Consider the following 72,089-nt stretch of genomic DNA (forward strand, 5'->3'; position numbering starts at 1 on the left):
TATTTATGTTTTTCACTAGTCTGCTGACTGCTTTCACGCGGCATGTTATCAGTTTAATGCCTCCATCTCTGAGTAGCACCCACACCCAAAGTGTTCTACTGTTTGTTAGGTATATGCCATTCTCTATCTTCCTGTGCAGTATAAATCTCCCTCTAGTGCTGTGGTAGTTATATGTGACGGCATATCAAAGAAACCAAATGGCAGTTATAAGAGTCGAGGGACATGAAAGGGAAGCAATGGTTGGGAAGGGAGTGAGACAGGGTTGTAGCCTCTCTCCGATGTTATTCAATCTGTATATTGAGCAAGCAGTGAAGGAAAAGTTCGGAGTAGGTATTAAAATCCATGGAGAAGAAATGAAAACTTTGAGGTTCGCCGATGACTTTGTAATTCTGTCAGAGACAGCAAAGGACTTGGAAGAGCAGTTGAATGGAATGGATAGCGTCTTGAAACGAGGATATAAGATGAACATCAACAAAATCAAAACGAGGATAATGGAATGTACTCGAATTGAGTGATGCTGAGGGAATTAGATTAGCAAATGAGACACTTAAAGTAGTAAAGGAGTTTTGCTATTTGGGGAGCAAAATAACTAGTGATCGTCGAAGTAGAGAGGATATAAAATGTAGACTGGCAATGGCAAGGAAAGCGTTTCTGAAGAAGAGAAATTTGTTAACATCGAGTATAGATTTAAGTGTCAGATAGTCTTTTCTGAAAGTATTTGTATGGAGTGTTGCCATGTATGAAGTTAAACGTGGACGATAAATAGTTTAGACAAAAAGAGAATAGAAGCTTCCGAAATGTGGTGCTACAGAAGGATGATGAAGATTAGATGGGTAGATCACATAACTGATGAGGAGGTACAATAGAGTTGGGGAGAAGAGAAATTTGTGGCACAACTTGACTAGAAGAAGGAATCGATTGGTAGGACATATTCTGAGGCATCAAGGGATCACCAATTTAGAACTGGAGGGCAGCGCGGAGGGTAAAATTCGTAGAGGGAGAACAAGAGATGAATATACTAAACAGATTCAGAAGGATGTAGGTTGCAGTAGGTACTTGGAGATGAAGAAGCTTGCACAGGATAGAATAGCATGGAGAGCTGCATCAAACGAGTCTCAGGGCTGAATAGCCCAACAATAACAACATCACCGTGTACCTTCTTATGATCTGCTGTTTTCACACATTCTTTCCTTGCCTTCCTGCGCAGTATCTCTTCGTTTCTTAGCTTACCAGTCCAATTAATTTTCAGTATCCGTCTCTAACAACAGAACTGTTAAGACCAAACGAAACTATAATCGTCTGGCCGCAACTATGGGTTCTTAGCTACAACATATAAAATTTAGCTCACTTTAAGACATAATGATCAATATATTTACTTACATTACATAATCCTTTGACATAGGAGTGCTTGCTAATTTACAGCTGCCATTGACTATTTAGCAAACACTTCTCTCAGAGTACAGTATTCACAAAAGTACGTTTCCACCTGACACTTGAATAACACGTTATCCTACTCAAGGATGATAAATGCTCGCTGAAGTGTTACACTGGGGTAGAGCGGTTATATGCTCATCATTATATTGACCTCTATGTAAGTGTAGTCCTGTGCTGAGGGAGGGGGCATGTGTTCTTCAGCCTCTCACATTGGTTACTGTATACTGCTGTGAGACATCACTAATGCCTGTGATGTTGATGTGTATTTCTTTGTTGTGGTGCCACAACCTTTGGACGGTACTATAACAACTCAGTTATCTCAAATCCGGTTTTTCGGCAGTTCACGACTCACTTACACACAATGCTATGCTCCAGAAATCAGTAACCGTCTTTCTCCTTGATTGCTATAGCAGACATGGGGCTGCAGAGATGGATACAATGTCAGGACAGTAGGTAGCAGAGGGTTGAGGTGAGGTAGCATGTCAGTGAAGGCGCTCAGAGTGAAGTGGCTTCAAAATTAATGTTTTAGTTTGCACTGAAAATGAAATGATCGTATGGCATTGTTGGCCGGGAGGCCCCTTGCGGGGAAGTTCGGCCGCCGTATCGCAAGTCCTTCTTAGTTGACGCCACTTCGGCGACTTGCACGTCAATGATGATGAAATGATGATGATGAACACACAACACCCAGTCATCACGAGGTAGAGAAAATCTCTGACCCCGCCGAGAATCGAACCCGGGACCCCGTGCGCAGGAAGCGAGAACGCTACCGCAAGACCACGAGCTGCGGACTTAGTTTGCACTGTTACATTGGAACTGCATCGATGCAGGAGGCGACTATGCCCATACTCCACAGGAAGAGCTCAGGATTGTCACTACCTACCAGCCAGCTGGCTCCAATATGTGCACTCCGAGCTTTCCTGGCACTTATTCTTGGTGCCTTGTACGCGAGCCAGCTACACGCGGTGTCAGCAGTGCATTAGCACGAACAGGCGGTGGAAGCTAATTCTTCAACGAGTGGCTATGCTCAGTGCACATTATGGAAGAATGCTTCTGTGCTCTGGTTGGGGTCCTTTGCACCAGGGCATCAGTCCGCTGCTGCTGTAGTGAGCCAGAAAGGTTCTCTGCAATGAGACAGTAAGTCTGGAGGATGGACATAGTGCATAAAGCTGTGATTGCTGCTGCCAGCTACACGTGGTCTTCTCATCCTGTGTATTTTCCATGTCCTAGTGGAACTGCTGTCCTCGAATGAAACTGCAACAAAATTTGTAGCTATTTACATAAGGTGGCAGCACATCTATTATGCCAATGCAGTCACATATTCGGCAACACCACTAAAACCCGCTGATGGACCAATATGGATAGCCAAAACGCAAAAATCGTGCATTACTACCTTGCTGGCAGGTTTCACGGAATAGGCCTGGCCAGTATCCCAATAATGCAAAAATTGGAAGCTATAAACTAAATGACAACACACGGCGCTCGCCAGCTATCAATGTCTGCTGCAGTACTCCACCACACTTTCTCACAGATTTAGCTTTAAAATGGTAGTCGCACTACACCACCCCCATCCATGGGAAAGACTGGCCACTCATGTGCCACTTAAGACTAATCTGCCACGGCAGATCACATGTATAGCACAAGCTTCTACTATAAGAATGTCCAGTGGCTTAATCCACAAAGCCCAGAGATCACATACAACTTACAAATCTTAAACGCTATATTTATTCTTACGCTATAAAAAATTTGCTTTAACTAACTTGATAGTCCATAAGTTCCTCTGGAGCACACATCACATGCCGTTACACTTCTCAAGCCTTGTTAGTCATGCGCCCTTGGTAAATCTCTTTGCCAAAGATAACGACTCGTTCCGTAGCTTCATAAGCTCTGAAACGCCGGAAAATTCATTTCTCTTCACACCCACACTATCTCAATATTCCACACATACACACTTCAGCTATCGTGACCTTGGTATCTGTACTTATGTTGCTTATTCTCCTAAAATTTCCCAAGCCCCAGAAGCTGCTCATTACCTTAAGTACTAAGAAACATATTTCACTACTGGGCGCCTTGGCATGTTTATGGACATACAACTTCTAACTCCCCAAATCACTCCTAAAAACTGAAAGTGACACTGGAGAACTCTTTATCTCTTAATAATTTACAATTTAATAATACATGGCCTGGTTCCATTAATCTCTTAGACCCAGCATTTCATTTTCTGTCCAGTGGCTATTTACCCATTGTTTGGGAACTTCTTTCGGAACATGTCCCTTCGACAAGAGTTGCTCTTATCCTTTCCTAGAAAACATATTCTCAAACGTATCCTCACACATGAACCACATACAGTAGTATATTCAAAATACTTTGACAATACTTCGACAGTTAGTCCCAGTTACTGTAGTAAGTGTAGCGCTCAACACAGAGTGAACTTCTCCCGAAATGCGTAGCTTTTTGGTTCTCGGAGCAAGTTCTGGTCCATTGTGCCATTATATCAAGTGAATTACGCCTTAGCGTATTTGTACACAATTTAACTAGTTTCTCCAATAGGACAAACGCGCGTCGTGGCAGCTCTATACTGCCAACAGTTTCCCGTCGCCAGAGATTAAATTTGGTACGATGTTTAGTCAGAATGTTTACTTCAACGTTTCCTTCGAGCTTTGCCTCGTACGCTTCACCTACATCACACGCTCGCGCACACCCGACTGCTTCTGTACTGTAAACAGGTCGTACCTCAAGTCAGAAAATTGCCCTGCAATGCTGTAACCCAGTGCTCGTGTAACCGTTACATTCTGAACCTCTGGCATTCATAGCTCAACAGATTCAGCTCTGATGGTTAGTTTACTACCTTTACTAACACGTCTCCTTCTGGCATTCCCATTACCATTCCCATTCCCATTCCCAGGTAAACATATCCCAATATGGTTTTCTCTGCAAAGAGAAATAGGGCTGTAGCCCCAAATCCTAATGATGTGGTGATGTACATATCCATAAATGTGGAACATTGCTCTGTCTGGGAGTAGAAAATTTTTGGGTAGTCATGGTAACCAACACTTTCCTTATCGCATCTGAACACCAAATTTCTCCTTCCTAAAACATTGTTCATCGAAAGAAAGAAGCACCTGTCCCATCTCAATATATCAAAACTGAAACACTAGAAAGACTCCATTATCACGACGTTCCTTGATGCTGATTTCCATTCCTATCTTATACACAGATTTCCTGCCATAACTTATGGCCATGAAGCCTCCCCCCCCCAGGGTCCACCACATCATTGGTAACTCTTACGTTCAAGCGACCCATCGACTCTGACCGCTATATTAAGGGGCTGGCCCTAAGATTACAGTACAGGTGGACTATTGTGAGCTAAATTACCCGAATCATCAATCACTCTGGTCCCACATTCATCTGTATCTTCTCCAAAGAGACACCGACCGTAGATCTCGTTGCTCTTAATGAAAAATCATTATGATACCAAGCCCAAGCCCAGTTTTTCCAAAAATGCCTAATCTAAAAACACCATTTAACATCTGATTCCAATAACCATCGCACACGTCCCGACTGCAAAGCTGACTTCCTGTACCAAAATATTTACTCAACATTCAATCTGAAATAATTGTAAGCAGTCCTGTCCCAACTACACTTATGGATGGATAACTAAACCCCCTCTAAATAAACCTGAATTGATCATCCCACTCTACTAATTGACTCACCGCCTCACCAAAAGAGTTCCCCCACTGTGCACCCACCACTGAATACGTCACTTACTTCAGTACCAGTGTTCTTTAAAATATCCACCCTTTTGAGATCTCACTAAGCTGCATCGACTTACTATGATTGTTCATCTCCTGCTCCATGTAAACACCACTACATCATATACCAAAATCACTAGCCCTTGTTATTTTTTCGACTAGACATCCTCGTCTAATATGTTTCCATTCAATCTTGTGCAGAACACCTAACTCCAAACTCCACGACATTCACCACCTTCCCTCAGCATACCTATACCCACCACTGCAGCCCTCAAAAACCACATCTATAACTGCCAATATCAGCTCCCTCCATGTACACCATCTGTCTATTATCTGAAGCTAGTCGTCAAGTAAGAACTGTCGCCAATATCTTCCTCAATAGCTCATCACCGCCAAGCTGCTCACTATACCAAGTCCAGTGAATCAGCCTCACCCTGCGTTTAATATCATCATGTTTATCACCTTTCAACGTTTTCATTACAAATTTTATGTTTAAATTCTGTTGGCCGAAGAGCAGATAGACCGCTGCAGCCTGGCCAACCCCTTGCATACAATTAAAATTACAGAATCAGTAATCTTTAGAGCTTAGTACACAATATTATGGTAAATAATGTTACAGTGTTTTACTGAAACGATCGCTGTCATTCATTTCCGTGCTCCATTCGTCAAAGCATGAAGGCCCTTAACTAATTCACTCATTGTGATTTTAGGTTTTCCTTCCGTAGGTATGTTTTGATAGTTCTCAAATATTTAGCCTGGTGGCACAGTCCTGAAGGCACGATATTTCAGCTGCTCGGCTTCGTGCCATCTTCATTCTGAATACCACAGAAATATTCAAAAGTCACGCATCATTCACCGACCACGAGGCCGTCAACAATCTCTCACTATGTCAGCTAAAGGATGCCGGCGGGCCGGTGCTGACTCACGGTTTGTCGTAAGACCCACGCTAGAGACAACAGGGAGCACTGACATATGTCACTACTTAGCGTGATTTGCACGTAAGAAGGCATGTTATGGGTCGATGTTCATGGGACAGCAAATAACGTCACAATATCACATCCCATTGACTTTCATGTTGCTTAGGTAGGATGAAAGTAACCATCGTAGATTTTCTTGTGGGTGCCGTTAAGCAACAAATAGTATTGAATTAGGAAGTAGTTGCGATAGTTGTCCGAGAATACGCTGAGTCTGAAGCAGAAACAGTGGCCCAGCGTTGCGCTCACCCCAACGCTCCCATTCACCAAGAGAGAAGACGGCAACAAAGTGACTATTCACGCTGTTGTGTAGAATCTATGAGTCTGGCCATATACTATCTGACTTCCAGAAAAATATCATCCACCCAATTCTGAAGATTGAAAGAGCTGACAAGTGTATTACTCAATCAGTTTAAGATCTCAGGCATCCAAGCTGCTGACAAGAATAGTATACAGAAGAATGGAAAACAAAATTCAGAATGTGTCAGATGACGATCAGATCGGCACCAGAGAGGCAGTTCTGACGTTTCAGTTGATAATGAAAGCAAGACTAAAGGAAAATCAAGCCACATTCATAAGATTTGTCGACCTGGAAAAAGCGTTCGCCAATGTCAGATGGTGGAAGATATTCGAAATTCTCAGAAAAATAGAGATAACTTACAGCGGGAGACGGGCAATATACAATGTGTACAAGAGTCAAGAGGGAACAATAAAAGTGGAAGACCAGGAAGGAAGTGCTCAGATTTAAAACGGTGTAAGACGGGGATGTGACCCCGGCGCTGCCGCAGTGTAGTAACACCGGTTCCCGTCAGATCATCGAAGTTAGGGGCTGTCGGGCTGGGCTAGCAGTTGGGTAACCATCCGGTCTGCTGAGAGCTGTTGGCAAGCGGGGTGCACTAAGCCCTTGTGAGGCAAACTGAGGAGCTACTTGATTGAGATGTAGCGACTCCGGTCTCGTAAACTGACATACGGCCGGACGAGCGGTGTGCTGACCACATGCTCCTCCATATCCGCATCAAGTGACGCCTGTGGACTGAGGATGACGCTCCTACTGTTCAACCTATACATCGAAGACTCAGTGACGGAATTAGAAGAAAGGTTCAAGGGTAGGAATAAAATTCAAGGTAGAAGGCTCTCAATTCGCTAAAAACATTACCTCAGTGAAAGCGAAGAAGAATTGCAGCATGTCATGAATGGGATGAACAGTCTAATGAATACAGAATATGGACTGAGAATAAACTGAAATTTAAGACGTTGCAGATGAAAATTTAAGACGTAGCAGAAATGAGAATACCGAGAGGCTTCATACGTAAATTGGAGATTACAAGGTAGGTCAAGTTAAATTCTGCCGGCCGAAGTGGCCGTGCGGTTCTGGCGCTGCAGTCTGGAACCGCGAGACCGCTACGGCCGCAGGTTCGAATCCTGCCTCGGGCATGGATGTGTGTGATGTCCTTAGGTTAGTTAGGTTTAAGTAGTTCTAAGTTCTAGGGGACTAATGACCTCAGAAGTTGAGTCCCATAGTGCTCAGAGCCATTTGAACCATTTGAAGTTAAATTCTGCTACCCGGGAAGCTAAATAACCCATACCGGATGTAGCAAGGAGGACATAAAATGCAGACTAGCAATCGCAGAAACGGAATTACTGGTCAATAGAATTCTACTAGTACCAAACAATGGCCTTAATAGGAGGGAATAGTTTCTGAGAATGTACGTTTGGGGCATGGAGGTGTGCGGTAGTGAGGCATGGGCCGTGGTAGAACCGCAAAATATGAGAATCAAAGCATTTGCAATACGGTGGTACGAAAGAATGTTGAAAGTTAGGTCGATAGATAAGATAAGGAATGAGAAGGTTCTCCCGGAAATCGGCGAGGAAAGAAATATAAGGAATGAGCTGTGCGCGGCTCGTGTTCGTGCGGTTATTGCTTGACAGTCTTGGCGGTACTCCGGTCTCGTTTCTTATACGATTTACTGGCGCCACTAAGTTGCTGGCTTGCCTGCGCGTGAGTGGCAGCAGCAGCGCTTATCGACAACAGCACTGTCGTACTATCTTTGGAGCGACCGCTAGTATTTCTCGTTCGTCGTGTGTCAGGAGTTCAGTGGGGACGGAGCACCAGTGAGGTCCGGACAGTCATGACTCGCCCGACCGTTGCTGGCACACATGACTTCAGTGGGGACGACCATGGTTGGTCAATAGCTCGGTCATCTCATCAATTAAAAAAAAATTAGTTTTGAAGAAATAAATTTTCAAAATGTTAGTTTAAGACAGCTGAAGGCATTATCTTAAAAATATTTCACGTGAAAGCTCATCTGAAGGCCACACACTGGACATTGAGCAACTCAGGGCCTGGATAATAAGAATTTCAGGTAGAACAAACTTTCAAAAATTTTATTTATTCAACAAATCAATCTTCAACTTTCGACTAAAGGCCTTACTTTAAAACTAAGGAAACTAAATTAATAGACGGCTGAAGGCCTCGCACAGTGTATTTGGTCGCCGATCATTCGGGGTTCTCTGTGTGTGTCGACTTGTGTGCGACTCCTCTTAGTTTTTCCACAGTGACTGTTTTTAGTATTGATCGAGTTGTTTGTGGAAGTATTTCGCAGAACTGTGTGTAGCTTGTGGTTTTGACTGAGCACATTTTTAATGCTGTCTACATGATGGATGGAGTCGGTCGGTTGGGACAGAGCAGCGAGGAAGTCTCCGTGGCACGTGGTCAGGCCAGGACCGCTGGCGGCATGCACGCACGGTCAGATTGTTCGTTTCCCATCGTACCTGGACACTGAAGTTGAGTGATCAGTTAACCTGTTATGAAACCTCAAGTGCTGTGACATCTCTTTGTTCATTGCCGGTTTTTGCTTCCTGGGCCATTCTGTCTAGCAGCAATGTACGGTGTGTGGGAGTTGGCGAAATTTTGCAGCCGTCTTCCTGTACGGTCGTTAACTATTAAAATGGTTGTTACTTATCAAATGAAGTGCACCAGCAGTATTTTCTGCCTTACGGCCGTTAACGCCCCAGTTACGTGCCCCGATCGTGAGCATAGTTTTCCGGCAGCGTGTTTTGCTCGCCGTGTTGATGCTGTCTCGCATGGCATGTAGTTCGACAGTGTTTTAGTTGTTTGTTCATATTTTCTTCTTAAGAGTGGTTATTGTGCCTTGGTTGTTTTTAGATGCCAGTTTTGAAAATGTAGTGCAGCTGGTATCTTCGTTCTTGACTGATATTTTCCGTTGTTGTACCGTTGGTCAGGCGGAAAGGAATCGATTAGGTTGTTTGTCGGTCATTCAGCCGTCCCTGGGTCGGGTTGCCATCCGATTATTTAACCTTACTCTTGGCTGTCTGTCTCACCTCACCTTAAGTAAGAGCTACCTCCTCAGGCCGACACTTGAAACAATTATGAGCACCATTGTTCTGTTGGTTTTAGACTGTGATTTTCATTTTAGTCTGATGTACTGTGCGAGGCCTTCAGCCGTCTATTAATTTACTTTCCTTAGTTTTAAAGGAAGGCCTTTAGTCGACTTAAATTAAAGTTGAAGATTGATTTGTTGAATAACTAATTTTTGAAAGTTTGTTCTACCTGATATTCTTATTATCCAGTCCCTGAGTTGTTCAGTGTCCAGTGCGTGGCTTTCAGCTGAGATTTTACGTGAAATATTTTTAAGATAATGCCTTCAGCTGTCTTAAACTAAAATTTTTATTTCTTCAAAACTAATTTTTTTTTAAATTGCTATATCTGAAATTCTTGTTATCTAGGCCCTAAGCCCTGAGTTGTTCAATGTCTTGTGTGTGGCCTTCAGCCAAGTATTTACGTGAAATATTTTTTAAAGCCGCATGTATTCTTTAAAGTAATTTTTATAACTTGTGTTTAGGCCTTCAGCCGTTCTTATTTTGGGTATTGTTTTGGGCCTTTAGCACATGAGGTATCGCCTTCAGTCACACAGTTTTAATTTGATCCTTTTAAGGCAATGTGTAATTAAGTGGTTCTTAGGAAAATAAAATTTGTGTGTTTTGTGCAACTAACAGTAACTGACTACGGCCCCCTCCACAAGCACAATCTGACCTGCTCTATCTAGCGAAACCTGATACTAAGGAAAACACTGACAGGACGGAGGAGCAGGTTGGCATAACATCTGTTAAGACACTGCAGAATAATTTCCATGGTAGTGGAGAGAAATGTAAAGAATAAAAACTGTAGAGGAAAACGGAGATTGGAATACATCCAGCAAACGAGGACCTAGGTTGCAAGAGCTACTCTGAGATGAAGAAGTTGGCACAGGAGAGGAACTGGCGGCGGGCTGCATCAAACCAGTCAGAAGACGGATGACTCAAAACATGTGGCAAGATCAGATACAGAGAGCAGGCTGGTGAATATGGCGAATTTCAGCGTATATAAAAAGATCATTCAATTGAAAATAAAATCATCACTATTATGTTATTCTAGATACGTGCGTGAACAACGTACTGTTGGGAAGAGCAAATTCTAGAGTTTTACATGGTTCGCGCTAGGTAGCAGCAGTCTGCGCCCGCTTCAGTTCTAGTAAATATTTGACGGGATAATAGTGGCGATCAGTAATAACTGTTCAGCGTGATTTTTGTACTAGTTATGGTGTGGATGATCTTACAGCACTGAGCATTAGACGATGGCATGAACAATTCTGAGAAACAGGTAGTTTGTGTAAAGGCAAATAGCCACTCCGTCCCCGAGTGTCTGACAGACGTCGAACACACAGTTTTAGAAGGGGTCCGCAAAAATACGTACGACGGGTGTTGCGTGGACGTTTACACATGAAACCATCTTCGTGATGGTGACAAACAACAACGTGTGGAGTTATATGATTTCGTTCTTGACGAGATGTGGCATGACAGTTCTCTCCCACGCCTAGTGTTACTTGGCGAGGTAACATTCCATTTAAATGGAAAGGTGAACCGTCATAATGTGAGAATATGGGATACAGGTCAATCACATGAAGTTGTACAACATGAGAGGTACCCTCCAAAATTTAATGTGTTCTCTGCAGTGTCAGGAAAATGGTGTATGGTCTAGTTTTCATGCCGAGAACACTTTTATAGGAAGCACACATCTCGATATGCTTGAGAACTTCCTTTTTCCACAGTTGTAGACTGATTCGAACGACTTCATTTACCAACAGGATGATCCCGGCGTAGGTTCGAGTCCTCCCTCGGGCATAGGTGTGTGTGTGTGTTTGTCCTTACGATAATTTAGGTTAAGTAGTGTGTAAGCTTAGGGACTGATGACCTTAGCGGTTAAGTCCCATAAGATGTCAAACAAATTTTTTTGAACCAACGGTATGGGGCACCACTATCCGGAAGTGTGGGAATTTTTAAATCAAAGGATTACTGAACGATGGATCGGTTGCACTGGACCAAATAATTCAGCCCTACATTACTGGCGTCCAAGGAGCTGATCGTATGTGGCTATTTCTGTTTATGCACCTCCGTTGCCAACAACAATGAATGAACTGAAACATGGCATAACAGCAGCTGTGGAAGCTGAAACTTAAGACATGCTCGCAGCAGTGTGGGAACAATTTGAATACCGCATTGACATAGAGCGTGCATCTCAAGGGGGTCCTATATTGAACACCTATGAAAAAGTATGAAAAATGAAGTTCCCTGTTCATCAAAATACAAAATCCACTGTATATGTTTATTAGTTTCGGAAATATAGACGTGCCAAATCGGATGTTTTTCTTTTGATACACCCAGCATATTACGTCACTCTACGCAGAACGCATGACGCACCGCCTTCTTCTTTGCGTACCACTATAAGACGTAAGCAACACAGCATTACGATTGCGGCTTTCACGATTTCGCTGATAACCAGTAAAAATTTACAGCAAATATTCCTGGCAATAGCACTTAACACCCGTCCCCTATCATGTCAACTTTCTGCATGTCAGGACGCCCAATCACTTTCATTACATAGATATAGAAGTGTCCACAAATAAGGACGTGGTAGATCCTAATGAAGGCTACCTACGATAGTCGCCGAAACATCACTAGTTCTGTCTCCAATGTCGTGAATAAGAAGACAAAAGAACTTTTGTTGAAACCTTTTCTGTTTACGAAAGCCAGCACTGTGACGTTCTTCTTGGCCTCCAACTGAAACCGTATTACTCGGAAATTCCGTAGCCCCGCGAGAGAGCAATGAGTGCCCGAACGCGTTCTATTTAGAGGCATGTGCAGGACGCCGAAGGGGGAGTTGTTTACCGGCTGACCGAAGGGAGAGTCCCGTGGTCTGAGTGACGTGTCGACATTGAGTGTGGTCGATCGTTGCTGTGTACGCGGCGGCCGCGCTCTGAAGTGTCTTGGATAGCTGGCGTCCTGTGGAGCTCTATGATTCACACGTCAGACTGAGGACGGATGGATGATTGGTTGGACTTCCCGATATTGCGATTCTTCTAACGGCGAGACTCAATGTGTCCAGCGAAGTTCTGGTTTCGCATGGGACTCACCCAGCGCATTGTGGTTCTGTTGTGGGTTTGTTCAGTTACTGTGCTTCTCTGCAATTTTGCTGGCGCATGTGCCTGCGGATATTTTGGCTCTTGCTGTTTTGGTATTTACGCTGTCGCCTCTTGCATGCGACGGACATAATTTTAATTCATTTTAGTGTGGCCAACCTATGTGCCGTGACATTGTCTGTTCTGTGTAAACTGCAAATGTAGGCCGCCTGCTGTTTATTGTGTACTGATGCTCCGTGTTTCAGTTACAGGTTTAAATTCTGATATGCATTTTTGTTTCTTCAGTCTATGGACCGTGATGTTAGAATAACTGCTGTTCTGTGTAAACTGCAGAGTTGTTCAGCTATGATTTATGAGTACTAACACAGTGTTTCTGTTGGAGACGTATGCTCCGACATATTTATATGTTCTAGTGTAAGCAGTCGATACACTGTTGCACTTAAATTATTGGTTCTGAAGAAATTACTGATACGGCCGGTCCTTCTTTAGTATTTTTTGTTGTTTACTAAAACAAAAATAAAATGATCGTATGGTATTGATGACAGGGAGGCCCCATCAGGGGAAGTTCGTCCGCCGGGTCGCAAGTCTTATTTCAGGTGACGCTACATTGGGCGACTTGCGCGTCGGTGACGATGAGATAATGATGAAGACAACACAACACCCAGTACACGAGCAGAGAAAATCTCCAGCAGGGCCAGGAATCGAATCCGGGCCTGCTGTAAAGTAGGCAAAAACGTTACCACTCAGCGAAGCAGGCGGACTGTTGTGGACGAATTCGTACTATTCCAGCCAGTTACTTAAATTCGGTGTAAACGTGCTTATTTAGTTATATACAAATACATGTGTTGTAAGCTTCAGCCAATTGTTGCGGCAAGACATTTACTTGTTTCGGGGAAGGTACTGACTGACAAGGGGTCCGCCCCGGGTAGTTAAATGGTGAGCATGACGGATTGTCAATCCTCTGGGCCAGGGTTCGATTCCCGGCTGGGTCGGGGAATTTTCTCCGCCCAGGGACTGGGTGTTGTCCCCATCATCATCCTATCGTCCTCATCGACTGCAGGTCACCGAAGTGGCGTCATATTGAAAAACCGGCACTCGGCAAACGGCCTGCCGACGGAGGGCCCTAGCCATACGATTAAATAAATAAATCAAGGGGGGCCTTACGGTCTCGTAAATTCAGTTCGAGACGAGACTTCGCAGTCCAGTGTTGCATCTCAAGGGTGCCCACCCATAAGTTGTAAAGCGCACTAGCCAGACAATTTCGAGAAAAAGGGCTCGAAAGCTTTACGCGCAGCTCATGTGACTTTCAATTTATACGCAATGGCACCACAGCGAAATGGCTTGCGACGTGGGCGATTTATGTTCGATCTTACCTTCGGGCAACTTTTTTTTTAAACTGTTTTAAAAAATTATAGCGACTTTTCAGTAATGTTAACTACTTAAAATATTATTATTTAAATGATAAAGAATTTTATTTTATTTATGAAATAACTTTTGCTATTGTCATCGAAATGCTGCTACAAATTTGACGATATTATAAGCTGAGGAGAGGAACGGGTTCTTACGTGAAAGATTGGAGCATAGCTGTCGCCCTGTTGTACACACAAATAAGCAAATTGTCAGTGTGTGAGGACCCTCACGGAATTAATCGACTAATGACCTTTGCCTGCTGCAGTACGATACATACAGCTGTACGCACCCTTAGTGCTATAGAAACTCTAACAAACGTGCCGGCTCATTCTTGACATTCGCAGAGGCTGGGTGGACAATCAAAGCCTGAATTATACGACGAAGTCTTCCAAGGTTACGAGAAATCACCGACGTTTACAAATAAAGTGGCTACTACAAAATGAACTCCACTTGTTCAGCCTTTCGAGATTTATTTTTACAGACAGGTAAACAATCTAGTAAAGCTTTTGCAAAACTGCGCTTATCTGACTGAAAATAATAGAGTAATAAATTCCTGTGAAGAGTGTATCAGAATACAATCAATAATGCATCATCCAGTGTCATCGTCAATTTTTAATCAAATCATCCTGTGTGCCTGGTATGCTTCCAGGCTTTCTGATGAAAGAGAAGTTTTCATAAATGTTAACGGAGTATGTTTTGGAACAGATCTTTTCAAAAACAATTGCACATGTAAACAATCGTCGTTCGTAAATTGTGCAAAGCGTCAAAATATTTATTGTGTTCCATGTATTGTTAATTCTTCTAGTTCTGATGCTTGTATGTAAAATACGGAATTGACAAATGAACGCGATATTGGAAATTTTTTATATAAATGTAACCCTACCGATATTTTGTTATAATGATAATTAAAGCTTGAATCTACCTTCATTAAAATACAATTGAAATTATTCAACTTTTTAAAAAGAAAACATTAATTATAAACAACATTTTACTTTAATTTTCTGTAACAGTAGTTTAATAAGTAATATAAAATTCAGTCCGATTTAACTGACAATGTTTAGATCATTAACTTTATTTAATAGTTTTTATACGAGAGTTGGAACTTTAATACTGGCAGTTATTTATTTAGATCTCGTACAAAATAGATACGTGTTTCAAAGTTTTACTGACCTTCAAAGTAGTCACCAGCATTGTGTATAAGCCGCTGCCAGCGATGTGGAAGTCGTAGGATACTCTTAGCAGTGCCAGTTGTGTTGATAGTTCAAGCGGCGTGGTCTATTTCCCGACGAATTTGAAGCGAATGCCGTGAAGTGTTTCCTTCACGAGGGTTTAAGTCAGGGGAGTGCAGTATGCGGTATAGCACTTAGCTGCCTCATCAGTCAAACAAATAACAGCTTGCACTGTACATGCTTGAGCATTGTCCTGCAAAATGATGGTCAGGTCCTGCAGAAAGTGTCATCATTTCTGTCTCTATGCTATTCATTTGTGCAACGCAAGCCATGACCAGCTTAGAGACAGAAATGATGACACTTTCTACAGGACCTGACCATCATTTTGCAGGACAATGCTCAAGCACGTACAGTGCGAGCTGTTGCTGATTTGTTTGACTGATGGGGCTGCTAAGTGCTATACCACCTACTGCACCTACCTGACTCCCCCACGTGAGCTCAACTCGATTTCTAAACTGAAGGAAACACTTCACGGCATTCGCTTCAGAACTTCTACAGATTTGTCGGGCAATAGACCGCGCCGCTCGAACTGTCAACACAACTGGGACTGATAAGAGTATCATACGACCTCCACATCTCTGGCAGCGGGCTGCTTTGAAGGTGAGTAAAACTTTGAAACGCGTATCTATTTTGTACGAGCTGTGAATAAATAGTTGCCACTATTAAAGTTCCAACCCTCGTAGTTTTTAAAACAATTAAAGAAACATTATAAAAAGTTACCCAGCGAGAGAATCGAACGTGAATTGTGTGCGTGGCAGGCGAGTCAGCTACAGGCGGAGCGATCTCGCTGTGCTGCCCTAGAGTATAAACTGACCGGGACATAAGCTGCGCATAAAATTTTATAGCCTTTTTTCTCGAAATCTCCTGGCTAGCGCACTTTACATCTCTTATGGGTGGACACCCTTGAGGTATACTACTAACTTGTGAAGTCTCATTACGAATTGAATTTACTAGACTGTAAGGTGCCCTTGTAAGCTCAAAGCTGTACCATTCTGAGTAGCGCTGTCCATGCAACATCATTGTTTCTTTGTTTCAATCATAATGAAGGCATGTGAGTATGTTAACTTCCCTGTACTAGTAATCGCTGGCGAACGTGGTCTTAGAGCCAATAAGCTTGTTCATTACTGCTTTTAAGCCTCATACTATCATCTGGCTCAGCGTTAATTTTATGCTGTTTGAAAGCTTTGGGATGTTGTCGAATATTGGTCACTCCTCTCCCCGTGTTTTAAATGGAGAAAAGACAAACAAAACTTCCTTTAAGTAGATCTAATTAGAACAGTTGCATGGTTAATTTCCGATTTTCTTCTAAGTACTAGTTGCGCATAAAGGGGAGTAGTTAATGTCAAATTATTTCCATGGTCACATGCAACCGACTTGACTAAAATGCCTTTCGAGAAAATTATGTATATTTGTTGTTGCCAATTCATTTATGGAATCAAGTTAATTGAGATCACCTTATTCGATGTCTCCTGACTTGTTAGACTATATGGTTCAGAATCATGTGCAAAGATAATTCCTACACTCCTGGAAATGGAAAAAAGAACACATTGACACCGGTGTGTCAGACCCACCATACTTGCTCCGGACACTGCGAGAGGGCTGTACAAGCAATGATCACACGCACGGCACAGCGGACACACCAGGAACCGCGGTGTTGGCCGTCGAATGGCGCTAGCTGCGCAGCATTTGTGCACCGCCGCCGTCAGTGTCAGCCAGTTTACCGTGGCATACGGAGCTCCATCGCAGTCTTTAACACTGGTAGCATGCCGCGACAGCGTGGACGTGAACCGTATGTGCAGTTGACGGGCTTTGAGCGAGGGCGTATAGTGGGCATGCGGGAGGCCGGGTGGACGTACCGCCGAATTGCTCAACACGTGGGGCGTGAGGTCTCCACAGTACATAGATGTTGTCGCCAGTGGTCGGCGGAATGTGCACGTGCCCGTCGACCTGGGACCGGACCGCAGCGACGCACGGATGCACGCCAAGACCGTAGGATCCTACGCAGTGTCGTAGGGGACCGCACCGCCACTTCCCAGCAAATTAGGGACACTGTTGCTCCTGGGGTATCTCCATGAAGCTGGGCTACGGTCCCGCACACCGTTAGGCCGTCTTCCGCTCACGCCCCAACATCGTGCAGCCCGCCTCCAGTGGTGTCGCGACAGGCGTGAATGGAGGGACGAATGGAGACGTGTCGTCTTCAGCGATGAGAGTCGCTTCTGCCTTGGTGCCAATGATGGTCGTATGCGTGTTTGGCGCCGTGCAGGTGAGCGCCACAATCAGGACTGCATACGACCGAGGCACACAGGGCCAACACCTGGCATCATGGTGTGGGGAGCGATCTCCTACACTGGCCGTACACCACTGGTGATCGTCGAGGGGACACTGAATAGTGCACGGTACATCCAAACCGTCATCGAACCCATCGTTCTACCATTCCTAGACCGGCAAGGGAACTTGCTGTTCCAACAGGACAATGCACCTCCGCATGTATCCCGTGCCACCCAACGTGCTCTAGAAGGTATAAGTCAACTACCCTGGCCAGCAAGATCTCCGGATCTGTCCCCCATTGAGCGTGTTTGGGACTGGATGAAGCGTCGTCTCACGCGGTCTGCACGTCCAGCACGAACGCTGGTCCAACTGAGGCGCCAGGTGGAAATGGCATGGCAAGCCGTTCCACAGGACTACATCCAGCATCTCTACGATCGTCTCCATGGGAGAATAGCAGCCTGCATTGCTGCGAAAGGTGGATATACACTGTACTAGTGCCGACATTGTGCATGCTCTGTTGCCTGTGTCTATGTGCCTGTGGTTCTGTCAGTGTGATCATGTGATGTATCTGACCCCAGGAATGTGTCAATAAAGTTTCCCCTTCCTGGGACAATGAATTCACGGTGTTCTTATTTCAATTTCCAGGAGTGTATTTATTCTGGAGGGGATACAGCTGTGAGCGTCGTTGGATAAAATGTTTAGTTGTCTCTTGCAACTTGAGCAGTAATGGAGTTGAAATCTTCTGGGTTATTAAGCCGCGTCATGTTTCTTCTAAAATGTTCGACTTTTCGACCCCTCTGCTGGGATCTTCCTCAGGATCTTTTGGTGTCCATTACTGCTAGAAGTAGCAGTAGTAGTAGCAGTAGTGGACACCAAAAAATCCTGAGGAAGATCCCAGCAGAGGGGTCGAAACGTCGAACATTTTAGAAGAAACATGACGTGGCCTAATAAGCCAGAAGATTTTAACTTCATCGACAACGGCCACGAAAGCCTACAGACTTACGTATTCAGCAGTAATATTTTGCCTTGTATTTCCTTAAGGTGTAGTGACCTTGTGTGTACTTGATCCGCTTGCAAGAATAATTCAGTAATTGTTCTGCCAAAGAGGATTTGTTCTGATGTAAGTTACCTGCTTCAATATGAATTTGAGAGATTGCATGTCTTAATACGATTGTTCAGTCACGTCGAGGAATGTTTCTTCGCAAGCAAGTTTCAAACACCCTATGATCTACATAAAATAATTTAGTGTGTGTGTTTCATTCGTAAATGCTGGCCCTGTCGAACTAAGAAAATCCAAGTTACTGTTGACGATACGTTGTAATTTTTTATTGATCTGGAAGGGAAATCGTTTTTTTCTTGTGGAAATTGTTTTGAACAGTGATTATAATTTGTGCAAGCGACTGTTTTACTGCTTTATGGAACATATTTACAAACTGAGCTTTTGGTGTTTCCTTGGAACAGAAATTAATTTTTTTAAACTATGTACAATTTCTGTTCAGCGGAGTGTCTTTGGATTTTGACCTAAGCGTTTTCTTAAATTCGAACTTGGACGACCTCCATTGGTATTGTTGAGTTACTGCACAAAAATAAATTTATAAATAAATTGTGGTTGATTAACATGGATGTTCATTGTGTTGTGGTGCAGCACCTTACCATTCCCAACGCAATACAGCTTCCTACCGCCGCAACTGTTATATGCAGAGTGTATCATAACAGCGAAACCTGTCACTGCTGCGAGTAAACGATAGCAGAAGCAGAATATTTTCAGTCAACAAGTGTCGCTAACTAGCCGTTTGCGAGATGATCGCGAATGTGTGATTACTGCCAGTCACTGAAACTAGTGCGAAATATTGTCCCATTCCGCGCTGTATGCATTCGAAATGCAAACTTTTCGATTATGCTCTCATCTAACTGGGCGCCAATTTCAGCAGTGACCTGTAGTTGGAGAATGTGGACATTGTTCGATAGGACACCAGCACATTTTGTTGCTAATGTAAAAAAAAAGATTATTGACGTAGGTGGGATCCTTCAGGATTGTTTGATTATGTTCCTCTTGCGGAACGTTGGTGAATCCGACACATCAATAATGGGACACGGGGCATAGTCCTGCTGATGTAAGATGAGATCTAACTCGCCAATATGGCCTATAACGGGTTGGCTGTGCTGGCCTTCTCCTAGATTTCCAAGATGACTTGACCACTGTCCTACCGGATTTCCTATGAAGAGATATTTCGAAACACTTCCGCTCATCAGGCTGAAGAACTAGAACAACGAATTTCAGAGACTTGTAAGGTGTCAAGAGGTGATTCCGTGGCGTTTCAAATAATTCGTTACTCAAGCAGAGACGAGGGCATTGTTGCATCCAAATGAGAGGACAGAACTCGCAATACGCCCATGGACAGGTACGGCTGTACAGTAAATTGCAAACCTGCACGAACAGGCACGAGCATAGCACGTAACCTACGGGATTCAGGATAGCCTGGATCGAATCCACCTCTTGGAGTAATGACGAGGACTGGTGGGCCGCCTACACTGGACGTGCTTTCTAGGCGGTTCCCCGAAACCGTCTTTGTGAATAATGACCTGGTATCATGTCTCGCCTCAGACAGGCGCTAGAAAAACATTTAGATAACATTTTCATGCTTTAACGTGAGATTCTGTCTCGACGCATACAGATGTGTACATAAAATATACAAATGGTTTAAATGGCTTTGAGCGCTATGGGACTTAACATGTGAGGTCATCAGTCCCCTAGAACTTAGAACTACATAAACCTAACTAACCTAAGGACATCACACCCATCCATGCCGGAAACAGGATTCGAACCTGCGACCATTGTGGTCGCGCGGTTCCAGACTGAACCGCTCGGACACACCTGCCGGCAAAAAACATAAGCATAAACATAGCCAAACTCTTGCAGACAAACAAAAATTACACGAAGCGAAAAAGTACAAAGAAGGGTAGCTCGTTTTGTATTATCACGAAGTAGGGGAGATAGTGTCACAGACATGATACGTGAATTGGAGTGGCAATCATTAAAACAAAGGCGTTTTCCGTTGCGACGGGATCTTCTCATGAGATTTCAATCACCAGTTTTCTCCTCCGATTGCGAAAACATTCTGTTGCCACCCACCTACATAGGGAGAAATGATCATCACGATAAAATAAGAGAAATCAGGGCTCGCACGGAAAAATTTAAGTGGTCGTTTTTCCCGCGTGTCATTCGAGAGTGGAACGGTAGAGAGACAGCATTAAGGTGGTTGATTGAACCCTCTGCCAGCCACTTTATTGTGAATAGCAGAGTAATCACGTAGATGTAGATGTAGTGTGAGGAGCGCTTTGCGAGAGGCGTTTAACGAATTCGAAAGTAAAGTTATATGTACTGACTTTGCAGATAAACCTAAGACATTTTGGTCTTATGTCAAAGCGGTAGATGGATCAAAACAAAATATCCAGACACTCTGTGACCAAAATGGTACTGAAACAGAGGATGACAGACTAAAGGCCGAAATATTAAATTTCTTTTTCACAGAGGGTGACTGCACTGTAGTTCCTTCTCTAGATTGTCGCACAGATGACAAAATGGTAGATAACGAAATAGATGACAAAGGGGTAGAAAAACAATTAAAATCTCTCAAAAGAGGAAAGGCCGCTGGATCTGTTGGGATACCAGTTAGATTTTACACAGAGTACACGAAGAAATTTGCCCCTCTTCTTGCAGCGGTGCACTGTAGGTCTCTAGAAGAGCGTAGCGTTCCAAAAGATTGGAGAAGGGCACAGGTCATCACCGTTTTCAAGAAGGGACGTCGAACAGATGTGCAGAACTATAGATCTATATCTCTATCGTCGATAAGTTGTAGATTTTTGGAACACGTATTATGTTCGAGTATAATGACTTTACTGGAGACTAGAAATGTACTCTGTAGGAATCAGCATGTGTTTCGAAAAAGACGATCGTGTGAAAAACAGCTCGCGCTATTCGTCCACGAGACTCAGAGAGCCATAGGCACGGGTTCCCAGGTAGATGCCGTGTTATTTGACTTCCGCAAGGCGTTTGATACAGTTCCTAACAGTCATTTAATGACATAGTAAGAGCATATGGACTATCAGACCAATTTTGTGATAGGATTGAAGAGTTCCTAGATAACAGAAGGCAACGTGTCATTCTCAATGGAGAGAAGTCTACCGAAGTAAGAGTAATTTCACGTGTGCCACAGGGGAGTGTCGTAGGACCGTTGCTATTCACAATATATATAAATGATCTTGTGGATAACTTCGGAAGTTCACTGAGGCTATTTGCGGATGATGCTGTAGTATATCGAGAAGTTGTAACAATGGTTCAAATGGCTCTGAGCACTATGGGACTTAACATCTGTGGTCAACAGTCCCCTAGAACTTACAACTACTTAAACCTAACCAACCTAAGGACATCACACACATCCATGCTCGAGGCAGGATTCGAACCTGCGACCGTAGCAGTCGCGCTGTAACAATGGGGAATTGTACTGAAATGCAGGAGGATACGTAACGAATTGACGCATGGTGGAGGGAATGGCAATTGAATCTCAATGTAGACAAGTGTAATGTGCTACGAATACATAGAAAGAAAGATTCTTTATCATTTACCTGCAATATAACAGGTCAGCGACTGGAAGCAGTTATTTCCATAAATTATCTGGGAGTAGGCATTAGGAATGATTTGAAATGGAATGACCATATAAAATTAATCGTCGTTAAAGCAGATGCCAGGCTGAGATTCATTAGAAGAATTCTAAGGAAATGCAGTCCGAAAACAAAGGAAGTAGTTTACAGTACACTTGTTCGCCCACTGCTTGAATACTGCTCACCGGCGTGGGATCCGTACCAGATAGGTTTGATAGAAGACATAGAGAAGATCCAACGGAGAGCAGCGCCCTACGTTACAGGATCACTTAGTAATCGCGAAAGCGTTACGGAGATGGTAGATAAATTCGAGTGGAATACTCTGCAAGAGAGACGCTCAGTACGGGCTTTTGTTGAAGTTTCGAGAACATACCGTCACCGAGGAGTCAAGCAGTATGTTGCTCCCTCCTACGTATATCTCGCGAAGAGACCATGAGGATAAAATCAGATGAGAGCCCACACAGATGCTTTCCACGAGCAATACGAGCCTGGAATAGCAGGGACAACCGATAGAGGTACTCAAGGTACCCTCCGCCACACACTGTCAGGTGGTTTGCGGAGTATGGATGTAGATGTAGAAATTTCGTTCTTGGGAGGCCACCGACTGTTAATAACATCGTCACAAGAGGCGAAAATATGCCGAGCACACAGGGAAACGGGAAACGGAGAGGAGGAACTTTTATTTTATCCATACTGGATGAGAGGTCGTGGTTGTGAATGTCAATGTTAAAAAATATATCGGCTCAACCACTTGTTTATAGTGTAAAACACTATTTGGGAAACGGGACACCCCATGTTGGGAATAGATCAGGATCTTGTTATCTTACATAGGTAGGACAAAGGCAAAAAGCTGGATCTACTAGAACAGCTGGAAATTACGATACATAGCGTGGATAATCAGAACACACTGAATGAACAGCTAACTGGTGATACAAATAACTTTTTCAAACATTTCACTGGTTTCTTTTTGTAAGTACATTTTGAACAATTGACAGGATACTATCATTTCATGACATTCTTGGAACATGTATACGTTATCTGTTTGTATAGACATCTCTGTGACTTCCTTGCTTACTTGCGCGTGAGCTCACTCGCGTTTCAATGTCGTGTTTGGCTGTGTGGTGTGTGGTATCAACGAAGACGCACGGGTGGTTTACGACGATAGAGGAGAGAGCCACGTGGTTAGATGTTGAAAACCATAGGCGACACCAGTTTGGAGTTTTTTTTATATTTTGACGATTATGTGGAGATGCACCTTGGAAGACACGGCTGCAACAAAGGAAGTAGCCACGATGAATTTTATTATCAATGTTATTGTGCCTAGTGCACGTTCCATTTTAGCGAGTTCTAACAGGTTCTTTTACTTTTTATTATTCTGATGATAGAAGCTTGACTTCCGAAACGCGTCAATCTTAGTGTTTGACACTATAAACAAGTGGTTGAGCCGATATATTTTTTAACATGAGGAAGAAGAAGTAGAAGAAACCTGTACAGTAAATTGAAACGTGGTGAATAGAACACGGCCCATCACATTAATATGGCCGCCGCCTACTTTCGACGTCAACGTGCAACAACCACTCACAGACGGCAGGTGGCATCACTAGCGGTGGAGGGTATATAAAGCGTGTCGGGGGACGCGGGAAAGAATGCAGTCGTTGTCGTAATGTGGAAACGGAGCAATTTATCTGATTCCAAAAGGTCAGGATTATTGGGTCGGAGAATTTCCGAAACGGCTAAGTTTGTAAACCATTTTCCACCGTGGTTAAAGTATATCGTGCATAGGCAAATAGCGCTGAGGCAACTGTGGTACACCATGGGCCCGAGATGACAGGGGCGGGTGCGTAGACATGGATGGACGAGTAGACGCCCAACTGTTGGTGCAACTTACTACCCAGATTAGCCAACGGGTTACCATCTCCTCAACGACCATTCAGCGTAGGTTGCTATTTACGGGCCTCCACAGCAGGCGCCTGATTCATGCACCCATGCTGCCTCGGTAAGACTCGAATACCACACTTACCACACATGTCAGTGCTTATATACCCATATCACATCCGGCTGGATGGCATATACGCTGCAGCAATTCCCCCGAACGGAAATTATCTGATCGCCCCTTATAGATTCTCATTTACTGTTCTTTTATGTATTTACAAAAAGAAAATAGTTTAAAAAATTTTCTACATTTATATGAATTGAGCACTTCAAGAAATTACTATAGGACTTGTACTTGTGTTTAAATATTTGAATCTGCCGGGAACCGAACTCATGCTCCCAAAGTGGCAGGTGAACACTCTAGCACAACTCCACGCTACTTGACTAGTATATGACCTTTTCTCTTTTCCTTTAGTCAACACTCTTCTGGCAGGTTCTATGCGACCCTCCATGAAATCCTACCCAATACTAACATTTTCATCTCAGAGTAGCAATTTCATCCAATGTCTTCCGCTTCCAGTTTTTACCCTCTACAGCTCCCTCTACAATCATCGAAGATATTCCGTGATGTCTTAACAGATACCCCGGAATCCTGTCCCTTATTCTTGTCAGTGTTTTCCGTATATTCCTTTTCTTGCGGAAAACCAGCTAATTTTCAGCATCCTTCTGTGCACCACATCTCAAAGGCTTCGTCTCTCTTTTGTTTCGGTTTTCCGACAATTCGTGTTTCGCTACCATTCAGTGCTGTGCTGCAGATCTATATTCTCAGAAATTTCTTCTTCAGATTAACACCTATGTTGGATTACAGTGGACTTCTCTTCACCAGGAATTCTCTTCTTGCCAGTGCTAGTCTGTTTCTTACGCCCTTCTTGCTCCACCGGTTATGGGTTATTTTGCTGCCTGTGTAACAGTATTCCTTAACTTCATCTACTTCGTTACCATCAATCCTTACGTTAAGTTCCTCGCTGTTCCCATTCCTGCTATTTCTCATTACTTAAGGATTTTTACGATTTACTCTCAGTCTTACATTACTGTCTGTCGAGTTCGATTTTCTCGAAAAATTTCGAGATTTAAATCGAACTGCTTCAAGTGATCGATATTCGAGTACACTACACGTAACACAAATTTAAAAAAAAAAAAATGGCGTGTAATACGAGGGTCACTCCAAAACAAATGCACGCTATTTTTTAATGCATCTTTTACTGTACATGATTGGAAGTTTTACAGTGTGTAGATACTCTCTTTAGGAACAAGATTTTCATTTCTCCACATAATTTACATCCCTCTCAACTGCCTTACGCCATCTTGGAACCAGCGCCTGTATACCCTCACAATAAAATCATGGACCAACCTGTTTTACCCACTGTTTGGCAGTGTGTACAAGGGAATCACCATCTTCAAACCTTGTTCCACGAAGAGTCTTTCAGTTTCCCAAAGAGATGATAGTCACATGGAGCCAGGTCTGGACTGTAAGGCAGGTGTTTCAGTGTTATCTATCCGAGTTTTGTCATCGTTTCCATGGTTTTTTGACTGACATGTGCCCGTGCATTGTCGCGCAACAGCAAAACATCCTGCTTTTGCCGATGCGGTCGAACACGACTCAGTCGAGCTTGAAGTTTGTTCAGTGTCGTCACAAATGCATCAGAATCTATGGTGGTTCCACTTGGCATGATGTCCACAAGCAAGAGTCCTTCGGAATCGAAAAACACCGTAGCCATAACTTTTCCAGCAGAAGATGTGGTTCGAATTTTTTTTCTTGGGTGAATCTGCATGAAGCCACTCCATTGATTGCCTCTTCGTCTCTGGTGAAAAATGATGGAGCCATGTTTCAACACCTGTCACAATTCTTCCAAGAAATTCGTCTCCACAATTCTCGTACTGTTCCAAAAGTTCGCTGCATACCGTTTTCTTTTTTGTTTGTTTCTTTGTGAGCCACTGTCAACATCCTGGGAACCCACCTGGCACAAACCTTTTTTAACGCCAACACTTTCAGTATTCTGCAAACACTTCCTTCCCCTATCCCAACGTAGCGTGAAAATTCGTTCACTGTGATGCGTCTGTCAGCAGTCATCAATTCGTTAACTCTCTGCACATTGTCTGGAGTGTGTGCAGTACGAGGCCTGCCGCTGCGAGGACAATCCTCAATATTGCTGTGCCCGCTTTCGTCACGTAACCTGCTTGCCCACCGACTAACTATACTGTGATCGACAGCAGCATCTCCATACACCTTTTTCAACCTCTTGTGAATGTTTCCCAATGTCTCGTTTTCACAGCACAGGAATTCTATGACAGCATGTTGCCTCCGGCTAACGTCAAGTGTAGCAGACATTTTGAAGAAATGCTGTGACGGCGCCACTCACGGGATCAGGTTGAACTAAATTTGAAAACAAGGGGAAAGGATGTATCTACACACTATAAAACTTTCAAACATGGAGAATGAAAACTGTATTTTTACAAAAATAGTGTGCATTTCTTTTGGAGTGACCCTCGTAGGGGAACTCGGGGTAGAACGGGATAGCGGGGCACAATGGGAAATTGCTCTTTTCTAGACTGGACAATACTGCAACCTGTTGTATGGACATGTAACTATTTCTCCGAATGGAAGAGAAGTCAGGGCAGCCATTCTGATTTAGTTTGTAGTGCGAGATCTAAGTGAATTGTTGTCCGTCATGTTATCTCTTGCGTTGTTCTAACGTTTGGTGAATTTAAACGCCAGGTAAGCTGTTAATTGTTAATTGTATACTCCCAAAATGACACATTCCCTTAGAGTGCATGGCATTTGTTATAATTTAGTTATTTAATGCGTTTAAATATGTGATTACACTCCATAAAAGTTGTTAACCTCGAAAGTGGTCTTCGGGCGGAACGGGACGGGGCTGAATGGGATAGTGTTCCGTTCTGCCCCGTCATATTTTGATGCAAGTAGAAAGCAAATCCAGCCTGGATGTTCATGGATGCAAGACTCTCCCAACCAGCTATGTTCGCCGAATAACTCAGCTTTCCAGATATCGCCCGAGGCTGTCATTCCAATCCCACTAATCTGTCAAAATACTCGGCGGACTACAATACGAAAAGTAAAAACCGTCGTATTAACAGATTCTCCTTATAAGAAGGAACTGCAGAATGCTGTCGCACGTAAAGTAGGCCTACAGAAAGGAGGAGGGTGCACAAACATGAACAATGTCGGGACAGAGACGTCAGGTGCAATGCAACTTAAGGCAAAAATATCAAACTGTACACCCAAAAAAGACAAAACAGAGGACCAAAAAGACCTTAAGAAAAATAAAAGGAAGAAGATGATGTAGAAGAGAGAATCAGGGAGAGAGGATGCTTAGTGTCTCTACTGTGGGGACTTCTACTCCGTTTCTAATGAGGGCTGGGTCGCTTGCCAGAGGTGTTTCAAGTGGGCACACAATCCATGAGCTGGCATATACAGTGAAGATGAAGAGGAAATATTGATTTGTGACTGTTGTCGAAAGGACTAGTAGTTAGTGCTTTGGTGGTTATTAAGCATTGTACATTTTTCAGAATGACATTAAAATATTTTCTTATTTTGAAGAATGACTTTTTAATTATTTAAATTACCCATTCCATTGTTTGAATTGCCTTTTATACAACATTTTGTCATAGTTTAATACCATATTCGTAATTTAAATTCAACTTTTATGCAACAATTACCCCATTCTGCCCCGTGGGTGGGGGGGAACGGGAAATATGCAAGACTTTCTTTGAAAAATTGTAAAAAATGCAATATGTATTGTTTTAAGTGATTTTAAAATAAGGTACATTAGGTTACACTACAAGGTGTTTTTTTTATAAATTTAAGAAGTGTTTCCTTGTGTTCCTTTACTTTACACAAATTGTTAAACATTAAGTATCCCGTTCCGCCCCGAGTTCCCCTATATGCGCTTTGGTCGGTTGTCAGACGACGTTAATCGTGAATTATTTATAACATCTCGCCGAATGGAATTTTATGTAGACTTTAATACGGCATATTGAAGAGAGAGTAGCATGTATCTTCAGAGGAGATCCGAGTGAATACAGAGCCACGTGTAGGGGAATCTCCGGCAGGGCAAAGGACGGTAAGTGCGGATTTCGCATCGGGCAAGGCAAGGTGTGCAGGGCACCGCAGCCTTATTCGGGCCGGTGCGCCCATCGCCCTCAGACGAAAGATACACAGCCAAGTTATTCCGGGCCGCCGCCTGGCGCACGCTGCTCGATACGTATTCGCAGTTTCAATCACTCCCGGTAGTCGTTTTATGAGCGCCGCTACTAAGTTTTTTCCCCGATAAATGTATACACGCCGCAAGATGGGAAAACTTCGCCGAGCAATCTCGTTACATGAGGTGCGCTGTTGCGACCGCGGTCTAAGGCCGCCTCCTCCGCTTTCGAGCGGAGCTCACCCGCACCCTCCCTCGTAATGGGAGAGCGGGGGGTGGGGCGGAATAGGGGAGGGGGTAGGGAAGCAGGGGATGGGACGGGTGGGCATAAAGGGGTGCCCCGCCGGCGGGGCTGCGCCGCCGCAGTTTAGATAAACTCGCAACAAAAACAGCGACCCCACACCAGCCGGGCGCGAGGCTCAGGCAGTTAGCGGCCCACAGCTCGCCGGCGAATGGTCGCCTTCCTAATTATATAATAATATTGGCGCCACCCAAGTTTATCGGCGTCATTTCATCGCCAGTTTTCGTCGACTCTGCGAGACGAATGCATTTCCGTGTGGACTGAATTGGAAAAACTGCTCTGGTGCCATTCGTCGGTGATACTCGGAACTTGGCGTCGGAATCTGCATGAATTCTGTCACGAACTAATCTCTTCTGATAAAGCGGGAACGTACTTGGTGGCCATAAGTAAAGTGCAGGTAATCAAGGAGGTCCGATGTGGGCTGTAATTATCGTTCGGCGCCAAAGCTTGGTAGATATGCTGATGCATTAATGCGGAACCGATCCACGAGGGCAGTTCAATAAGTAATGCAACACATTTTTTTCTCGGCCAATTTTGGTTGAAAAAACCGAAAATTTCTTGTGGAATATTTTCAAACATTCCCGCTTCGTCTCGTATAGTTTCATTGACTTCCGACAGGTGGCAGCGCTGTACGGAGCTGTTAAAATGGCGTCTGTAACGGATGTGCGTTGCAAACAACGGGCAGTGATCGAGTTTCTTTTGGCGGAAAACCAGGGCATCTCAGATATTCATTGGCGCTTTCAGAATGTCTACGGTGATCTGGCAGTGGACAAAAGCACGGTGAGTCGTTGGGCAAAGCGTGTGTCATCATCGCCGCAAGGTCAAGCAAGACTGTCTGATCTCCCGCGTGTGGGCCGGCCGTGCACAGCTGTGACTCCTGCAATGGCGGAGCGTACGAACACAATCGTTCGAGATGATCGACGGATCACCATCAGACAACTCAGTGCTCAACTTGACATCTCTGTTGGTAGTGCTGTCACAATTGTTCACCAGTTGGGATATTCAAAGGTTTGTTCCCACTGGGTCCCTCGTTGTCTAACCGAACACCATTAAGAGCAAAGGAGAACCATCTGTGCGGATTTGCTTGCTCGTCATGTGGCTGAGGGTGACAATTTCTTGTCAAAGATTGTTACAGGCGATGAAACATGGGTTCATCACTTCGAACCTGAAACCAAACGGCAATCAATGGAGTGGCGCCACACCCACTCCCCTACCAAGAAAAAGTTTAAAGCCATACCCTCAGCCGGTAAAGTCATGGTTACAGTCTTCTGGGACGCTGAAGGGATTATTCTGTTCGATGTCCTTCCACATGGTGAAACGATCAACTTTGAAGTGTATTGTGCTACTCTTCAGAAATTGAAGAAACGACTTCAGCGTGTTCGTAGGCACAAAAATCTGAACGAACTTCTCCTTCTTCATGACAACGCAAGACCTCACACAAGTCTTCGCACCCGAGAGGAGCTCACAAAACTTCAGTGGACTGTTCTTCCTCATGCACCCTACAGCCCCGATCTTGCACCGTCGGATTTCCACATGTTTGGCCCAATGAAGGACGCAATCCGTGGGACGCACTACGCGGCTGATGAAGAAGTTATTGATGCAGTACGACGTTGGCTCCGGCATCGTCCAGTGGAATGGTACCGTGCAGGCATACAGGCCCTCATTTCAAGGTGGCGTAAGGCCGTAGCATTGAATGGAGATTACGTTGAAAAATAGTGTTGTGTAGCTAAAAGATTGGCGAATAACCTGGGGTATTAAAATGCTGAATAAAACAACCCCTGTTTCAGAAAAAAAATGTGTTGCACTACTTATTGAACTGCCCTCATAGTTCCAATTTTGGCCGATAGGTGCTGGTATGTCATTGTACAGCTTCTCGTCGACATCTCCGGTGCTCATACAGAACAAACTGTATAAGCAGCTGCTAATAATGCAATCAACGTCGCTTGTCACTTGTTTGAACTTTTCTGCGCATGTGCCGTTCCTAGCCCATTACATATGGAAACATTTCTATACGTCTTTCTTGCATTCACAGTGTCATGTCTACTCCTGGTGGACAAAACTGTAACTAATGTTTTTGCAGCGTAAATTGGTTCCGCTGTAACACATTAGTATATTACCAAGTTTCACTGCTATACGACTGTTCACCCATTAACCCATTTAGAAGCTAGAAAATTGAATCCTCTACATTTATTACTTTTTACTTCATAGTTAGCTTCTATAGCTTATCCTACGTCGAGCAGAAATAGTTTTTCATTCCTTTGCAAAGAACTAGAGGAAAAACAAAATACTAGACCATCCCTTAGACGGGACTGAATACAACACTACACTCTGTAAGGAATTATTGGCATGTCAGATCAACACAGAAATGCAAAAATGTGAGATATTTCCTCCTGAATTTATAAAGAAACTAGTATAATGACTAGCATGCATGTCAGATCTTCGTGTGGCCACGATGTGAGTGATCATAAGGAACACACTTTTCTTCAAACAAATCACTCTTACCTAATATACTCATTGAAACGCCTGGGCTAGCAGGACAGAGACGATTAGGTTTTGGAAAGGGACCAAAATGAGTTCCTGTCAGTTGCACTCAAAATACAAACTTTACATATCAACACACAATATTACAACAAGGATGCAAAAGGCTCAAAACTTTAATCAACCTCCTTGATTAACTTTACGTCGGCTGAAGGCCACACTCAAAATCCAAGACACAAGACCTACGCAAGTAATTGAAATACAAGGTTCTTCTGAAGGTTTCACCCAAGAATATTTTCTAAATCTTCAATCTAATCGGCTGACGGCCTTAGTAATTTAATTATACTGGAACTAGGCTGGAGATCGCATATGAAGCAAAAAGAGGAGTTTCAATCAAAAGCCAGAAGGCTGCTCACCAAAAAATAATTTAATGGCTTAAGCCCTAGAAGAAGAATTTGAATTTTAAAGGGCAGAAGGCCGTATCTTAAAAAATTTCATATCAATCTCACGCCTTAAGGGTAAGACAAAGACATCAATTTAAGAGATATTAATACTCGATTGAAGGCCACATATCAACAAAATATGTTTAGCGGCTTAAGACCTAGAAAGAGTTTCAATCTAAAAGGCAGAAGGCCTTATCTTAAAACCTCTCCAGTAAAATTGAGCTGAAGGCCCCATATAAAAATATAACAATCTCATGCCTTAAGGGCAAGACAAGAACATTAGTCTAAGAGATATTGATACTCAGCTGAAAGCCACACATCAACCAAATAACTAAAATCCAAGCAGGGTAATTACTACATAACACACAAGGAATGGCGCTCAGAAGTTTCCAAGGATCCGCCTGGCATTATTGTAACAGCTGTCGGACTACATGCCGTGCTGGACAGCAACAAAATGACGAGGAAAATACACTACCTAAAATTACGTCAGGGACCAGGGCAGGTAACCGTAATGTGAACGGCCACAAGGCAGAAGATACCGCTGTGAGCTGTCCGGTGTGGCCGTGCATTTGTAGGCGCTTCAGTCTGGAACCACGTGACCAATCCGGTTGCAGGTTCGAATCCTGCCTCGAGTATGGATGTGTGTGATGTCCTTAGGTTAGTTAACTTTAAGTAGTTCTAAGTTCTAGGGGACTGATGACCTCAGAAGTTAAGTCCCATAGTGCTCAGAGCCATTTGAACCATAGCGCTGGTGAACAAGGAATAAATTAAGTTAAATTTCACAGGAAGATGGCTGGAATCTTGGCCGATTCAAGTACACACACGTTCTTGCTTGCGGAAATCCCCAAAAGCGTAGTAAGTTAACACATTAAGTACCAGTGTCCTATTTTGGGGACAGAGCACATATTTATTTATAAATACACAATAAATAATTAATTTGCAACTATTACTGTTTTACGTCATTTGTTGATGCTTTTTATAACAAATGTATGCTTACAGGAAATTAAAAGCAATAATTCCTACCATTAATTGATTATTGAATACTGAGGAACACTTTTCGTTATTACAGGTATTTACTTTATCGACAATTTAGTAATATTTGAAATATGTGGCAAAGATCTTTTTGTGATTATTTATAGTCAACAATGTGTCTTTTAAACTACTTGCATTGTTAGCTCAATTGGAGTTATATTCATTGTTTTCCATTGTTATAATATTTGGTGTACTCAAAATAAGACACTGGGACTTGGTGTTATCATTTCAGTTATTTGTATTGCTACATGCTCGAATATGAAACTCTGCTACTGCTGATGTATTTTCTTTTTAGAACATGGTAATTTTACCAGATTTTGTTACTGAGGTAAGTAATGACGAAGTTACTTTGAAATTTACAGCGTATTATGTAAGTACATTTATGAATATGTTACCCATTAGTCAATAATACAGTTCCAGATGGACAGAGATATTTACACATTCCCTTTTCTGTAGTTTGTGATAATGTATTATTTTATTACATTTTATGTCATTTCATTTTATGTAGATTATAATGGCCTTCAAACGAGATAGATACCTCACTAACGAAGAAATAGAAGAAATGATAAATTGTGATGCATTCTATAATGCGATGTCAGATGATCAGGACCATATTGATATCACAGTATGTCCTCCTGAAGTAGACTGTATGACCGACGAAGAAGAAGGTCCAGACGATGTTACTGGAACCGTCGAAGTCTCAGATGTGCCAGGGGCTATTTAATTACATTATGTGGCATCAGAGAATAATGAATAAACTGTATGTAAAACTTCACTCCCAAGTACATCCCAAGTTTCCAGAAGTAAATCGAAGAAGAGACGTCTTACTGATGAGAAAAGCAATTGGAAAAAGACACCTTCAGTTTATACAAAGCTGTCTCAAACTAGTGAACATGAGATCAGCACAAAGAGAGAGGAATTGAAGGAACAACGTTCTTCCTTTGACTCCGAAGGAGATGTTTGAAGAACTGATGAACGAAAAGATATACGAGTTCATAGTGAAAGAAACTGTGAGATATGCAGTAAATATGAAGAATATGCAGGATGTTATCCTCACAATTGAAGACGTGAAGGTTTTTATCGCATTTCTTCCTGTTGCTGGCTACAATAAGCTCCCTGCTGAGAAGATATACTGGTCTGAAGATGAAGATGTTGGCATACCAATTATAAAGACAGTTATGTCAAGGAATAAATATCAGAAGTTGAAAACATTGCTTCATTTTCAAGATAATGACTTAGCCAATGAAAACAAACACGATCGCCGATTCAAAATTTGACCTCTCTTGAAAATGATAAATGAATCCTTTCAAAAATTTGGAATATTTGACAAAAATTTGTCAATTGACGAAATTATAGTCAAATACTATGGAAGAATTGGGCTGAAACGGTTAATCCGAGGTAAGCCTATTAGATTTGGCTATAAGGTGTCGTCTCTGAGGAGCAAGTGGCTACTGTTTCAAATTTGATTTATACTGTGGAAAGGATCGAGAAGATACTGCAAGGGATGACGTGCTATTGGGATCAAGAGTAGTCCTAAACATGCTGGACTGCATTCAAAAACCCGAGAATCATTGTGTGTATTATGACAATTTCTCCACTAGTAGAGATCTTCTGATTCATCTGAGAAATTTTGGTTTTCGAGCAACTGGGTCTGTCAGAGAGAATCGAGTTGGTGACTGTCCACTACTGAGCAGCAACGAACTGAGGAAACTATGACTACCATTTCGACAGGAATGGTGAAGTATTATTTGTTCGATGGCACGACAACAGATGCGTTACAATTGGTACAAATTTTGACAAAGTTGAATCTTTGGGAGCAGCTACGCGGTGCAGTTGACAAGCAAGTAAAAAGACACAAGTGCAACAACCTGCCGTTTTGAAGTCGTATAACGCGTACATGGGAGGTGTTGACCACCATGACTGGTTAGTTGGAAAATATGTGATGGTAATTAGAGGGAAAAAATGGTACTGGGTCCTATTTACACGTATGCTGGAAATGGCCCTCATAAATGCCTGGCTCTTCTACAGACTAGTTTATGGGAAAAACGCACTGGATTTACTGGATTTGAGGCGTGCTGTTACAGTTACATACCTGAAATTGGACACTGGACGACCGAATATTGGACGTCCAATGGAATGCCCACCAAATTAGTTGAGGGTGATACCAGACATCAGGTTTGATGGAATTGGTGATATGACTGACAAAAGAAGCACGCAAAGAACATGTGTAAGAGCTAAATGCAACAGGAAACCAAAAACATATTGTGTTAAATATCATGTAACAATGTGTGTGAAGTGTTTTGTACCATTTCACAAGAAATAAATAGTTAAGACTTGAATACAGTTTAGAATGCTATATGATACTGTTGGATCCCAGCGTCCTATTCTGAAGACAGCCATTATATCAGCATGTATAAATATTCTTTGGCTATTTTTGTACTTATTGTGGTTCATACACTAAGTATATTATAATTAAGGAATAAAAAATTCAATTAAAAAAATTAATTTGGGACTTAATGGGTTAAGTGAGGACTCAACTTTCATGTCCAAGATCGGTGGACGACGAACTTCGTAGCACTCACAAGCAGCACCTCACACTCCATCCCCGCGCGCACGCCACCAGCAGCTCCTGCCCGACTCTGCGTAACGGGGGCTTGCTTGCTGTTCCAAGCCAACTGACTGACTGGACTGCTGGTCCGTCCGCGACTGCTGCTCCGTCGCGACTGGACTGCTGCTGCGTCTCCCACTTACTGACTACCTGACACACGATGACCCGGAAATACTATCGGTCGCTCCAGAGATGGTACAACAGTTCACTTATCGATACTCTCTGCTGCTGCCACTCATGGGCAAGTAGGGCAGGAAGTTAGTGACGTCAGTAAATGTAATAAGAAAACGAGGTGGCACTACCGTAACAGAAGATGACAAACAATTAATGGGGTGAACACGAGCCGTGCACGGCCCACTCATACCATGCTGTTTACCCGACGTTTTAATTTCACAGAATGGGCATGTGATTAGTGAAACTGAACAGTTATTAGGTGTTCAGATAGATAGTAAATTGTCGTGGAATGCCCACGTTTGCGATCTTGTTCAAATACTTAATGCTGTCATTTTTACTATTCGAACGGCACCTGAGGTAAGTGATAGTTCGACACAAAAAGTAATCTATTTTGCTTTTTTTCATTTCCTTATGCCGCATGGTATTATATTTCGTAGTATCTCTTTCCATTTTCAAAGGATGTTTTCGGCTCTGAAATGGGCGGTTGGGTCAACAGGTGTAAGTTCGCTAACCTCTTGTCGACCACTGTTAATTAGTCTGGGTATTCTGACATTGGCCTTTCAATATGTATATTATTTACTGTCGTTTCTTGTTGAAAACATTAGCTTATTCCCAAGAATTATTAGGTTTCACTCTGTTAATAGTAGAAATCCAGACTGCATTTGGACCACACTTCCTTGACTCTTGTCCAGAAAGGTGAGCGGCATACTGCATCATCCATTTTCGATAAGCTACCACCAGTCTTAGCAGCAATCTACGCGCTTTCAAATCCAAAATGAAAAGTTTCTTCATGGGTCATTCCTATTCTGTCGAAGAGTCTTTTGAAAAATTAAGCTGATTTCCGTGTTATTGCTGATTGTGTTTACATAAACTCGTAGCTTGTCTTTTTTCGGTTCATAAACATTTTATTTTCTCTGTCATTATTCTTATGTTGAATTTCATGTACTGACACGTTCCATGACTTTGGTTCTACGGAACTACAAGTATAAAAAAAAAATGCATCCAAGGTGTTGACAAGAACAGTAAACAGAAGAACGGAACAGAAAATTAAGGATCTGTTAAACGACGTCAAGTTGGGCTTCAGGAAAGGTAAAGAATGATCTGGCGTTTCGATTGATAATGGCACCTAGATGAAGAAAAAACAACACTTTCTTATGGTTTATCACGCTGCAAAAGGTATTATACAATGTCAACATGTTCGATATTCTGAGAAAAATAGGAGTAAGCTGTTGGGAAAGAAGAGTAATACACAATACGTACAAGAACGAAAAGAAGACAATAAGACTAGAAGACGAAGGACGAAGGGTATTTGACAGGGGCGTAGTTCTTTGCCAGTGCTGTTCAATGTATACATCGGAGAAGCAACATCGAAAATAAAACAAAAAGCAAGCCTATGGTTAAAATTCAGTGAAAGGATATCAACGACAAGATTCGCTGAAAACATTGCTAACCTGAGTGAAAGACTAGAAGAATTACAGGATTTGTTGAATGGAATGAACAGTCAATTGAGCACAAAAATTGGATTGAGAGTAAATCGAAGGGAGACGAAAGTAACAAGAAGCAACTGAAATGTGAACTTAACATCAGAATTGGAGATCACGAAGCAGATAACGTTAAGGAATTCTGTTACACAAGGAGGACATAAAAAGCAGAGTATCTCTGGCAAAAAGGGCATTCCTGGCCAAAAGAAGTCTACTAGTATCAAACATAGTATGAGGAACAAATTTCTGAGAACGTACATTTTGAGCACGGCGTGAGACATTGACTGAGGGATGACAGGGACCGTGGAAAAACAGACGAGAATAGAAGCATTTGAGATGTGGTGCTACAGAAGAATGTTGCAAAACCGGGTGAATTGATAAGGTAAGGAATGAGGACGTTCTCCGCAGAATCGACGTGGAGAGCAATATATGGAAAAGAATGACAAGAAGAAGGGACAAGATATAAGCCACTTATTATGACTTCAGAGATCTGCTTCCCTGGCGTTAGAGAAATCTATAGAGGGTAAAAAAATGTAGAGCAAAATAGAGATTAGGATACATCCAACAAATAAATGAGGACGTAGGTCGAAATGAAGGCTAAAAAAGGAGATATTGCACTGCACAGTTAGTGATGCTGGAAAGCAGATTATAGCTGTTTTTCTTTAACTAACAACACTTTTTCGCTATTTTTAACTGACTATAGGTAATATTTTTTGCCGGAGTGTGATATGCCTCCAGTTATGTTGTACACATTTGAATTCCTATAGTTTTTAACCTGTCCCAGGAAAACTGCAAGCAGATGATAATTCGTCACCCTTCAAGAGAATTGAGTAACCATTTATTAACGTTTTCCAAGTGTCAACTATTAGCCACTTAGTTGGGTCAAAGTGTGCCATGAGTATTATTACCACATTGGTATTATTTCATTTTTGCCTTTCTATTACCTCTGAATATGCTGTACTGACTTACATGATTATGGTTTTAATGTGTGTTAATAAACATTTTTTTTTAAATGTATCAGTCTGTGCTCCAAAAATAAGTTGATAGCAATCATCTGTAGTTCGATCACGTAAGTAAATAGCGAAGTTTCTTCTTGTGTATCTTATTACGTCTGTATGAAGTATACATCTTGATTTTTCATTTAGTTAACTGTTTCATCACGTTTTGCTCCTTAAGATTAAAAATGAATTTAATGTCAGTAAATGAAAATTATTCCTCCATCGTGTATACTACATCAGTGAAATACATGGGGCTAGGAAAATACTGCTTCCAAGTAAGACAAGAGGTGAGTGTCGCATGAAAGTCCATCACTTGCTAAACTTCACAGTGGTAGTTGGGGTTTAATTAAATATTGTTTGGTTTATAGAAACTAAACATAGATTGGAACAGATAGTCTGGCAAAGCGATCACAGGAGGAATCTCTTTCAAAAAATTGCAAATGATATCAATTTGCAGCATGGACAGTGCTGTAGGCATATGTTTGCTATCGCTAAATTCCGAAATTGGATAATGTCAAGTTTCAATCAGTAGATTGCTCAGAATGTCAAGATTCACATTCTCACTAGGATCGTGCGTCATGATCGTTGACCTTGATGTTTTCGGAAATAGAGTGGTAATTATCTAAATCATTCTACATCGTCTTCAAGTATTGTGAGTCCTTCGAAACTAATGGGTGGAAGGATCTACTTTCTCTTTCTAAGGTAACAAGAATGAAAGCCTTCTGCGGTAGACACCTCTACCACGAAGTTACCCTGACTTCACAACTGGTAATGAAACTTGGATTAGAAAAAGGAGTGATGTGTGTTCGATTTCGGGTACTGACAGGCTCATGGTTTTAATCTCTAATGAAATCATAAACTAAAGAACATTATTTTATCATCTCCCTGTTACCTGTAAATGAAATTCACGTAACTGTTCCTGTAATGCATGCGTAAGAATTAATATGTCAGGCTAATTTCCTTTCATTGCATGCCTACATTGTCTGGTTTACTTCATTGGTCTCACTATGTAATCCAAGTCGCAGTGTCAAAGAGCGAAAATCTCCATGTGGTACTGTTCATGCCAACCATGGGCGCTTTCTCCTAGTTATATCACGAATTAAAATTTCCTATTCACTTGAAAAACATTTCAATACTTGTCGTTTACACAGAAACTAAGCTTGCGTGTTCGTCATAATGAATTTTAATGTTTGTAGTTCCACCTGCGGCAGAGAACGTGCTCAGTTAATGCGAACAGACAAATCCGATTCTATGTATGCGCAAAAACTACGCGCTTGCATTTCCCACATCGAGTTTGAGTTTATACGAAAGTACAGGAAACAAAACGAGCAAGGTAATGCGCTCCGTGCGCGTTGCTGAAAAAAACTGGAATACTGTACCAGACGAGAACAGAAATGATTAAAATAAAATGTTTATTCATGGACACCGTACGTGCGTATCAGCACATCGCTACAAAACATTCGTGGAGAAGATGGAGTCTCACAGTTGCTTATTGCGCCATTTAGTATAATATCGCATGCATAACAGTTCTTTTACTTCATTCTCCCATAAGACGCTAAATTTATTCTGTAGCATGTACTTCCATGTCCCAATATACGTTGTTCTTTTCACTTGATCCTGTCCTGTGTTTCTGGTGATACATTTGGATGAGCGATTTAACGTGTTTCGTGTTTCAGCGGTCAGCACATATGTTGTGTCTTTCTTGTGATCAGCACTTGCAGTTTATGCTGCCCCCGTACATACATCTTCCAAGAGATCATGGGATGACAGCTATTTCCATATCTTTATAGGAGTAGGGATGATACGTTCCGTTTCGGTGTTCCATTACAGCAGGTCCAGACAGCGAGTTGCTGTGCTACCAGCACTAAATCGTAAAGAGGAAAGAAAATTGAGCACAGCGGACACTGATATACCTCTATGAGATGTAGGTATAATGATACATCCCAGAGTCCGTATCATCACCTTGTATCGTAGTGGGGCCTACAGATGAGGTAATATAACACCGATATCGGTTGCAATAAAACACAGGTGATTCTATCATCCTTAATACATAAAAGTTCTCAAAAAAATGGTTCAAATGGCTCTAAGCACAATGAGACCTAACATCTGAGGTTATCCGTCCTTTAGAGTTAGAACTACTTAAACATAACTAACCTAAGGACAGCACATACATTCATGCCCGAGGCAGGATTTGAACCTGCGACCGTAGCAGCTGCGCGGTTCCGGACTGAAGCGCCTAGAACCGCTCGACCACAGCGACCGGCATAAAAGATCTCAGTTAACCTCTTTGGACTGATGTAAATCCTACTAAAACATTTCATTTTTTAAAAAGTATTATTAATGGGTTTTGGACGTAACATGTACAACCCGGCTCAGAATGATTTTAAACATTTAATGTGCAACACCCTGAAACCGAAACATGCGAGTACCACTATAACAACAATTACGTGAAATTAAGTCGACGGTGTAAGAAAATTTTTAAAAAATCGTTAATATAAAAGGAGTCTTGGTAACACAAAATATACTTCTTAATTTGCCACATTACAATATAAAATCACTTTTCCTACATTGTTATGTGCTGCTAAAAATCTGTTTAGGAGTCTACACACTTAGTTTTCTGTCGCTGACAGGTCCTGTATCGGTGGCGACCCCAAACGTTGCTTTCTTGATATCCTCTGTCTCAGTAGAAGGAACCGTGGTTTATAACATCATCACTGCCACAAAAATATTAAGAAGATAGGAGCATGTTGAGGCATTATGGACGCTGTCGGAATCACCCATGATTGTAAAGAAGAAAGTTTCTGATTCATTTGCAAATGGTTCAAATGTCTCTGAGCTCTCTGCGACTTAACTTCTGAGGTCATAGTCGCCTAGAACTTAGAACGAATTAAACCTAACTAACCTAAGGGCATCACACACATCCATGCCCGAAGCAGGATTCGAACCTGCGACCGTAGCGGTCGCTCAGTTCCAGACTGTAGCGCCTAGAACCGCACGGCCACTCAGGCCGGCGATTCGTTTGCAACTTCGGCAGAAACAGTGTGATGTTTGATTACGTACCAGTGCAGCACAGTGGCTCCCTTTAATTTCGTACGACTGTTGTAGTTTTTCATTCCATCAGGGACCTGTTTTAGTGTGTATGGTATGGGGTACACCCTGAATCGGCACATCGTATTTCACTAAACCACCATACATAAATTTCCTGGTTAGAAGGTCTACTTCTTCTTTTCCCTTAACTTGTCAATAAAATAATGATCTTATTTAGGGGACAAAACTCCTGACCTGCTTCTTTAATGAGATTTACTAGATAATTTTTATTGATTTGAAATGGTAGCGTTTTGAAAAGCATTAATAATGAGTGTGAAAATGATAAAATAATTATTGCTTCTTCTTGAACTCATTAGGCGATTTTTTAAGCACTTTCCAAACAGGCCTTAAAGGCCCAACGGTACCTATGAGCCGCCATGTCATCCTCAGCCCTTAGGCGTCTCTGAATGCGTCACCGAATGTGGATATGGAGGGCCAGTTGGTTGTCACACCGTTCTCCCAGTCGTTATCAGTTTTCTTGACAGGTGCCGTAACTTCGGAATCAAGCAACTCTTCAGTTGGCCTCAAAAGGGCTCAGTGCACCCAGCTTGCCAACAGCACTCTGCAGCTCCGGACGGCGGTCCATTCAAGTGCTAGCCAAGCCCGACTGTGCTTACTTCGATGGCCTGAAGGGAACCGGTGCTACCACTGTGGCAAGGCCATTGGCATTTTGTGTATTTAAGCTCCTCTAAAAGAGCTGTAAATTCTGTAGAGAATTTAGCGTCTGAATTTGCTCCTTCGATTGCTTTTGCCATCTGCAAATGGACATCCTATTCCGTATTTTTGTTTACACCCGCGTTTGTAAATCTGTCTTCAGACTGGTCATGCTATCAAACTATGAGTTCAGAATATTCCCATTCATTGTACTTCGTCATTATGGAGAATAAGCCTTGGCGTTCAGCGTCACTATTGGCGCAAAAACAGCTCAAATTTGGAAAACCGACAATTTATTCATGCAAAGGCAAAACAGTAAAAGTGTGATAAGGGCGAGAGTTTCCTGTTAAGTCAGAACCTATCTACATAGTACTTTGTCGCGACTACTCTCCTAGTTGCTAGTAAATTTTTAAAAAGTTTAAATGCTTCAACAGGAATTTGGCACTTGTGTATTTTATGCGTAGTTATAATGGCACCTTCCTTGCTTCCACCAACAAAGAGTAAGTTGTAGTCGATTCTAATATGTCAATAAAGAATCTGATGGTTTTACATTGGCACTTCCGTAACTTTTTAGTGTGTTTCCGAACCGTATAAGATGCATCGGTAATTCATATACGGCTTACTAAAGTGCGATACATGTTAATGTAGGCTCTCATGTCTCATCGCCAACAAACGCATGTCGCAGAGCGAAGTTATTGGTAGCAAGTTCCCATTCTGTAACGTCCATCCCGATAGCTGAGTGGTCAGCGCCACGAATTGCCGTCCTACGGGCCCGGGGTTCGATTCCTCGCTCTGTCGGAGATTTTCTCCGCTCAGGGACTGGGGGTTGTGTTGACTTCATCTTCATTTCATCCCCATCCAGCGCGCAGGTCGCCGAATGTGGCGTCGAATGTAATAAGACCTGCACCAAGGCGGCCGGACCTGCCCCGCAAGGTGCCTCCCGGCCAATGACGCCAAATGATCATTTCCATTCTGTAATTACACGCTTAATGTATCCTTGTCAGCATATGACCGGCGCAGAACACTAAGAACTTGACAGGACATTTAAAGGATATTCATTTTATGTTTCATAGTTTGTTAAGCTTCTGTCTGCTCAATACCCACGCAACTGATTCATGAGGTGACTCATTCAGCCATTCATTCAACATTTTTTATATTTATTTTTTATATTTTTCATGTCGATAATTTTCTGACACCACGAATTTCTGTCCTGTGTGAACATCTTCATCTCAGAGTAGCACTTTCACCCTTCGCCCTCAATTATTTGTTGGGTGTATTCAACTCTCTTTCTTCCCAAAAAGTTTGCGCCCTTTGTAGCTCCCTCTAGTACTATGGAAGATATTCCCTAACGTCTTAAACTATGTCCTATCATTCTGTCTTCCTTCACTGGGCGAGATGGACTCACATTCGGGAGGACGAGGGTTCAAAATCGCGTCCGGCCATCCTGATTTAGGCTTTCCGTGATTTCTTTAAATCGTTGTCGGGATGGCCCCTTTGAAAGAGCACGGCCGACTTACTTCCCCGTCCCTCCTTTATCCTATGGCACCGATGACCTCGCTGTTTTGTCTCCTACCTCAAATCAACCAACCAACAAACAAACCCATCTTCACTGATTCTGTGGGAAAGCTTTTCATTTCTTTCCTTATCAGCCCCGCAATTTTTTTAACATCCTTCTATAACAGCACATCTCAAACGCTTCGATTGTCTTTCTTTCCTGTTTTCCCATTGTCCGTGATTCACTACCATACAACACTGAGCTCAAAATGTACATTCTCAGAAATTTCTTCGTCAAATTACGATCTCTGCTACATACTAGTAGACTTCTTTCTGCCAGGAATGGCCTCTTTACCCGTGCTCGCCGCGCGGGGTAGCCGTGCGATCTAAGGCGCCTTGCCACGGTTCGCGCAGTTACCCCCGTCGGAGATTCGTGTCCTCCCTCAGGCATGCGTGTGTGTGTGTTGTCCTTAGAGTAAGTTAGTTTAAGTTAGATTAGGTAGTGTGTAAGCCTATGGACCGATGACCTTAGCAGTTTGGTCCCTTAGGAACTCATCACAACTTTCCAACATATCCGTTCTTCGCCCATCATATATTAATTTCCTATAAGGTTGCATAATTCCTTAGCTTCTTCTACTTCGTGGACACTAATTTTGATGTTGATTTCATCGCTAATCATTTCTGCGACTCCTCATTACTTACCTCTTTCTCCCGTTTAATCTCAGTCCATGGTCTGAATCCAGAGTGGTCATTTCATTCAAAAGATCTTCTAAAACTTCTTCTTCAATTTCAGTGAGAACAGCAATGTGATCAGCGATTATCATCATTGTTATCCTGTCACTCTGAATTTTTATCTCAATTTGTTTTCAAAAATTTTTATTACATACAACCATAGCTGACAGTACAACTACAGCTACGAGTATGAAAACGTAGGTTAGGTTAGTGTTGTTTAACGTCCCGTCGACAACGAGGTCATTAGAGACGGAGCGCAAGCTCGGGTTAGGGAAGGATGGGGGAAGGAAATCGGCCGTGCCCTTTCAAAGGAACCATCCCGGCTATGAAAACGTAAATCGTATGCGTACCGCGGTATTTGAATAATCGGATGAAATACTGATTGTAGGTGTGATGTAAATAGACTAAACAGAAATGGGGACAACACGAATAGTTTGCCCGACAGTTTCATTGTTGACCGTAAATTATCAATTCTGTCGCCCAACAGAGTTCCTTGTTGATGAATTGTTCAATCTTCATCAGTAGGGCTTTGGTGACAGTACTATATGCGCTTGTGATATCCGTGTGAAAAGCTAGCAAATACTATATTTCACAGAACGGGAACTCTATGTCAGCGACTAACGACACCAACATTTCATTTGCGCGTTTACCTTTCTATAGTCGGTTTGTCCAAGAGGTAATATTTCATATTTTCAGTCCATAACAGTCATTTGATTTTAACCATCCGTTCCTATAGTGTGATTTTTTCAATGGTGAAACGCTTGTTGACTGGCTACGGGGCGTCAAGATTTTTCAACTGAAGTATAAAATGTACCAGAATCGTGTCATGTAGGTATGTAATATATGTATGCCGTACTTGCAAACTCGTATCGATTTTCACTGAACATGATTTATTACAAACCACAGCTCTCCATGCTACTCTATCCTGTGTAAGCTTCTTCATCTCCCAGTACCTACTGCAACCTACATCCTTCTGAATCAGCTTGGTGTATTCATCTCTTGGTCTCCCTCTACGATTTTTACCCTCTACGCTGCCCTCCAGTACTAAATTGGTGATCCCTTGACTGTGGATTGACTGTTCAGAGACAACCCGCCCAAAGATGTAAACAACCATGCGAGCAGCGCCTACGAGACGGAGGGGGCCGACAGCCGATCACTTCCATTCATTCCAGCAGGTACACGGCTGGGGTCTGTAGTTCATCCATGCCTAGACGGTCAATACCGCAGTTCGATCGTGTCCGCATTATTACTTTAGGCCAGGACAAGGGGAGGGTCCAGACGTGTCGCAGTGAACCAAAGCGATGTTGTACGAACAAGGAGGAGATACAGAGAGACAGGGTCGATAACATGCCTCGCTCAGGCCACCCAAGGGCTACTACTGCTACCTACGGATTATGGCTCGGAGGAACCCTGACAGCAACGCCACCAGGTTGAATAATGCTTTTCGTACAGCCACAGGACGTCGTGTTACGACTCAAACAGTGCGCAACTTCATTCTCGACGTCCATGGTGAGGTCCATCTTTGCAACCACACCATGCAGCGCGATACAGCTAGACCCAACAACATGCCGAATGAACCGGTCAGAATTGGTATCACGTTCTCTTTTCTAATGAGTATCGCATATGCCTTGAACCAGACAGTTGTAGGAGATGTGTTTGGAGGCAACCCGGCTAGGCTGAACTCCTTAGACACACTGTCCAGCGGGAGCAGCAACGTGGAGGTTCCCTGCTGTTTTGGGGCGGCATTATGTGGGGCCGACGTACGCCGCTGGTGGTCATGGAAGGCGCCGTATCGGCTGTACGATCCTGAATGCCAGCCTCCGACCGATATTGTAACAGTATCGGCAGCACATTGGCGAGGCATTCGTCTTCAAGGACGATAATTCGCGCCGCCATCGTGCACATCTTGTGGATGACTTCCTTCAGGATAACGACATCGCTCGACAAGAGTGGCCAGCATGTCCTCCAGACATGAACCCTATCGAGCATGCCTGCGATGAATTGAAAAGGGCTGATTATGGGCGATGTGACCAACGAAGGATTTAGGGATTTACGCCGAATCGTCATCGAGGAGTTGGACAATCTGGACTAACAGTGCCTTGATGAACTTAATAGTATGCCACGTCGAATACAGGCATGCATGCATAAGTGCAAGAGGACGTGCTGCTGGGTATTAGAGGTATCGGTATGTACAGCAATCTGGACCACCACCTCTGAAGGTCTCGCTGTATGTATGCAATGTGTGGTTTTCATGAGCAATGTAAAGGGCGGAAATGATGTTTATGTTGATCTCTGTTCCAATTTTCTGTACAAGCTCTCGAACTCTCGGAAACGAGGAGATGCAAAACTTTTTTTGATGCGTGTATGTTTTAGAAATGTTGTGAAAGGTGTATTCACTTTCCTTATAAATCACCCTTACTGAGGAACCTGTCGCCGGTTAAAAAATTTTATTGCTAGCATAGATACAAAAGTGGGCGGTAAGTTAAAAAGATTATCTACTCCTTCAATAGTCAATGAACATACATTTCTTTCGGGTCATTAAAGGAAAAAGACAAGAATAAAGTCATCTTATTTATATGAAGGTGCACTATGTTACTAGCGTATGTTGTGTTTCGCACAGGATATGATGCGGTTGTGTAGCGACTGTAAGGTGTCTTCGTCCTCAAGTTACGCTGTTCATGGATAATTTACATGCTTTACTGTCCCTTAGATCGCATACAATTCAGAGCACGCTGTTATTCATGGGTAGTTGCAAACGTAAACTGATAATTTTAACTGCATGCCACATTTCGTGCGACGTGGTGCATAATGTTACTGTGTATGTGCTTCATAATGACGTGTTAATCGAAATCAGGCAATAACACAGCAAATGAACGACATACGGCCTACAACTGACAATGATATCTTTTACGTAAAACAAAATTTTCATAATGAATGTCTAAGCTCATTTCGATAAAGCTTTGAAGTTTTCTTGTCATTGTAGTAGCAGAGACTGCTGTTGTGAACTCGGTGACGCTTGAATCGCGAGGCCAATGATTCCGCGAAGGCCTGTTAGCAAAATGCCGACACCTTTGACGCTTACCGGGAAAAAATTAGTCACCCCAGTGCGCACGCACAGATGAATCTTACAGATGGCGCAGCGATTAAGTGACACGCTCAACCGCATGCGCACTGCCTCTACGGGAGCGTAAGGCGGTATCAGTCAGAGACACATTTGTGGTTAGGTTGGTTAATTTTGGGGAGGGGCCCAAACATCGGGGACATCGGTCACATCGGATAAGGGAAGGATAGGGAAGGAAGTCATTCGTGACCTTGCTCTTTCATAGGAACCATCCTGGTGTTTGCCTGAAGCGATTTAGGGAAATCACGGATAACTTAAATGAGGATGGCCGGACGCGGGTTTGAACCTTCGCCCTTCCGAATGTGAGTCCAGTGTGCTAACCACTGCGCCACCTCTTTCGGACAGACGTTTATGTTTCAACTGGATATTGTACGTAAATATTGGTAAAGGTAAGGACGTGGCAAAGGCAAAAACGAGGAATCGTGTTTGGCCGTCTCTATGGCCATAAGGTGTGTGAAGTTACTGGATTTGTTGGTGTTTCACGGCGAACTGTTCAACGTGTTCACAAACATTGTGTCCTGCACATGACCACTGAACTCGATGTCAGAATTGTGGTCGTAGAAAGATCCAGACTCAGAGCGACTGGAAACGCGTCTCACGGCTTGTGAATCTACGTTGCTTCTAAACGCGACAGCATTCGCTGCAGAGAGCGAATGAAGTTCCATTCCAACCTTTTAACGATAGAAAATTGCGATGGGAACTGCATGCATGAACTTACGGAGTTTTTTACCTCACAAGATGCCATTGCTCACACAAGCACATAAAGACGACAACAGCGAAGTTCATCGGAAAGAAAGAGTATTTCGTTAACATACCACCATCGTATCACATCTCGATTGGAATAGAAAATCCCCTGACTTGAACCACACAGAAAAATCTGTAGGACATGTTGGAACAACGGGTAAAATGCCGACATCAGCATCCTCGCAATTTCTTGTAACTGCGCGATCAGAAACTGGAAGCGACATACCAGCACAACCTTGTGGGTTCATTTCCTAAGTGCAGGGGCGGAATTGCACGGTATTAAACGATGTTTGTAATGATTTCTCTAAGGTGATTAATGTTTTTGTCCGGTAAGCTTATTACATGAGAAATCTTGAAATTATAATCCCCTATGTACAGGCCTTCCAGGATCGGCGAAAACAGTTTACACTAAAACAGAGGACCCGTGGAAAACTTCCGCACATTTATAATTTTAAATAATGATAGTATTTGGCATAAGTGTAGTCCTTGGGGTAATGCAGTTGTGGGTATGAACAGAAAGCACCTTTAAAAATGAACCGAACAACGTGAAATAATAATCATGAACTTGTCACACATCCTTGCACGAGATGTAATGAGACAGTAACCTGAATTCTTTAATTTCGTGGACATGAAACATATGATTTTCGAAATTTTGTCTTGTTACGCATGTTCCTGATGTATGTGTATATTTTCAGCTGTTTTGAGTATTTAGTTAATTGTTGACCGTCGAAAACATTAAACATGTTTTCGAGTGCTCGGCGAATTTTATTTTCGAAAAAGAGTGATCAAATAACTTGCTTTAAATTTTACTTGAAATCTGGAATAAATTGTAGCAATGCATTTGAAAAGTTGACCATGGCTTTTGGTGAGTCTACTATGCGTAAGTCAAGATCTTAGGAATGGTATAAATGTTTCAAATAGAGTCGAGAAAACGTTAAAGACAACGACCGCCCTGGATGCCCTTGCACATCAATTACTGGCGATAATGAGGAGAAAGTAAGTAAAATGGTTCTGGAAAATCACCGAATCTACATCAGAGAGGTTTCTGATGATGTTGGTATATCTTTGGCTCATGCCAAGCAGTGTTTTTGGACGGAAATGAAACGCGTAGCAACTAAGTTGGCTCCGAAATTGTTGAATTTCAACCAAAAACGATGTCTAATAGACATAGCCCAGGAATTTCTGAATGAAGTCGAAAGGATCCAAATCTTCTAAAGAAGGTTATAGCAAATGACGAAACTTGAGTACAGGAGATAATGTTGAACCCAAGACCAAATCGTCCCAATCGCAACTGACTTAAGAACCAAGACCGAAAAATATTCGACAAGTTTGATTACAAGTGACGGCTCTTCTCACTATTTTGTTCGATTACTTATAGGATATTTCCTCCATTAAGGTCGTAGGGGCAATAAGGAATACTAACTGGAAGTTATGCGCCGTCTGTGTGAAGCAACCCGAAGAAAACGACTAGAACTGTGGCAAAAACACTCGTGGCAATTGTACCACGACAACGCTTCCTCTCAGATCTCAGTGCTTGTTGGTGATTTCTTGGCAAAAAACAAATCCTTCTGTTGCCTCTGCCACCGTATTTGCCGGTCGTGGCCCCTTGCGATTTCCTTCTATTCCCGAGGCCAAAGGGAACCAGAAAATGGATGTCGTTTTGCTACCACTGATGAGACAAAAACAGAAATACTCAACTGTCTTCTTTACCAGAAGATATGTCTCCTTTGCGATTGAAAAGGCATGCTTCGATCAGGTGGTGTTATATTTATCTGTGGCATAACAGCTTCGCCAGTTTTAGTCATCTGAGAATTAATTGAAAATCATTGAATTCTGTTACAACCACAGTAAGTTTTCTTTAGCGTTCATATTTCTTATCAACAGCACCATAGTGTCTTTCTTTAGTGTAAGGTTATGCAGCGGTAGTCCTGACGGATCTAATGAATGTAACGATTCTACAGGATTCAATTGCTTGTCATTTCCCTCGTCGGATTGTAGGGACTCACGACCTCTTAACTGCATTTTAAGATTTTAATTGTACTGCGTACTTTATACAAGCACGTTAGGCCGTAGCAGCAGTTCGTAAATCACAATTCAAGGCGACAATGACTCTGTCGTTTCAGAAAGTATATTCGTTTAGAAAAGTCATCTTGAACGACGGGCAGAAGTTAATAGAATTCCACAATTGTAACAGTTGTTATCTATGACAGTTCTGTATACAAATTATCCAGTTAATAATTACTTTAAAACAAATCAAATGGTATTTGAATAAGGTAATATGACAAAGGGGGTCCGATATTCGTGATTAACGAGCTAGTTTCGCAAAATGTAAGTATGAATCTGGGCATTCATGGTGCCGTTTTGCCTATAACAGGTAAATTAAATTGTGTTAATGTATTAACTTGTTCCACAAATAGAAAGTTTTAGTGTAAAATCGATATGCAGTCTTAAAATCCGGTTGAAAAACATTTATAATGATATCTCATTCATACCTCTACTCTTAACATATGTTTAGAGACCTTACTTGAGCAACAATATGTGTGATGACACAGTGAGCACAGAAACAGTCAAGCAGAACGTACCGCGTGGAGCGGGAATATATCCTAGTATGTTGTACAATGCGAAGTACTCGGTGCAATAAGCGTCAAAATTACTTGCATCATACTCGTGTAAGTGTAGACAAAGCTTCGCCAAACGTCACGACAGAAGAAATAACGACTTTATGCTAATCTTAAGCATACCCTGCAATACTGTCAGTAACTGGCGTATAGCCAAAGTGCAAAGCGCGAAGTTGGTAGTGCCAGCACTGAACAGGGCTAGACGATGGCTCGTTAACGGAAGCTATGGCAATAGATTAGTGCAGTTAATGTGTGCAAACAAGCTCAACTCAATATGACCCCATTCCTACGAAAGACAACTGTGTGTAACGAGCTTACTCTGCTAATGTTATTGCAGTGTACATGTACTGCTACTAATCGTTTAGACTTGTGTAAAACATTAATGAAGTCAAAACATTTTTTTTCCTCATTTATGTATTTTTTTCTCTTTTTTCTGATAACATTGCTGCACCTGGACTGCAATGATTTTGTGTTAACAGATGCAACGTAATGTATTACGTAGAATCAGTATTATTAATTATTGTGTACTCTTAATTCCATGTATGTAATTTCGTTGTAATTTTAGGAACTTCGAGCCGTCACGAATATTAATATCTGTGAATAACATTACGAGGAGAGAGTTCAGATGCGGTGGTGTTCTATGTTGGGTTGCAACTACGAGTTAAAATGAGTATTACGAGTGAAATGGACTGTTTACCTTTCAGGGTAGCGATCTGTTTGCGGTCTGATTTGGTATGGTAAAAACTGTATTGGAATCTGAGGAAGGGTCGAGCTCCGAAACTGTACAAAGATAAACGGTCTGACTGCGCATCGGCGTTGATGCTCGGCTGGCCGTCCAATCTGTTTTCTCAAGATCTGCATTCTTGCTATTAAATAAACACGATTGGCCTTGCCCCGTTCTGATTTTGGACCGATAACGTTCTGTTTAAGGTGTATTCTGACGGACCGGCGATCAGCGAGACAACGGAGCATCGGCGTCAGAGATAGTGCAGCAGGCGTCTCGGGTAGGAAGCTGACGAACGCAAATCTCTGCATTTCGCAATTCACGCTGTCGACGGTGAACTGTTAATTAACATTTGAGTGTCGTGGAGCATCAATTCAAATAAATTCCTACATTTCAAAATTGGTAAAGTGTGTTACATAAGTTCAAGTCACATTTTAGTTTATCTTTTCACAGTTATCCTTCAGTAACACTTCTGACTGAAATTACTTTTGTGCTATTAAGGGCAGTTTCAATCTCAGAACTCTACGCAGTTGGCACATAACAAAGTGTGTTGACCTAACAACTATAATTTAACTAACGGTATTTTGAAGACACTAGGGTAGAGTTGTAAAGGCTGAACAAGTTTGTTCTGTGATACTGTGAACTCACATTACTAAAGGTAGTGCTCGTGAAACAATACACACATTTAGAATTTGTTAACAGTAACTTGAATTCGAAAGAGTTTAGGCCTATAGCTTTGACATTTCACTCACTCTTCAGTGCTGACATTAACTTTATTCCGATGAGGGATCATTTACTCGTTTGTAGTTTGCACTGTTTAATAATTAAAGTTCCCCAACAAGGACATTGCGAATTCTATCAGAACTAAATTGCTGTCAATAATAAGTCAGTACACATCAGAATTAACAGTTCTGTGAATGACGTTTTTCGTAAAACACCGTTGCACTGCCTACCCACATATCCATGTCCAATAGCAAACGCTAACCCAGAGTTACTGATTGTTACAGCAACTGTTGCTAAAAAACGTCTGTAGATATTTTATCAGTTTATACATTTCACTTAACGTATTAATTTTGTATGTGAGTGAAGTGTGTTTGTGTCCCGTTCCTGCAATCTGAGTCAGTCTTTATCAGATACAGACACTATCTACCCGATAATATTAGAGACGTAGTAGTACAGGAGAGAACAGACTGTCTAGGGGTTGGAATAATGCACAGGTGAGTGCCGTTTTAATCTCAACAGTTTACGAGATGCTTTGGGTGACGTTTGCTACACAACCATTCTATGTTACGTGCAGTAAAGTACTTTCAAATTGTAGAAGCTAATCGACAAGGTGGTGAAATTTATAAGCTGCATATTTACTTACACAATGCAGCAAGAACATTATCACCAAGTACTAATAGCCCGTATCTCAACATTCGTCAAACATAACAGCTTCGACGGCTCGTGGCATGGAAGCAATGAGGCCTTGCAGAATGAGATTTTCACTATGCATCGGAGTGTGCGCCGATATGAAACTTTCTGGCAGATTAAAACTGTGTGCCGGACCGAGACTCGAACTCGGGACCTTTGCCTTTCGCGGGCAAGTGCTCTACCACAGAGCTACCCAAGCACGACTCACGCCCCTTCCGCCGGCCAGTGTGGCCGAGCGGTTCTAGGCGCTTCAGACTGGAACCGCGTGACCGCTACGGTCGCAGGTTCGAATCCTACCTCGGGCATGGATGTGTGTGATGTCTTTCGGTTAGTTAAGTTTGAGTAGTTCTAAGTTTTAGGGGACTGATGACCTCAGATGTTAAGTCCCATAGTGCTCAGAGCCATTTGAACCATCTGAACGCCCCGTCCTCACAACTTTACTTCTGCCAGTACCTCGTCTCCTACCTTCCAAACTTTACAGAAGCTCTCCTGCGAATCTTACAGAACTAGCACTTCTGAAAGAAAGGATATTGCGGAGACATGGCTTAGCCACAGGCTGGGGGATGCTTCCAGAATGAGATATTCAGTCTGCAGCGGAGTGTGCGCTGATATAAAACTTCTGCAAAGTTTGGAAGGTAGGAGACGAGGTACTGGCAGAAGTAAAGTTATGAGGACGGGGCGTGAGTCATGCTTGGATAGCTCAGTGGTAAAGGACTTGCCCGCGAAAGGCAAAGGTCCCGAGTTCGAGTCTCGGTCCGGCACACAGTTTTAATCTGCCAGTAAGTTTCAATGAGGCCTTGGTAGGTCGTTGGAGCTACGACGCACTATATCTGCAGACACAAAGTACCTGATTCCCAAAAATTCCGGGGAGACGGGCTGTGGTGTCACCGCCAGACACCACACTTGCTAGGTGGTAGCTTTAAATCGGCCGCGGTCCATTAGTACATGTCGGACCCGCGTGTCGCCACTGGCAGTGATCGCAGACCGAGCGCCACCACACGGCAGGTCTCGAGAGACGAACTAGCACTCGCCCAGTTCTACGACGACTTTGCTAGCGACTACACGGACGAAGCCTTTCTCTCATTTGCCGAGAGACAGTTAGAATAGCCTTCAGCTAAGTCCATGGCTACGACCTAGCAAGGCGCCATTAGTTACTTCATGAATCTAAAGAGTCTCACTTGTATCATCAAGAATGCTGTATACAAATGATGGATTAAAGTTAAGTATTATAGCAGCTACGTACTTTTCTTTATAGCATTCATTACGTATCCTGTTTCAGACCTATCTCTAGCCTGCGTCAGTAACGCGTGCCTTTCGGCTACTTCAGTGTGGCGTAGCTGTCTTGTTACGCCACAACACGGGCTATGAGCTCTGACAATACGTTCAATCACGTCCCAGATGTGTTCGATCGGGTTCAGATCTGGCGAGCTGGGGGTCCAGCACATCAATTGGAACTCGCCACTGTGTTCCTCGAACAACTTCTTCACACTTCTGGTCTTGAGACATGGCGCATTAACTTGCTGAAAAACGCCACAGCCATCTTAAAACACGATCGTCATGAAGGCGTGTACGTGATTTGCAACTCCTTGGCCGCCATGGTACGTTGAACGAGGAGCACTGGACCCATGGATGTCCACGTGAATGTTCGCCAGAGCATATCGGAGCCGCCGCCAGCTTGTCTGCGTTCCGCAGTACACGTGTTAAGGAGCTGTTTCCGCTGAAAGACGACGGATTCGCGCCCATCCAGCGACTTTACCGGGATTCATCAGATCATGGAATGCTATGGCACTGCGCCAACCGTCCAGTGCCGATGGTCAAGTGCTATCTCAGTCGCAGCTGCCGATTGGCACATGAATGGGTTTTCGGCTTCGGAAGCCCATCGTTAGGAGTGTTTGGTGCACTGTGTGTTCAGACACATTTGTACTCTACCCAGCATTAAAGTCTGATGTCAGTTCCGCTATACTTCGCCGCCTATCCTGTTTTACCAGTCTGATCAGCCTACGACGTCCGACATCTGGAGTGAGCAGTGGCGCGTAACCCTTAGACGTCTGGATGTGGTTTCACCTTGGTTTCGAAGTCTCTCGAACACCCGACACTTGCGCAGTTTTCGAAATGATAATGGCGAGCCTCCGGTTCGTCACAATCTGTCCTCCGCCAAACTCATTCTACACACGGACAGCACACTCACTGATACTCCATGCACTCTGCATGCGTCTGACCATCAGTCATTTCTCGCCAGTTGATATTGCTATCATCTGGACGGGTTTATATCGGTAGGAGGTAGCTGGTCTCATCAGCGTATAGGACACAGTGTACATCATTATAGAACCCGTAGCAGAACGACAGTCCCATAAAATTTTCCATAAACAAAAAAATGCCCCTGAGCACTATAAGGTCATCAGACCCCTAGAACTTAGAACTACTTAAACCTAACTAACCTAAGGACATCACACACATCCATGTCCGAGGCAGGATTCGTACCTGCGACCGTAGCGGTCACGCGGTTCCAGTCTGAAGCGCCTAGAACCGCTCGGCCACACGGGCTGGCTTTCCATAAACAGTCTTAACCGAACAGTGGTAGTAAATCAGTCAAAGCACTGTAGATGGTGCTACGACAGTTTTAAGTCACACTCAGGACATGTGCATGACGAACGCCGGTATGTCGAACTTACAGGTGGACGTGTCTACATGGCATATCATTAATGATTTGCTGTTCAGCGTTAAGAACGAAAGCATGGTACTGATGATAGACCAGTAACCTTGTGCGTACCGTCGATGGGTGGCCACATCAGAATAACATTTATATACAACACTTCGCTTACACGTCTGAGATTTTGGGAAATCTGTGCAAGAGGTATCTATCTCAACGGCGAGAACGTCCTATACGAAATCTATCATCAGAATATGACCACCTTCAAAGTGTGGCCCACTGACATCTTTGCTACAATACATCTGTGTACCCATTATAGGGAATTTGAAGGCGATAGCATCGTCGAAATTAGTAACGACTGGATAAATCAAACGCTTTGTCAATGATGAATTAGTTTCCCATCAAAGCTCATAAACTGTTTTACTCTGTTATTTTTAGCAAAATAGAAACAAAACAAACATGTTCTCAAAGTGGTGACGCTTTTAATAAGTACAGCTTCTCTACTAGTGTAGCGTGCCTTTTTGAGAGAACGAAAGCTTTCTTACACTAAAATCAACATAAATTCCGTAAAAAGAGGTGTTATTGAACAAATATTATGGTATGCTGATAATTTTTAATTTTGGACAGTCTAATTACATTTGAATGGAGCACAGCTTTCTTGCCATGGGTGTTTCGCCTTTATTCTTTGCAAGGCATCTACTGTGGCGTAAAATATGTACACATTTTTGTTTACATTATTTAGTTTACCTTCAGGATGTAGAAATTATAGGATATTAACAGCTCTAGCGGTTTGATTTTCTATGATATAGTAAAAATTGAAAGTTCTATTTATAGGATTCGTGGACGTTGTTTTAGCTGTTGCGATTTTGTTCCATTTTTCGCGTTATTCTTCTGCTTATAGTCCCCACGTGAAATTTTGTTTTTCAGACTACAGAGCACTACTAAGTTACCACTTGTTCTATGCTATGTTTTGACTGTTGTTGGCAACTGTCGAATGTTATTGCCAAAGAGCGAATGTTATGCCAACTATTGAATGTATTTCTGTGGTATCTGCAGTCTGTGTGTGTGTGAATGTGTGTGTTATTTTTTTCAATATGACTGCGCAAGTGCCGGTAGTATACAGAACACAGGTGCAGATGAAGATGTATAACTCTTTTGTGTGGTGTCACCGCCAGACACCCACACTTGCTAGGTGGTAGCCTTTAAATCGGCCGCGTGTCGCCACTATCAGTGATTGCAGACCGAGCGCCGCCACACGGCAGGTCTAGAGAGACTTCCTAGCACTCGCCCCAGTTGTACAGCCGACTTTGCTAGCGATGGTTCACTGACAAATTACGCTCTCATTTGCCGAGACGATAGTTAGCATAGCCTTCAGCTACGTCATTTGCTACGACCTAGAAAGGCGCCATTACCAGTTACTATTGATGCTGTAACACATGTACCGTCAAGAGCGATGTTCACCAATTATGGATTAAAGTTAAGTATTCCAGAAGCTACGTACCTTTTTTACTAGTCTCATTTCCGTGTCCTGTTCCAGACCTCACGCCAGCCTGCGTGAGCTTAAACGCGTGCCTTTCGGCTTCCTCCCAGTGGATTGGCTGACTTGCCAATCCACAACATTTTGTACTGTGGGTTAATGGCACCTGACATCAACTGTGAGACGTACGTTGAGCATGCGACCTGCCTCTGATGCTTTGTGAACTGTTCATTGCCAGAGCGCACAAAGGCAGAGGTCGCAGCTGTAGTAGTACTCAGTTCTTATGACTTCCTGCCCTTCGGGTCAACCTTTCTCAGTGTTCGTTAAGTAGCCTTACTATGCCTGTCGATTTTGTTGGAATCACTGATGAATAATGGATATCGTACCGTCACACTGGATAACGTTACATCACCGTGACAACGAAAATTTGTGTCGAACCGGGAGTGGATCTCCGATTTCACGCATTACGAGAGCAGTCACTTTAACTGCTTTGCCGATCCGTGCACGGTCAGACCCAAACTTCCACATGTCGCCGTTCATAGGCCACAACCGCATTCATACACTTGCTGTAATTCCTGTACAGGATAGGGGGAGGGGGCGCTCTAATTGAAAATCGCTGCCTGGTTTCGGCGGATACGTACAGTATTGTAGTGGCTGTGTTGTCCTTCGGACGTGTATGCATCGTACGTCTTAAGGACACAAGCACTACAATAAAGTTTTGATGCAGTAGTCAACGTAAGTTGCTTACACCGACATAGATACATGTGGCTTCCCAAACATGAAACTCTTGACACTAGATTTCATGATCTCGTCTCGGAATGACTGTAGTGGTCGTGGACTTTATGAGCTACAGGATAGCGTTGCAGTAGCCACAGCAAATGCTCAAACAAAAGTTTCTTTTGCAAAACCTATCGGCTGCAAAACCGTAATGGGGTTTGGTACCAGCAGATCGCTAACGATACCTCAGCACCTGCAAGGTGTAGTTGTAGCGTTATGATGATCACTACCTATTCGAAACCGATTACCAAATATTGAAATTCGGTTGCAATTATCATTTTCAGAAAATAAAATAACAATTTAGGATAGAGTGAGATGAAGTAAATTCTCTGAGGCAGTGGGCAAGGGAAGTGTCGATAACAGTCCAGGAGAAAACGAGTAGAATAAAACAGAAAAGGAAATGCTTAAAGCACGGTACAGAACTGTAAGTGAATGTAAGAGCAAAGAAGAAATGTTTGACTCTGCAAATATCAGCAGTAGCAGTTGCTACCTATGTCCTCAATTAGTTGCTGGCTGTATCCTAATCTCCGTCTGCCTCTTACAGTTTTTACCATGTACAGCTCGCTCCAGTACCATGGAAGTATAATATTACAAGTGATACAGAAACGAAGTAGTTTAAGTAGCTTAGCAGTCAAAATAAAATGAACTGTAAACAGAGTAAATAGGACGGCATGGGGGAAACAATTAAAAGCTTCGGTTAGTACACACTTGAAAAATTTCACAATACGTTCGGGAAGGTTAAACGTAGCTTCGGAGAAGTAAAACGTGCAAGTGTACACTGATGAGCCAAAAAAATATGACCACCCGCTTAATTGTTTGTTTGTCCGTCTTTGGAATGAAATATGTCACTGGTCCTGCTCATCAGGGATCCGACGTTTGAAGGTAAGTTTGTGGAGATACGAGGGCAGTTCAATAAGTAATTGAACAAATTTTTTTTCTCGGCCAATTTTGGTTGAAAAAACCGGAAATTTCTTGTGGAATATTTTCAAACATTCCCGCTTCGTCTCGTGTAGTTTCATTGACTTCCGACAGGTGGCAGCGCTGTACGGAGCTGTTAAAATGGCGTCTGTAACGGATGTTTTCGGCGGAAAACCAGGGCATCTCAGATATTCATAGGCGCTTTCAGAATGTCTACGGTGATCTGGCAGTGGACAAAAGCACGGTGAGTCGTTGGGCAAAGCGTGTGTCATCATCGCCGCAAGGTCAAGCAAGACTGTCTGATCTCCCGCGTGCGGGCCGGCCGTGCACAGCTGTGACTCCTGCAATGGCGGAGCGTGCGAACACGCTCGTTCGAGATGATCGACGGATCACCATCAAACAACTCAGTGCTCAACTTGACATCTCTGTTGGTAGTGCTGTCAAAATTGTTCACCAGTTGGTATATTCAAAGGTTTGTTCCCGCTGGGTCCCTCGTTGTCTAACCGAACACCATTAAGAGCAAAGGAGAACCATGGGTGCGGAATTGCTTGCTCGTCATGTGGCTGAGGGTGACAATTTCTTGTCAAAGATTGTTACAGGCGATGAAACATGGGTTCATCACTTCGAACCTGAAACAAAACGGCAATCAATGGAGTGGCGCCACACCCACTCCCCTACCAAGAAAAAGTTTAAAGCCATACCCTCAGCCGGTAAAGTCATGGTTACAGTCTTCTGGGACGCTGAAGGGGTTATTCTGTTCGATGTCCTTCCACATGGTGAAACGATCAACTCTGAAGTGTATTGTGCTACTCTTCAGAAATTGAAGAAACGACTTCAGCGTGTTCGTAGGCACAAAAATCAGAACGAACTTCTCCTTCTTCATGACAACGCAAGACCTCACACAAGTCTTCGCACCCGAGAGGAGCTCACAAAACTTCAGTGGACTGTTCTTCCTCATGCACCCTACAGCCCCGATCTCGCACCGTCGGATTTCCATATGTTTGGCCCAATGAAGGACGCAATCCGTGGGACGCACTACGCGGATGATGAAGAAGTTATTGATGCAGTACGACGTTGGCTCCGACATCGACCAGTGGAATGGTACCGTGCAGGCATACAGGCCCTCATTTCAAGGTGGCGTAAGGCCGTAGCATTGAATGGAGATTGCGTTGAAAAATAGTGTTGTGTAGCTAAACGATTGGGGAATAACCTGGTGTATTTCAATGCTGAATAAAACAACCCCTGTTTCAGAAAAAAAATGTGTTGCATTACTTATTGAACTGCCCTCGTATGTGACATTCGATGTCTACGCACAGGTCATGTAATTCGCGTAAATAACGGGCCTACGATTTACGTACGCGGTGATGGCGCTCGATAGCGACCCACATGGATTCCAAAGAATTTACATCAGGCAAATTTGGTCGCCAAGAAATCAACGTGAGTTCACTATGATGCTGTTCAAACTACTGGCTCCAAGATACGGACAGCTACACTGCTTAAAAATGGCATCGCCGTCGGGGAAGATACCCATATCGGATGGCTAGCAACTGCCGGCGGTTTTTCTATTATGACCACAGGTCCCATGGAAAAGCAAGAGGTCGTCTCCCATACCATAATACTACTCCCACTAGCCTGCGTCCGTGGTGTGCTGCACTTTTCGAGCCGCAGTTCATCTCGATGACAGCGTTTGTGAGGCCGACCATCAACTTAGTGTAGCAAAAATGTGATTCACCCGAAGAGCCGACATGTTTCCATTGATCGACGGTCGAATCCCGATAGTCCCGTGCCTAATGCAGTCGTAATTGACAATGTCGTTGGGTCAACATGTGAACACGTAGCGGTGGTCTGCTGGGGAGTTCTATGTTCAACCATGTGCGATGAACGCTGTGCTCTAAAACACTTGTGCTCTTTCGGCACAGATGCCTCACATCGCCACCTGTCCAACTTCACAGAGCAAGAAAGCCTCCGAACCCCACGTCCTGTGAAGAGTCGTGGACGTCCTACCGTTTAGCTTCCTTCTTCCACTTTCCATAGATGTTCACGACAGTAGCACGTGTGCATTCGACCAGCTTAGCAGTTTTCGAGATACTCGTCCAAAAGCTGTGTTTAATAACAATATGCTCTTTGTCGGAGTCGCTTATCACAATGGATTTCCTCATTTGTAGCACATATCTTCGCTGGGTGAACAGCCGTCCATGACTGGTCCATTTAAGTACTTTTGTTACCACGTCACGTACCCACATAGCCACAAGGCGGCATCCAAAGTCGCGGTGAGCAGTGAAGATTTGACTCATCAGTGTAAACCTATAACGAGGAGATGGAAAACTTATATTAAGCAGAGAAGAAAGGGCAAACAGATTGCAGGAATACGTAGAGGCCTGTCCATGATTGAAGAGACGGAGCAGGAAGTTGATGTGGAAGAGATAGCTAATAGAGAAATCAGTCATAATTTGAAAGTGTACAGAAATATCGGAACTTCAACAATGAGCAGGAGTCGATGATTTGCATTGGCAGTTTCAGCAATATGTGACAGTTTAGAAACTAGAAGGCTGTCTGATTTGGTATCAGAAATCTATTAAATTTCCTGGGGACATTAGTCTCACCTTCCTAAAAAGTCGTGTATGGCTGAATTTGAAGGCTACTAGGCAATTAGTGTGACAAATCACGCTTGGAACTTGATGATTAGAGTAATATGCAGAACAATAAGTGTAATATGCAGGACAATACAAGAAAATTAGATAAGTGCTGGATGAAGATCATTTCGGTTTCAGGAAGGGAAAACACAAAAAATGCAATTCTCAGACTGAGCTCGGTAGTGCAAGGCAGAGAAGAAAACGCAGGAAGAGAATTTGTGGACCAAGAGAAAACCTTCGACAGTATAATGTTCTTAAAAAATACAGAAATTGTTGAATAATCTATAGCTCGTAATTTTTTAAGGGCACAGATATCTATCCTGTGCTCGAAGATTCGAATCTACCCCTACGCTCCTTTGCTCAAGCACAGCGGCATCGTTGAAGGGGATGCCCCATAATTCTAGAAGGGACAGATGGCTGCCTGGAGAACGTTTGGCGTGAAAGAGTCAGTCGAGCCGGAGCATGCATGCACTTCCCGATTTCGCGCATAGAGGGAAAATATTTTGTAGAAAGATTGTAGAAAGCCACATATGTTCTAATTTTGTATCTGAAGGAGTTGTTATCTAATTAAATGGAGATCACTCAATAAAAAATCGACAATGGTAAACTCAGCTATGTCTCGATAGATGGGTACTACAACTGAGTACCGTTTTAACAAAACTCAACAAACGCCATTTTTTTCACAGTGCGTTTCTTAACGGATCTTGGTACTTCAACAAGAGGCTCACACAATGCCTAAGGGAACGTAAGACAGAACTTGAGATTTACTGTTGTACAAAGCAAGTTCTCACAAAATTCGACATCCCATTTTCCTACATTACATAAAATTAAGTAACGTTTCATTGATACTGCGTTGTTGAAATTAAGTATACAAAATTTAAAAGTTACATTTAGAAGTCTTTACATTCACGTGTGTTTATCATCAGGCAATCGAACAACATCTTACAATGTAAAACAGCTGTTTGCTAAGCGTTTGTTAAACAATGCATATTGCTCTGCTTAATTTTCTTTCACGTTCAGGCACTGTTTTATTACCAGGTTAGTAGCTGTTGGAGTACCCTTTATTTGGAACATCATTGTTAAGGTGTTAGAAGAGTCAGAATATTACGACACTGTTCAGGAGGTTAGAAGTGCAATCTAAGGCAGGAGTCGTCAACGTCAAAAGAGTGAAGGGCGTACGTTTGCACACTCAGGTGTAGATCTGTATACAGTTTGTAACCATATTGAAACTAGAAAGGAAACAACATACAAAGGAGGCTGTTGGTGTGTCAACGATCTTATTCATTTTAGGGATAGCATGTATATGAATAAAACTAATGTTACAGTACATTTTCTTACTGGATTAGCGTAGGCAAATTAGATTGTTGCTGTCCAGTAAATATGAAGCTGTAAATAATTTTAATCTATGTTATGCATTCCGTATAAGTGATAAATGAGTCTGCGTCGATTTCTGGATTTTTCTTAAACTTTTGAAGGCCGGAAAACCACAAAATAATTGAACTTTATCCAATTTTAGGCTTATAATTCGCAAACGACTTATCCTACAGAAAATTTCCAAAATGAAAAGTTTCATGCAAAATCTGTCGAGCATAGATTTCTGTGTAAGAGGAGCTCCTATATTTTAAAATTCATTCAGTCGTTTGTAAAGAAACAAATAAAAATGGGAATGTGCTCGTATCGCTAAAAATGAAACACGGATGAAATCGTGGGTATGTTGGATTTCGTAAAAAATTGTAATTTGTAACTTCTTTTCTCAGAAAAGGAGATTAGTGATGAATTTCAGTTATTCTTTCATTAGTCCTCATCTACATAGATCACAAGTATTGTATTTTTGAATTTTTTTGAGTCAAGTGTTTTGAGTACAACTCATGTAAGGTTCTGTAAATGGTGTTTGTTGAGTTTTATTAGAAGTGTCCTTAATCGTAGTTTGAGTGCGCTCAGAGTATGTAGGGATGTGATAGTTGAATATAAAGTGAAATAAATTATCTGTGTCGTATAAAAGTGTTCTCATGTTACAACCCATTCGTTATTATTAGAATATTTTGGAAGTGTGGACAGTAGTAAGGCCGAGTGCTGGAGGCTCACGGTCGGAACTTTAGCTATCAGCGCATGTACCTGGGAGTAATTTCGCCCTCCAGAACTGGCTACATACGAATTTCTGATGACTATATTTCCAGCCAGCTACACTACAGCAAGTAACAATCAACTATGGATAAATGAATACTGTGCAGGATGGCGTACATTTGTCGATCGGTGACATGACCGAGTTGTTCAATCAGCGGAGGCGATCGTTGAAAGGGTGCAACGAGTGCAAGAGTACTATTGAAACATTTGGATACGATGGAACAACCCCTATAAGAAGAAAGAAAGAGTCGAATCTTGGAACCAGACAAAGAATAAAGTAGATGAGACGACACCATGAACAGTAGCCACCAGTAGCAGAGAATATAGAAAGTAAGTGTCGCAAGTTGCCGCAGGTCATTAAAAATAATTGCTATAGAAATAATTTATCAGTGCAGAATAGGCTAAAAGGTGATTAATTCTGGTATAACGAAAAGTGATATTTCATTAATTTCAAGTACTTACAGAAAGTGTGTAATATTTAGGAAACATAATAGTAAAGTTACATTTGCAAAAGTGGAGGCAGAATTTATGATAGATAAGATCGGAAAAGAGAGTGTATCAAATGAGGGAGATTAACAGTCAAATGAAAGGGAGGAGGAACAGCTTTTATCGGAAAGAGAAATTAAACAGGAAAAGTGAATATAAAGGGGAAGAATATATGCTGATGAAAAAAAAAGTTCTCAACATCAAAAGACAGTTAACGTAGAGTAATGAAATTTCAGGAATACATTTGTCTAGCGGACATATTTCAGTGGCTCAAAATGGCTCTGAGCACCACGGGACTCAACTTCTGAGGTCATCAGTCCCCTAGAACTTAGGACTGCTTAAACCTAACTAACCTAGGCACATCACACACGTCCATGCCCGAGGCAGGATTCAAACCTGCGACCGTAGCTGTCTCGCGGCTCCAGATGTAGCGCCTAGAACCGCACGGCCACTCCAGCCGGCCATATTTCAGTGATTAGCATTGCAAGATCAAGGGTTAATGTAAGATGGGAAGTGCTGGTACATTAACAACCGGTGTAACCGTCAGAATGTTGTACTCAAGTATGCAAACGCGCATGCATTGTGTTGTACAGGTACCAGATGTCAGTTTGTGGAATGGAGTTCCACGCCTGTTGCTCGATACAGGGACGACTAATGCTGTTTATGAGTGACAGTGGAATTATCGTCCGATGATGTCCCATATGCGCTCGACTGAAGGTAGATGTGGTGATCCAGCAGGCCATGGCAACATGTCGACACTTTGTAGTGCATTTTGGTTTACAACAGCCGTACGCAGGCGAGCGTTATCCTTTTGGAAAACACCCCCTGGAGTGCTGTTGGTGAATAGCAGCGCAACAGGTCGAATCACCAGATTGACGTAAAACCTGCAGGTAGGATGGGTGGGATAACTACGAGGGTCCTCCTGCTGATGTACGAGACCACAACTTCAGGTGTAGGTGCAACACGTCTACCACACACACAGGACGGCTGCAGGTCCTCAACGGGCCTCCTGCTAACCTGCACACGTCAATCACTGGCATAGAGGTTCAACCAGTTTTCATGAGAAACAGACTCCCACTCGGGCCTCCAATGAGCGGTCGCTTCATACCACTGAAGTCGCGGGGTTAGAGGAATGCACGCTACAGGGCATCTGAGCTGTCCTTGAAGTAACAGAGTGTTTGAGTACTACTCAAACTATTGTTTAGTGGCAGCACGATGTTCCACAGCCGTACCCCGAACACGATGGTCTTCCCTCTCAGTATTGCCACGTGGCCATCCGGAGCTCAATCTTCCTGCGACCTTACATTCTCGTGATCACCGCTGCCAGCAATCGTGTACAGTGCCTACTTTTATAGAAAGTTTTTCTGGAGTATCACAGAAGGAACAGCCAGATTCTCATATGCCTTCTCATATGCCAGTTACATGACCTCGTTCTAACTCAAGGAGATCTTGACTAACACCAAATCCTAACGTCCTATGTCAAAAGTGAAATGAAATGTCATGTGGCTAGGGCCTCCCCTCATGTAGACCGGTCGCCTGGTGTTGACGCCACTTCGACGACTTGCGTGTCGATGGGGATTATATGATGAAGAAGAGAACATCCAGTCCCTGAGCGGAGAAAATCTACGACCCAACCGGGAATCGAGCCCGGGCCCCTTTGCAGAGCATTCTGCCGCGCTGACCCTTCAGCTGTCGAGGCGGACATGTCAAAGGTATTGCTCACGACCACGTGTTTAAAGTAAACCTGATTTGCATTCTCAAACAGGCACTATCAGCAGCACTGTTACGCAGCTTGCACGAAATCTGAATAGACACCACGTTTCAGAAGTAGAAACACTCCTATCAACTTTCATTTACGTCGCACGACTCCGTCTTGATGTTGCTGTTTTGTTTCCGTCGGTGTATGAGCGGTGACCAGACTGAATTTTCCTTTGAAATAGCATTGCACAGAAAAGCGTGGTAGGCACACCCTGAGCCATAAAGGAAGGAAAAGTGGATACACCGGAAACAGAAGGGCGAGAAACAGCACAAGCGAGAAAAGATAGTTGGTGTGACACGTTAGTAGAAACACCAAAACCGAGGGGAGGAATCGGTATCGATCTCGAACAATTAATGGAATCATTAAGTGAAATGTGAGAAAATCAAAAGGAATATAATATAAAAAATTAAAGCGCCAAACAAAGTGATCGAGTGGTCAATAACAGAGAATATTGATAAAAAATTAGAAAAAGAAAGTGAAGGAAACGTTTAAGGCATGAGAGCAAAATGGTGGATGAGAAAATGAGTAAGGAGGGAAAAGCGAAAGTAAAGGAATATCCGGAGTGAGAGTTCTAAACGATATTTGGAGACGTAAATGAGAAGAAACAAGAATCAGACAGTGAAAATCTAATGGCGCTCCGCAAAGAACAATTAAAGTATGTGGAAAGCGGTCAATGGGTACCGAAGCAATATTGCAAGAAGTAACTCAAGAAGAAAGCAAGAGCAAGATTAATAATGTAAACAACGAATTCAAGGAAGGTGTAGGAGAGACAGTAGTACGTCTCGATCAGCCAACCATCTATAACTCTTTGTCAACCATCCATTACAATAATCTGACAACGAAGTTACAGAATTAAAGGCACCAGTAAACATTGTGACGAACGACATGTCCAGCCAATGTATTTCTAAAGCAAAACGTGTGAGAAAACTATGAGCAGAAGATGTCGATGCAACGGTTGGACAACCCGCAAACAGAAGGTTGTGAGCGACAATTTACTGACGTTAAGACACAAACGTGCCTTTTGGGGAATGACTTGAATTTACATCGTGTTTCCAATATGAAACTTGTAAAGAAAGTAAAGATAAAAGTGTTGCGCCTCGATTTTGAACATCAGATATGAATATACTTTATTAATGCTATTTGTGCCGATTTCAAGACCACGGAAGAAGGATAAACAAAATGAATACTGATCGAACGTGAAATGAGCACTCTGACTGAACGCAAAATACCCTATTTACCAAGTGGACAAAGGTGAGAAATGGTGGCCCAACGAAGAGTGATGGTCATCTAGCAGAAGCGCATAAAAAGGCCACTGGAGACACAAAACAAGGTAGGTACAATGGTTGAAGGCCGAGAAGTGGGGTGGAACAGGCAGTGAATGAGAATACTGTAAACATGTAGGGTTTTGAGGGATGGCCCGACCAGAAACTTATATGGAGGGGCCTGGAACTGCTTGGGATGGCGAGAGAAGCATTTACGGAATAAAAGCAGAAAAATTAAGTGGCGAAAAATGTCTAGTAAAATAGGATATTATATTGAAAGGTAAGGCTAGTGATACGCCTGTAACTGAGGTTAAAATATATAAGCGTGTGACTAAATCATTAGTCGACTCAAGAAGCCAGCTGTACGTGATATTGAACAATGAGTATAACGAGATATTGGAAGCAAGATATGAAATACCACGTTTACCGGTAAGTCGATTCGAAATAAAAGGAGCTATAGCTGAATACAGGAAAACGGTTAACTGTCAAGTAATGTTGCAAGTGGCAATACTAGGAGAACCACATCGAGTGGAGCTGTAGTTGTGGATAATTTGCGAGAGGAACTTCTTATAGGCTCCGACTGGTTGACAGATCACAATGTAGAGCTAGATTATGAGAGAAATTATATGAGGTTTTGCGACAGTGAAAAAGAGGAAAAAACCAAAATTTAATGGCAAAACGGAAGTAGATAGAATACAAAGTTCTCCCGCATATACCTTGCGATGAGAAAGCAGGAGAGGAAAATCTAGTAGATCCTAACAGAAGTGGTGTCTCTCTGATTAGTAAGGAAGAAGCAAATGATCCTACATGGGCAGAAGTTAACAGCAAAATATACGAGATTTGTAATACTGGAATTGTAGAGCTGGACAGCTATCGCTCTTAATTGAAAGATTCAAGGAGGTGTTTCGAAAAGGACCGTGGATTATAAAAGAGCGAACATAGTGTACAAAAATAAAGCCCGATATACCTTATATTAAGTTGCTTTATCCTATTTCACTGGCCAGAAAAGCAATAGAAAAAGAATTACAGAAGTAAGGGAGAGAGCTCTAAGTGAGCACAATAGCCCTTTAGCTATTATGATAAAGAGAAACTGAAGTGTGAGGCTTGTGCTGGATGTAGGGGAAGCCAACAAAGCAAAAAGTAACACCCAGTTGTAAGAAACATGAATAAACAGAATGAACAGTGTCAGTAACGTGTTCTTAAACATAGATATGTTTCTCTTAAGGACAATGCTATGTCGCTACGGTCGCAGGTTCGAATCCTGCCTCGGGCACGGATGTGTGTGATGTACTTAGGTTGGTTAGGTTTAAGTAGTTCTAAGTTCTAGAGGACTGATAACCTCCGAAGTTAAGTCCCATAGTGCTCAGAGCCATTTGAACCATTTGACAATGCTATGTGTTCGTCGTGACTGTGTTAATGAACAATATAAAAGAAGCACTATGGAGGGTACGTCCCTGTTGTGTGCTAATAAAGGATGCTTGAAACGTATTCGGTTACACAGCCACTTTAAATGTTGTGTTAAAGCGTGACACTTGTTAGATGGTGTGGCAGGTGCGAACAGATGCCGAGAATTTACGGAATGAAGGTGTGGCTTACGCAGCGTAATGTATTGTCACATGTGGAGAGCCGGTGGGGCAAGGTGCTGCATTTAATTGCAGAGTGGCGCCGCGGATGGCAGGCTGGCCTCTGGCAAGACTTCAGGCAGAGCCTGCAGGAGCCAACGGGAGGGGGAGGATTCAGCAGCTGGCCAAACGAGATCAGCGACGCAGACACCAACAGCTGACAACAACAGGTGTGGGCCAATCACAGGCGGGTCGCTGAGCAGCTGCTTATGTGACGCAACTCTACACCAGGCCAGCATAAGAGAACAGTAGGTTTGTGGTGCGTGACAGTGAATAGGTGTGTACGTGTATGTGCAGATCGTGTCTGAGTAGTATCCCAGTAGTATCTCTTTGCGCGTTTCTCTGTGTAAATTATAGACGAGTCATGAATGGCTGAAACCATTGTTTTCTTATGTGTGAGCTTTTTGTCTTTACACCAAACTGAAATTTTCAGTTTATATTTTGTCCTTGCTCATTAAATTTCAGAAGATTTCTATGACATGCTTATACTTTGCTATAGTTCGCTGATTTCGAGGTTTCTTGTGATACAAAATACTTTTTACTTATCGTATATGGGCTATTTGCTTAAAGTTAATATCGAAGTCGTCTGAAGAATTCTGAGAAGTGTGTTTGTAGATATTTTGCTTTCTGCTTGAAATTTAAAGTTTCATGAATTGATCTTGTAGTTAGAAGAATTTTGAGAATTATGTTTCTCGGTATGCTTCTTTCACCACAGATTTTAATATTCAATAAATTCTGAAATTTACTGAAACGAAATGTAATTGAAAGCTTCAGTGTGATCTTTCCCCTTCGATAATTCTATGCATTGTGAAACTGTATATATCTTACAATTCTTTGCAGATTTGAAAAATAGTAGAAATAAATGGTTATGGCATTTGTGAAGTAGATATTTAGAAACAATGAAAGGTAACGTTACCAAGCTGTGATGGTACCATTTTCAGTTATTTTCATTTGGGGAGGAATTCCTACATTGGCTAATTGAGGCGACTCCTTCTATTTTCAAAGATCATTGTTTCGCGTAGGATGTAAGGGTACAAATATCGATCCTGTACTTGAAGGATCGAATCCACCCTTACTCTTCTTTGCCACATGGCGGGGGCATCGCTGATGGGGATGCGCCATAGTTCTAGAATGGGCATACTGGTGTTCGTTTGCCGCGAAGAAGGGAGTAAGTCGCGTTGGAGCAAACTTCTAGGGTACATCCCGAGTGCCCGCTTTTCCCACTATCATGTATCAAATTAAAGTATTTTTTGAGAAGATTATAGAGAGTCGCTCTAAAGCCACCTCACGAATTGGACGCATATATGTATAAGAAAAGTGAAAATTTTGAAGCTCGGTATTAATTTTGTATTTGGGGAGCTATTATGTAACTAAATGGCGATCGGAGAGGAAAGAATCGGCAATAATCAACTCTTACAAGCTAATGATAGAGGACTCACCAATTTTAGTGTAAGTTCATTCAGAACAAGTAGGGATGTAATACTTGAATTTAAAATGGAATAAATTAACTGTGACGTACTGTAATATTCACATGTTACAACCGCTTCATTATTATGAGAATATTTTGGAACGAACTGCAAGTCATTGTGGGAGAATAGATAGGGCGTGAGTTGTAGGGTCACGGTCAGGACTTTAGTTATCGGCATATATACCTTGGGAATAAGTTTAGCCCTCAAATGTGGCTGCTGAGAATGTCCGATGCCTATATTTACAACCAGACTGCTATAAATCAATAAACAGAAACGGGTGGGCGACTTGCAACATCAGTGGTAGTAATAAAAGTAATATATGAAGAAATACATGTTCCTGTAGGATAGGCTTCCTGCTTATCATAACTATAGTTCAATTTGTACCTCGAAGGAAGTGAAAAATAAACTCAGAACAGGAATAAAAGTTGAAGGCGAGCAATTATATAAGCTAAAGTTGGGAGACGCATAAGCCTTATAAATAGATGTGAAGTTAACTTGATAAGCTCAAGCAACTTGAACGGAATGCATAACGTGCTCGGAAAATGGCTCAAGGACAGAGATTAAGGTGCTGAAGAGTAATAGAGAACAGAATAATGGCGTTCTGAACATCAAAATTGGGATCGATATACATGAAAAAAATCTCTTATCAGGGAAGCAAAAATGTGGATGTATGCAGGATGGTCGAAGAAAGGAAGATATGAGAAGTGGATGGGAATAGAAAGATTTCTTCAATTAAAAACATCTATTGGAATCAGATAACTGATACAGGAATGTAGCTCCTGAAAGTGTACATCTCGAGCTCAGTAAGCAAAACCTACGTTTGCTAGTAAAATCGCGAGAAAGCGAAAACTGAAACCATCTGAAACATGTTGCTATCGAAGAGCAAAAATGTTCAAATGTGTGTAAAATCTTATGGGACTTAAATGCTAAGGTCATCAGTCCCTAAGCTTACACACTACTTAACCTAAATTATCCTAACACACACGCCCATGCCCAAGGGAGGACTCGAACCTCCGCCGGGATCAGCCGCACAGTCCATGACTGCAGCGCTTCAGACCGTTCGGCTAATCCCGCGCGGCCTTCTTCTGCTCTTTGTCCGTTTTGCTACTGAATGCTTTTGTTTTGCGGATGCTGCAGTGTTCACAACTGGCGTTCTCAAGGAAAAATTAAGAACCCAGAATGAAAAAAAAAAAAGAAGAAATTAAGAACCCAGAATGAAAATCACAACAGGAACTGTTGCAATGTATCAGGAATGTGCGCTGCTATGGGCGCCGACAACAAAACAACTGAATTAAAAATAACGTTTTCAACGAGTGAATGTTCGATTCAGTTTCACGTAGTGATTAAACAACTGCACATTACGCAAAAGTAATGAATATATTTGGGTACACTTTTCACATGAATTCACTCCGAAAAATAAACCAATCACTACTGAACTAAAATCATTATATATTCCCCCTATAAAAGTACTTTCCCTGGACCACAAAGCATTGAATTTCCTGCGGGTCACTAAGAGTAATGACGAGAACTACAGCAACCCTTGCCTGGTGCAATTGTAAAGAGATCGGTTCAAAATGGTACAGTATTATGACTGATTTCAAGCAGACCGATTTTAACGTTTCTTTTTAATAAGCATCGGCTGGTGTATTATGTAGTGCCTCGTGCCAGGCTGGGATTATTCGCACCTCCACCGCGTCCATTCAAGATACTCCATTCGCCGGAACGCGATGTGGCGTGTCATCTAATACGTACCTAGGAGTAGATATATAACATATTTTCACAAAATAATTAATATTAAGATCTTCTCCTAGTTGACTCGCTTCTCCCATCGTCAGAAACAGTTTAAGAATCATTATTTTCTTTTTTACATTTTAAATTAATATTAGAGGTGGAAATCAAGAAAATAATTCCACAATGAGATTTTCACCCTGCAGCGGAGTGTGCGCTGATATGAAACTTCCTGGCAGATTAAAACTGTGTGCCGGAACGAGACTCGAACTCGTGACCTTTACCTTTCACGGGCAAGTGCTCTACCAACTGAGCTACCCAAGCACGACTCACGCCCCGTCCTCACAGCTTTACTTCTGCCAGTACCTCGTCTCCTACCTTCCAAACTTAACAGAAGCTCTCCTGCGAACCTGCAGAACTAGCACTCCTGAGAGAAAGGATATTGCGGAGACATGGCTTAGCCACAGCCTAAGGGATGTTTCCACAATGAGATTTTCACCCTGCAGCGGAGTGTGCGCTGATATGAAACTTCCTGGCAGATTACAACTGTGTGCCGGAACGAGTCTCGAACTCGTGACCTTTGCCTTTCACGGGCAAGTGCTCTACCAACTGAGCTACCCAAGCACGACTCACGCCCCGTCCTCACAGCTTTACTTCTGCCAGTACTTCGTCTCCTACCTTCCAAACTTAACAGAAGCTCTCCTGCGAACCCGCAGAACTAGCACTCCTGAGAGAAAGGATATTGCGGAGACATGGCTTAGCCACAGCCTAAGGGATGTTTCCACAAT

This window comes from Schistocerca nitens, chromosome 1, assembly GCF_023898315.1.
Source record: "Schistocerca nitens isolate TAMUIC-IGC-003100 chromosome 1, iqSchNite1.1, whole genome shotgun sequence".
NCBI lineage: Eukaryota > Metazoa > Arthropoda > Insecta > Orthoptera > Acrididae > Schistocerca > Schistocerca nitens.